Raw genomic sequence first — 71,455 nt, forward strand, 5'->3', positions numbered from 1 at the left:
AGATCACAGCCCTGGCCCATGTGCCCCTTCCCCTCTCCTTTTGCCAAACTGCAGCAAATAATGGATTTTTAGACTTCTGTGGAAAGTCTAAGCTAAATTCTTGATGATTCCTGTAAAATCTGGAAGCTGAACAAGCCTGGCTTCCCCACTCACACCCTGTGTAATTTGTGGTGCTGCTCTGCAGTGCAGGGGAGGGCTGTGGCCATCTGTTTTTCTGGATGGGAGAGGGAAGGAGCCACAAGGAAAGTTCTGGTGGGGCAGCTCAGCTCTGGGCTGTGATTTATAACTGCAAATACAAAAATCCTCTCCAACTGCCCTGGTGTTGCTCAGGAACCAGAGTCCAGCTCAAGAGCAGGCTCAGGTCACTCGAGTTTAAGGAGCACTGACTTGGGAAGGCAGATAAATTGCTGCCCTTGCTCCAAAATCCCTGCAGCTGACTGCAGCTCTACAGCTGACAGATGGGATGGTGTGGTGGGCACTGCCCTGTCCTGGTGACCTGAGTGACAAAACAAGGCTCAAACTGCAGATGGCAGGGCTCATCCTCTTCTTCCCATCCCAGAGGCATTGCTGGCACCAACAGCCACAGCAGCTCCATCCTGGCAGTTTCAGCACCTCCACTTGAAAAGAGGAGGCAAGATTGAAATTTTATTTTTGATTGACTGAAAACATAGCTCAAAAATTCTTTTTTTCCCACATTTTTGAGGTTTCAATTTTTAATATTTTTTTTAGCTTATTTCTCATTTGGAGGAAATGCTGGAACTATTTCCACCTCTGTTCTAAGGCATCACCTTAGTTTTGAGAATGTCAGAAGAGGTCATTGAAGTTATTCTTAGAGGAAAATCTGAAAATGTAAACAAAATCTTCAGCAAAATACAACATAGGCTCAGAAACATCCTAATATCTACAAATCTGTACTTTTCACTGGAAAAAGATGCATGAGAAACTATTGCCTGTGTTTACAGAGAGCTGATGGGAAGAGTCTGGTTGCTGCTACCCCACAAGGGCCTGTTCCTGTCCCATCCCATCCCATCCCAACCCATCCCATCTCAACCATCACTTCCAAACTGGGAACCCCCAGAGCCCCTCATGGTACAAAGGGCAGCACCAGAGTCAAAGGGATGAGTCAGAGGATCAGCAAGGAGCTCAGATTGCCCAGAGTCCCACCAGCTGCTCTCTCTGAGGGCCACACTGGCTCACAGCACATCCTTGAAACCACTGTTGGAAGCAGCCAGCAGGAGCAAAACCATCCTGTATTCTGTGAATGTCCAGAACAACTGGGTATGTTATTTAGCTTAAATGACACACTAAATATTCTGGGCTTTTTTCATATCCAGCAAGGCAGGGCAGGTGAGTCAGAGCTAGGGAATTCACAAGTCAGTTCCATTGGAATAAACAGCTTTTCCCAGAGCATTTTCCAAACTGCACCAGAACTCAGGGAGAGCCTGGGCTGGGGTTCCTCACTCTGCTGCAGTTGGGTGCTTCCCTCTGTGGCTGTGTTCCCACAGGAGAGGGATGGACACATTGGAACATCCTTGCACACAGACCTGGCACTGTGAGTGCCTGGAGCCTGTAGGGATGCCCAAGGAGAGGGATAATGGGAACACTGATAGAAACCAGCAAGAGGGGCAAAATCTCAGACTCTGCTCGCTCACCACTGCTGCAGATAAATCACTGCTTTTACAAGGCATTATTGAATTCTTTCCAGGCTGGCCATCCAGCCCCTCCACCACCATGGAGCAGACTGGCACAGAGCTGTCCAGACAGGATATCCTCCAGGGAACAGCCTCTGCAGAGCACAGAACAATAGAGCCCTGCCTCTGGAGCTGTGGATACACAACGTGCCCAGCCTCTTCTCCCCCAGCCCTCAGCTATCTGCTCCCAGCACAGCACCATGGGATCACATCTGCATCAGCATCTATTTCCTGTTTGTGAGAGTCCCACCAGTGCTGCAGGGAGCAGAGCAGGCTTTGTCCTGCGCCTCTGCCCACCCTGTGGATGCTGCAGCTTTTGGGAGCTCAGGTGTCTCCACGTTTGCTCTCTGAGCACAGGAACCCACCAGCCAGTCCTGCCCATGGCAATGGCAACAGGGCTTTCTGCAGCTCCTGTTCCACAGGTTCCCATCCCTGTTTTGGGATCAAGCACATGTACATAACATCATAGCAAGGTTTCTCATGAGGGCTTTGAAGAAACCACAGGACTGAAGCATCTTCCAGTCACCTTGTGGAGAACATTTCCAGTGGTTGTCAAACACCCAGCCAGTTGCTCAGAGTCTCCTTGGTTAAGATGCACTGAGTGAACTGCTGCCAGCTCAGCTGCCTGGCCCTATTCTGTTCTCAATTATATAAATTTGGCAAATTTGGAACAACTTCAGTTTCACAGCATAACCTGGTTTACTGGAGAGCAGCATCTGCTGTGCATTCGAGGTTCATGCTGTGTAACAGGGAACAGACTTGGACCTCTGACTCATCAGCAAGGGAGCATACATTGAAATTTAGCTCCCAATAGGTAAACATCTCTTGAGCACAATTTTTTCTTGCCCTGGTTGTGGAAACAGTGTGACTTAGCACTGAACTGCAGCCTGACACCCACTGCATGCAAAGGGCAACTTCTGTAGCACTGAAAAGTCTATCTTCTGCTTGACAGTGAAATGGAAAAGTCTCTTTAAAAGCCATTTCAGACTTAATGCAAAGCCCTGACATCCTGCCCCTGGGAGCAGGAGCACGCTGATGGGCCCAAAGGGATGGCACAGCACTTGCTCCAAGAGCCCCAGGGATATTTCTCGTGGTGCATCCCACCTGGCTCTCCCTAGTGACTCTGCTGAAGCTGGGTTTGAATTGTTAATGTATTCATCAGCATGGGAACTGTTTATACAGGATTGTGGGAAGAAAACCCTTCAGAGAGGGGTTTGCTGCCATGGGTTGGCCATGTGTGGGGCAGGTGGCTCCTTGCTGGCTGCCAGTGTCCCAGGCATGTCCTGCCCTGCAGCACCCACATCTTCTGCAAGCACCTGAAGACACAGAGCACAGAAAGAAGCTCCTTTTCTCACACAGGCAAAGCAATCCTGTGCTGCCAGCACAAGCAGGAGATGCTGTTGGGAATGCCCAAGCCGGGGGGCTCCGCCTGGATTTCTGCAGTGCAGCACTAACTGGCCCATGATCACTTTAATCCCAAGACTTGGCCGTTGCTGAGGATTTTGATCCTGTGGGATCTTTGTCATCTTGAACCATCCCTCAATTTCCCAGCCTCTGCAGCAGACAGTGTAGAGCATCATGGAAGCGTGTGAGAACAGAATGGAGTGAAAGCCCTGTGACTGAGGAACATCTCCCAAAAGACTTAAAAGAGGCTCAAGCAATTTTTTTAGCACTTGTTCTTGTCTGAGCCCCAGCAGTCACTGTGACTCAGGTGTTCCCAACTGTTTCCCCATTCCCTTGGCATCCCAAGGGGGAGCAGCCAGACCCACTCTCCCCACAGCCCCTGCTGTCTGAAACTCAGCTGCTGCTACTCTTTATGGGCAATTTTTTAGAAAATGTCTTTTTGAAAGTTATTCTTCTCTCACGAACTGATTTCTTTCCATGTGCTGAGTACCTAGGGTATCACAAATAAGAAGCAGGACACAAAAAGAACCTTAAAATCCCCTAAAATCCCCTTAAAATCCCCTAAATAATCTCTGGTGTCACTCCATGACAAACAAGACTCCCAGCCTGTGGTGCTGGATGCATTTCCCAGCAAGAAGAGCATTTTGAGCATTCTAAGCAGGAAACACCCATTCCAAGATTTGCTTTCTTTGCTGGGTGCTTGTCTTTCATTCTGCATCCCTGAGCTAGTGCAGGACTTGCAAACATTTTGTAATTCCAAGAACAAGCACATTAAAGCCTCAGAGCAAGGGGAAAGCCCTTTTCCTGCCAACGAGGCACTTTATTGTCAATACCCCATTGTTGTGCTCACTCTCACCACCCCTTAAAGCAATTAATGGATAAATCACGGATTTTTCTGTGGCATTTCTGTGGGTGGAGTTTATTCCCATCCTTATCTGAGCAGTGGATCTTTCCCACCAGTAACCTGGTGCCAGGGTGTCCCACAGCCCGTGACGCCGGTGCACGCTGCAGAACAAACAAACTCAATTAGGGGAGGATATTTACAATTGCTGACCAAACTCTCGATTTCCTTGGAAAGCTCCTCCAGACAATGTGCTCCAGCCCCCAATTGTACTGTCAAAAATTCATACAGGCCCAAGAATGAGAAAATATTGTGTTTAGATTCATGATAGGCAAAGCAAAACAAGGGAGTGATGTTTTTGGAGGGTTCTCCCCCAACCCCACGTGTTTGTTTATTTTCACAGCCACAGAATGGAGCAGGATGAGTGCAGAGCCTCCCCTTGCCCACTGTCCTGCTCCTGTCCAGAGCCAGCCCTCAGTGCTGGCAGTAGCAGGGCAAATTCCCTGGGAGAACAGAGCTGCACCTTGTGCATGAGGCTTGTTGTGGCCCCAAACTCCTACTGTGCCTTCACTGGGCTCATTAAAACAGCTTTTCCCAGATCTGCCAGGATTCAAACAGGAAACCGTGCTGCCAACATGCTGGCATTTGCAATGGAGGATAAAGGAAGCCTTCACCTCTCATCACAGCTGTAATTCCTGCTCTTTCAAGGGGAGCCCTGCAGGCTGCAGCTCCCAGCCCCATCCCACACAGCACTTACAAGCTGAGATAAAACACCCATGTTTGCAGGGCATTTTCCCCCCTCTGGGAAGGCAGACTTTGCTCCCTTTCACTCCCGGTTTGTGTCAGCATCCAACCCCCCCTGCAGGATACGCTCACCTCAGGCTGCTCTCAGGTGTAAACTGAAATCCCTGAACTGAGAAGTCCCTCCTGAACTGGAGCTGCCCTGGGACAAGCAAAGTGTCCCTCCTGGAGAAGGTCTGGCAGCCATGCCCAGGTGGGTGGTGCTGTTCCCAGAGCCCTGAGCTGCTGTGGAACACAGCCTTGCAGAGGGTGATGCATCCCTGGTTTATTCCTCTGCTGAACAACCTTGCTGGGGCCATGCTTCCCACAGGATGCTGAAAGGTGCCACATTAGGGGCAACATCTTTGGAGTTTTCAGAATGTTTTCCTGTGAGGAAAGTTTATCAGAAGATAAACACAGAGGAGATCACGTTCAGCCCTTATTTTTGCCCCAAGCAAAATTCAGGCTTACACCTTCATTAACACAGACTAACAACAGAGCTTAACTCTGTGTGGGCTGATGGCTCAATGTTGGAACCAATTCTGTTTCTTATTAAATCAAGAGCAAATCTTGAGTGATGGCACTGCAAAAAGTGTTTTCCATATTTTCACCAGTTTAATGAAAACCAGAATTTGGCTCTACATCTTAAGAGATAACACTCTCTGTACTTGTGGCCAATATATGAATGTCTTCCAGCATTGTGCATCTCTCTCCAAAACCCTTGCAAGCCTTCCTTTATAGGTTATCCAGGGATCAAGGTCTGAAAATCCATAAAATACATGGGCTGTGCAAGATTTGCATTTAATTTAACATGGCTTTTCTTCTCTTGTTTCACTGAAAACCTCCCTTTGTTATTTAGGGGATTAGGAGCGTTCAACGAGAGAGGAGGAGAAGGGGCTGATGGCTGTGGGACTTGAAGTCAGTAAAACACAGAATTATAGTTGTTCCTTCAGAGTCACAGCAGACTAACACCAACTTCTGCTTCAGAGAAGGAATATAAATTAGTTGGTTAATAAAAACTGGATTCCAACCAGCTGGATTAGGGTCCTGTAACACTCATGTATTCTACTTCTCTCTCCTTGTCCTGTTAATTGACTGCAGGCCACCCAGGGTAACAAAGACATATGCAGAAATATAGTGTATATTTATGTTGGCTCCTCTTGCTGTAATCTCCTTCAGGGTATGACCTGATTTTAGTAACTCAGACTTATCCTATCACTTTCTGGCTCATTTCTTTATGTGCTTATAGCTTGTATAATGCCTTTTGGTTTATTCTTTCAGCACATTTGGAAAAAGAATTTTTAAAAAGAAGCAAGAAAATAAAAGGAGAGAGGAAGAGGGAACATGGCTACAAAAAAATCATTAAAATCCATCTCCATCCTAAAAATATTTATTAGCACAGATCCCCTCCTGACAATGTTTTCCCACAGCCAGTAAGAGCATTTTCAGAACAACTGGAAGATGTGAGTGCTGCCATCTGTTCCAGCCTCAGTGAACTGAGAACTGTAAACATCTCCAAGGCTGGGTCATTTATCATTACAAGAAAGTATACAAAGAGGCAGGAGTTGAAGTAAAATCGGTCTCATTGTGGGAAGAAATCTGATTGTAAAGGCACACTAAAATATCTTCCAATGTATCAGCCTTCCTGAAAGCTTGCAGTGGCTTGTACATTCAGTTATCTGGAGTAGAGACTGCTTAAATTAATTTAAACCTGCCTGTTTATAATTCTTTGTGTACTTCTGATATTTTAGTTTAGATAGTTGTGTGGTGTTGATATAATTATGCTGCTGGAGTACATTCAGAGAAATATGAACTTTAATGGGAATTTCAAATATGTTACTGAGATAAAGAGGAAGAAAACCTACTGAGCCTCAGTTGTTTAGGATGGAGCAGAGAGGTATTTGGGGTGGAAGTCTCCAATCTTTGATTTTACCTCAAGACATTTTAGATTCCACATCCTCTGTTCCACACCATTTGTTCACCCTGTCTTAAAGCAGGTACTTCCTAAAGCTGAGATTAGAAGAATTAGAGTATGAAGAAAATTTCAGACAAAGGTAAGCTCATCCCAATGAGAGGAATGAGAACTGCCAGCCAAAGAAAGAGAAAAAGCAGCTGAGAGCAGATTGAAGGAGAGATCCCCAGGCACAGTGGTGCCTCCACGATGCAACAAAGGATTCAAAGGAGCCAAACATCTTGAGGAAAGCAAACAAAAGAACTGGCCTCACGTGAACTTTAATTTTGTCCAGAAATTCCACTCTGGATCAAAGAGCTACAGTGAAAGTTTAGTTGGAAACAGCATTTTCCTGCACACAAGTTCAGCTTCAGCTAGTGGAAAACTTTTCCCCTCCTCATGAAAGACTAGTTTTGTCAAAATCCTGGCCTGTTCTAGCCTAAGTCCAAAGGCATCTTTTGAGGAAAAAACAAGTGCAAGCCATGTCTGGGCTGTTATCTGGGCAGGCAGGGCAAGGCACAGAGGGAACATTGGGACACCCCTTCAGCAACTGCTCTGCCAAAAGCCTGGAAGCCAATTATGGGTTACAAAAGCCAAGAAAGAGAGAGGCTGGTCCAAAGGGAGATGTGGACGTGTCCCTGGGCCTGATCTAGGAGGATGTGGAGCACAAGGTGACCTAGAGACAGAGTCATGAACTCTGAGATGTGTCTGCTGAGCTTGGTGCTGTTCCTGTGAGGAAAGGAGCTCCTGGAGGATGCTGAGTGAAGAAGCTTCTGCAAACACTGAGGAGCAGAGAACAGCAAGCAGGGACAGCTGTCTCTTGTGTGCCTCCTGTTGAGTCATTCCAGTACCACTGGGGCACATGGACACATCTGTGAATTGTGTTCCATTGTGGGATGAAATTTCACATTTCAGAAAAGCAAGAGCCATAGCAGCTCTGAGTGTTAACCACCCATGCTGCCCTCTGATGAGGATTTCATAATTTGGTTTATAGAGATCAGACATGATAGATTTACTGCCTTCTCCCCCCCCCCCCCCCCCAGTTTATTGTCTATTGACATGGTTTTCTTTGCAAATTTTAGTTTCCAATGACTTGCTAGTATTAACACTGGAAAAGCAAAGTGCAGAATGATGCCAGTGAGCTCTGCTAGATGTGCTGTACATGACTCTCTGGCTGCTGCTCTCAGTTCTTCTGAATAGATTCAAAAAGTTATTGGAAATCTAAAGACTTTTGTTCAAAGCTGGCATTACTATCATTTGGGTTTTCAAGGAACTGCACAAGGAGTTGTTTATAAAAATTAACTGACAAAAATCTGCCTTTATCCTTTGAAATAGGGGCACAGCTCAGGAAGGGATCCTCAGCACTGTAGACACAAAATTGTTCATATCCACCTAGTAAACTTCATCTTTGGGGGGCAAAAACCCCAACCAACAGTTCCTTTCCCACACTTTTTGAATGAAAGAAATACTCTCTGATGGCTAGAGAGACCTTCTTCCAAGAATATTCCACCAAGAATATTTATGGCCAGCCTACACTTATTTGTTCTTGTGCCAATGTTGCCCTGTTGAAACAGTTCTTTCTCCCTGGTGCTTTACCCCTCCAAAGCATTTATTACCTTCCTGATATAATCCAGTGAGGATGGCTTGTACTCAGAAAGCTTTTACATCTTTCCCATTGGTTTCTCTCTTGCTGTCAGAGATTGTCAGTACCTGTCCCAGAGTTATTGAACACTTTTTAATGTGAGTTGCGAGTAACTGTGAGTTAAAAATTTTTAATTTAACTGTGAGTTAAAAGTTTTTAATCTGTGAGTTGTGAGTAACTGTGAGTTAAAAAGTGTTATTGAACATCTTCCTATAATGTCCTGTTTGTTCCCTGTTAACTTCTCTGAAAATGGATACAGGAAGAGGAATCTGACTTTTAGTCACAAGGCTACCATTGAGTGACACCTCAGCTATTGGAAGCCAGGACAGTGAGACACCAGCACATAAAGAATCTATGGAGGTATAAATGCACATCTGCATTAAAAGTTAATTTATAACTTTTAAAAGTTAATTTATACCTTCACAACAGTGGCCACAACTGGAGACAGGACCTGATGGGTCAGTATTCCAGCCCACAACCCCTCCCCAAGGTGCTGCAGGTACTCAGTGCTCACACAGCAGCTCAGGGCTCTGGCAGATGTGTCATGGCATTCGTGGCATTTCAGAAGCCAAGAAAGTGATTTGTCATCCTTGCAAAAAATAGGTTACAAACGTAAAGAAAGGCAAAAAAAAGTCACACCACGCAGATCTGAATATTGGTTCTGCCCACCTCAAGATCTGTGGGTGTTTGCTCCTGAATGTTTTTGCTCAAGCTGAGGTTGGAAAGGAATCAGCTTGGCACGTTCACACTTGATGTCTTTCTTTTGCAGTGATCCCATTGTTCTGAAACATAATGGGGCAGAGTTTTCTATAGTCCCACTGGGACTGTATCAAAATTGAAATCAGCACTGAAAAGTGTGCTGTGTAATGCTGCTCCCTGCTCTTAACACCATGACTTCAGCCAAGAAACAGTAAGTTATTCACATTTACGCCCAGTGAACTGGAAAGTCTTTTATCCAGGCTCCACATTAAATTTCAGCTGCCAAAAATGGTCTCATTCTTATTCAGGTCAATACTTTTGACTTCTTAGGCTTGTACAGTTCCCAGGGCAGCCCAGGCCTGCAGCAGCTCTGAGGAGCTCTGTTCTCATGGTGTTGTTACTTGACAGCATGCTGATTTTAGGGCACTGGCTTCCTTCAGACTCCTTCAATCAATACCCAGTAAAGGAGTATGGAAAACAAGCTAGTCAAAGGCATTGTATTCACCCCAATTTCTGAATTCTTGTCAACATCCTCACCTTTGACATTAAATCTTGAGGCTTCAGGCTAGACCCGACTGCAAAGTATTTTGTGCTTTTCACCTTGCCCCAAACACATGTACAGCTGAGGTGCAGCAGGTCAGACTGACCAACAGCCCTTCCTCAGTACCACATTCATAAACCCTCTATTAGTGTCCTCACAGTGCCTCATTTCACAGATTACATTTCTTTAGAAGAGCCACTGATGAACCTTTTCCCTGCCATTTACACTGGTGACATTCACTCAGGGACTGAATTCGTGCTATGTGCTGAGGGACAGAAGAGCACCAGGAGCCCAGGGAGGATGCTGGGGAAGAGATGCTATTCAGGGCTCCTACCCTGGTGAGAAAGGGCTCACAAACCTGAAGAAGCTGCAGGTGCTGTGGATCTATAGGAATTTAAAATTAAAATATTAAAAAACTACCAAAAAATAGGGTCCATAGAAATAATGATAAAAGATGAAAAATTATCAGACTGCTTATCCCTGAAGAAACGATGTTTCTTCTCAGTGATTTCAGATGAGGTTCAGGGATATCCAAGAAGCCAAACTGCCTCTTCCCTCAAGCAGGTAGGGTCTGAAAGCACTGGCACAGAGTTAGTGGGGAAAAACCCCAAGTTAAATTGCAGCCATTCAGTAAATGCTGTCTGGTCCTCAGTGACAGCCATGTGAGCAGCACTGTGGTCTGCACCAAGCCCTCTGAAAAGGAGCTCTCTTTGTTTTAAATTTCCCTTTCCACAGAAGTTGTTCCAGCACAAAGCTGGGGAAATCGAGTATTTTCTTTGGAAATGCCTCAGAGATAACCAGGCTCTCAGAAAGTGCTGCAGCTATGGCACCTTCCACACACACACCTCAGCAGAGGGCTGAGGGAGCAGCTGAATGTCCCCAAGCTTGCTCTGCTCGTGCTCCATGCTGGGGCAAGGCCTCACAGGCCTCACCTGGTGGGGCACCCAAGCTCTCAGTGCGTGCTGGCCTCCTCTCTCCTGGCAGCAAACACAGACCAACAGGCTCCTGTGAGTCTGTACCAGGAGATTTCCTGCTCCTGGACTTGTCTCATCATGGTAAAATCCATTTCACCACACCAAGCTTCCCCCCAGCTGGACACAGGCTGTATCAAGGGTCATCTCCTCTGTGCCCATAGGCTCTGCTGGGAGCTGTGCTGCTCTGGCCAGCACAAACCCACTTTGGCACCTTGACATAAAGCACCAGGCCAAAACTGAGCAAAATCCACAGCTCACAGCAAGAAAGGGCAGAAGGTGCTTTGCTTCCTTCTAAAGATCAGCCAAGGTGGCATTTGAAACCCCACCCAATGATGTGTGACACACCTGCACAGGATGGAACACCCACACTCCTGAGCTCACTGCTCTGCCCTCCACAGCTTTGGGTGCTGCAAACCCCAGAGATACACACCGAGGAATTTTGGGACCTGTGGATGTTTCTGCACCTGTTTGTAAATGCAGCTAATCCAAAATTGGCCAGGAGAAGCGGAAGAATCATTTGTCAGCTCCTGGTCTCCTCAGCCATCTTGAAAAAAATGTCACAGATACATTGACACTTCTGCTGCTGATTTAAATAGCAGCCACCGGCCAGGATCCACTGCTGGGTGAGGGCAACGTGGAGCTCCTGTCTCAGGCTCCTCCTGTATCAGATGACTCACCAACATGCCTGAGAAACTCCCTTGGACCACAGACTCCAGTAGCAACCCCACAACAAACACTGTGCAGGGCTGCAGCCACCCCTGGCGTTTGGGACATGGTCCTGGCACAGCTCTGCTCCCTTCTACTGCTGCCCTGGGCCCACACTGCTGGGCTGGCACTCAGGGACATGGAAACCACTTGGCCACCATTTCCTTTGCCCCCTAGTAAGGTGTTTAGTCTCTCAGATCTGTTTTTCCATGAATACATTTGTGACAGTAAAATGTCCTCCCCAACCCTTCCAGCCTTTCCTGTGAGCTCCTTGAACAAGAGGACGCTCATCCATGCCCACATTTAACAGAGCATTGCTCACTGTGCTGGCTGGGCCCTTGTGCTGCCCCATCTCTGGACTGTGACGGCTTTTGTGGGGCTCCACTGAAGTGTCCTGATGCACAAATGCATCCTCAGAACACTGGGTTTGTGAAGCAGAAAAAGCCATACCCTGAAGCAGCTCCTGCAGGCCCCCAGTACCTCAAAGCAGCTCCTGCAGGCCCCCAGTACCCCCTGTGTGCAGAACAGGCCAAGGAGGGGTTTGTGCTCCAGCCCACGCTCTGGCAGCAGGACCTGCCAAGCTGCCTGTCTCACATGGAAATGGGAGCTCCTCGGAGTGACTTGGAAAATCATTTCCCCTCCGCCTCTCCTATCACGCTGAGGGCAGGAGTGCTGATTGCGAGCTCCCAGCCCTACCCCAGGAGAGCTGCAGCTCTACCCCCAAAATGCAAGTTAAGCATTCTGCCTCTGTGGCTCCCCAGCTCGGAGAGGACACTCCTAAACAAACACTTCTCATGTGCACCAAGAGAAACTACAGAGCTTCCTATGAGCTCATTGTGATCTGCACCCTGACCCTCTGCAGCTGCACCAGACACACCTTCAGCCTCCTCCAAAAGCAACTCTTGTGCCCAACTCCAGCTTTACTCACAGGAGTAATTTCTGCTCATTCTGTTTCACCAGAATTAGTGGGGCTGCACACAGTGAAGGGCAGTACTTTAATATGGGTTTACAGGAACAGGCACTTCATGGTTTAAGCTATCCCAGCAAAACCTTAGCACACTAAATATTTTCTCTTCCTCTGTCAAGAGAACTTGACCAATATCCAGGGATTTCCCCAGAAAGACTTGGAAAAAAACCCTGGAATACAGATGATGTATAATTTTCAATACAAGAGTGAAACTATTACATAAAGGACTTCAGAGCCAATACAAGTCAACATCCTATAAGGTTCTCATATATTTTCCAGATGAGTTTCTGCTCTGGCCACATCAGTTCTAGTTTTTTTTTTTTAATATTGGGATTTTTTTCCTTTTAAGATGCTAGTTAAAGCAAGGAATTACCTACAATTTTGGTAGAAAAACAATTGCTGAAAGAAGCAGCTACTAATCCTAGAGTATAACCACTAAGCTAAGTCTGATGATCCTTCTTAACAAGAGAAAAAAGGGCAATCTTTTGTTGAAAACATTACATGTAATTTTAAAATTGAACTTTTCCTGCTGTAACTTCACTTGTGCCATCTTGCCTCCACTGGTTATTAATTCTCTAAACACACAGTAACTCAAGCTATTACAGTTAGAAAGTTACTTTGTGGGAGTTTTTAATGCTCTGACAATAATGCGTGTTTATATCCAAAATCATGTCTTTATTTGGAACCCCACTCTTCAAGCACATAATTATGTAAACAGTTCTTGGCCAGGCAAAAAAGAGAAAATCTTGTCTTCAGGATTTGTCAGCTGTGAGCAAAAATCCCAAATCTGCTGTGGCTGTGCTAGGAAGGAGCCTGCACAGGCAACAGGGCAAGAGACACACACCCACCTTGGGCTGGGGGGGCCAACATTTGGCTGTATTTATTATTCCCCATGCAATGCTCACCTTTTTTCACACAGTTCAGGAGTCTGGGGTGAGCCAGCCACAGCATCACTGAGTGTGTCCCTGCCCACCAGAGCTGCCATCCTTGCTGTGCCAGGTCAGACACAGGTGCTGCCAGCCCAGAACCCATCCCTGGTACCAGTGGTTGTGGGGTTTGATGTCAGCAGCCCAGGAGCCAGCCCTGTAGCTCATGATATATATAATTCATTGTTCTCACAGACCCAGGAGAGGCCCAGGGCTGTGTGTACATCCAGATGGAACCACAACCCTTCCCCACTGCTATCTACTGCACAATGTTTATCAGGGCTTACAGACCACTTCCTTTTCAAAACCCTTATTGAAATCTGCACAATAAACAATTTGCCCAATTGGGTTTAGGAAGCCCTCAGCCCTTTTCCTTTTGAGGCAAAAGAAAAGAGATTTATTTATTATATAGAAGCAGCCTGGACTCTGGAGGGGCTGGGGGAGTCAGGCAAGAAGGCTCAAGGCTCTGGATGTGAGCACAGACATTAAGAGGGGACAGACCTGCCCCAGGAGACTGTAGGACCTCTAGAGACAAGAACAGATAGTCTGGACAGTAAAAGTCACCCAGATCAGAGGTTAAAGCCACAGTGCTGGAGTGTGGCAACAGCACAGGTGTCACACAGCAGGGTCAGGAGTCACACAGAGCATGGCCTCAGCCCCTCTCTTCTACAGGAGCCTGCCCAGCAGGAAAGGCTGAGCTCCTGGGGACCCCGTGGCCCAAGTTTGCTTAGCCAGACACAGCTCTGCCCTTCTTTCTGCTTTTGGTCCCTGGATTTTGGTTTTGCTCCCGAGGAAGCTCTGGAAGGCAATCCCAGGAGCACAGGGGCTGCCAAGAAATCATCTCTTATCAGATATGGGTGGCACAGGAGGGAGCACAGGCACTTCCCCCTTACTGGGTTCAACTTTCAAGGGTCTTCCACATCTTCCAGGTATAAAACTCAGAGGGAATGCTGCATCCCATAGGAATGCCTATGTGCATGAAGGATTTGAAGAGCAGGCACTACATGCCAAGCATGCACTGCTGCATTCTGGGCATCAAAAGGGAGCCTGAGAGACAAAGGAAGAATCTTCCTGAACAGAAAAGGTACATTTTTAACACCATTCCTCCAAAAAAAAGGGGCAAAGAGAAGCAAGGTAATGCTTGATTTTTGGGAGAAGATGCCCATTCAAATGAGATTTTCTGAAAGCCACACAGATATGAGGAGGACTGAGGAAATCTCAGTGAGAGCTGCTGAGACCAAAGCCCTGCCCCAGGTGAGCTGTTATGGGGCAGAGATGCCAGTGCAGGAGCAGGGGAAACTTTGAGCCTGCAGCAACTCCCAGCTACAGAGGACTCTCAAAGGGGAACAACAACTTTTCTTTTTCTTTTGATAAACCAAGGATTAATACCAGCCCGAAGTCTGAAGAGTTCCCTCTCCTTTTTCTAACATGAAAACCCCTCTGAAAATCTTCTGTTGGATTTTTGGTGGGATTTTTAGCTTTTCTATCTCAAGCTGCTTGTAGTACAGAGTACAGTGGGGAGGAGACACAGCTATCACCCAGGAACAGTAACTTTGATGCAAGATAGAAATAATTTCTTTTCTTCTTTGAACTGCCATCATCTGCAAGGGGCAGCAGAGCCTGGGTAGGGCAGGCAGCTGCTTTGGGCAGGAGCTCCCACACTGCCTGCAGCAGTGGGGAAATGCTGACCTTTCTGCAGGGCAGGAATTCAAGGCAATGCTGAGAATATGAGAAGTGCAGCAGCACTTGGTATGAGCTGCCACATTAATGATCCACATAACACCAACAGAGGGGCTTTCATGTTAAAGAGCTCAAACACTTCTTTTAATGAACTTTACACCATGGGCAGATCTGGAGGGGAAGGAGTTAATCAGCCAGCATCAGGCATGCTGCAGATGAGAGAAGTCAGGGATGGGTGCAGCGGCACCAGGCATGCATCAAGTGCAAAATCATTAGTGCTTTGAAAAAAAAAAAGAAAAAAAAAGGGAGTAGAGCACAGATTTCTGCTGGAGTGCTGGGTAGGAAGTGTCACAGCTGGGGCTGGGATAGTCCAGTCTTGCAAAATTTTATTTGTATTTTCTCAAGGCAATGACTACTTGCTGGGCAAGCCAAATGCAATTAATTCATGGTAAGAGCTGGCAAAGTACAATTCCAGGACCACATTTCCACCCTTCCTGTCCATCCTGACACACACATTCTGCCTCCAAGAAATATACTCTCATCAGGAAAGAAAGTGAGCAGGAGTTCTCTGTTCTGGGTTCCAGCTCTGCCTCCCAGCACTGAGCTCCAATCTCCAGCCTTCCCAGGGCCAGTCATTTCTTCTGTCTGCTTTGGCTGTGGTTAGCTTTCTTTGGGGAGGGGATGGCGATTAAATTCACAATTAATCACAATTTTAAAGCACTTCTCTACTTTTCAGAAGAGAGATTCTGCAGATGGGGGAGTGTTAGAAGGGAGCAGTAAAAGCCTGTGATTAAGCACCTGAAGGTCAGGGATGGCCTCGGCGAGGAGGAGGGAAAGCTTCCTCCCCACTGCCCCATCCCTTCATGATAGCACAAATTAAAAACAAAGACAGCTGTTCAGTCAGGAGTGACTTTAGTTTAAATCTTTCCGTTTCTTGCTCAATAACTCTTTCATTATGAGCTTCCTGCTGGGGGAGTTTGTGAGCCAAGGCTTGCTACTGAACACGCAGCACTCGGGGGCTGCAGAGCACAGCACACCCCTGTCCACACCTCTCGGAATCATTTCAGTTTCTAGATATGATGGGGAAAATCTACAATTAAAAAATAAAAATATTTAGATACAGGCTGTTCTCTGAGAAGCTAATCCCATGCTGGAAAGTTCTCTAGCAGCTTGAGGAGGAGTCAAGAAAACAGAAGCAGCTCAGGGATTTGTGTGAAGCAAGTTGTTCCTAGCCCTGCACAGATTACATTAATAAAATAACTTTTCTAATTGAAACAGTTTGATAATTTATAAGCTAGTTCCAAAGTCCTTTGAGCTATGTAGGAAATTCCCAGGATCTTGGATGGGCTTTTGCTCAAGTTCTCCATTGTTTGCATGAAGGGAAAAATATGAATATTGATATAAGCCCAGCAGCTTGGAGGCCTTGCTAACAAACAGGATCTGAACAAGGGAGGATGGAGACAAGTTAAACGCAGTCAGAAAACTGACCTGGTCCACCAAAGGAATGTTTGAAATGGCTGTTAATGGCTCTGGAACGCTTAAACCAGTTATATTTGGTATGTAGATGCAAATCAAAGAGCATCCCACAGTGCTTCCTAAAAGCTTCCTCTGAGGCCCTGCCCTCAGCAGGGACTATATCAAAATCACTCAGGAGTGGCTGGGTGATGTGACTGTAAGTTTATCGGGCAGTGTTATTTTCTGTGTTACCTGCCTGCCCACATAACTCCAGGGGAAGTGCACAGAGCCCAGACAACCCAGTGTGGGCTGTGACCTGATGGACACTGCAGGCAGGGACAGCTGCTTTGTGCATCCAGAGAGTCCAAATATCCCCCCGGGCTGGGAGCATCCAGCTTCAACCTTTCCAGTACCCCTAGCTCAGATTTTTCTTCAGCTCAGATTTTTCTTCTGCTGAACCATAATTGAAGTCAATGACCTCTTCTAAGCTTCAGACCTGTCCACACAAACTTTGTTTATCCAGGCTTGTCAGCAGTTTAGCAAACCATATTAAATTGGGCTGGCTCCATCCCCACAAGAACACTGTGGCCATTCTTCCCCCTTCCAAGCCCTCTTGACCCGCACGTTGCTGACACCAGAGAGCCCAAACCCTGCTCCTCCCCAGCCCTGCAGTGTGTGTTCCATCCCAGCAGGTTCACCACCTTCACCCCAGAGCTGCCACTTCACCTCACTAGGTCACTCATTTTGGGTGTATTTATTTGCCCAAGGCTGAATATCCCGTGTCAGCTGCCGTAAGTGATTGCACAGCAGCAGAGCTCCTCTCCCACACACAGAGTGTGCTCAGGCTCTTGTGGGGTTTGCTTACACCTCACAGGCAGCTGGATCTGTGAGACATCAATCAATCTTTTGACAAATTTGTTTTAACCCAAGTCTCTAACCAAAAAATCCTACTGCTCTTCTACTGCAAAAGTTAAAGGGTGTTTTTTTCCCACCTACAATGAAACCTGAATACCAGGCCTGTTTCAAATTATAGAAAATATGAAAGTTGTGATTACAGAATTTAGCTCGCAAGTGGAAGAGGACACTGCCTTCTACCTCAGAGTGAGATTCCAGTGTGCAGCTACAAAAACACACAGGAGAAGGTAAAGGCAATGACAAGCCCTAATGACTTGCAGTAGCTCTGCAGCAGAGGCAGATTGTTCCTCCTACAGCAATGATCCCTCGGGAGGGGAACACACCCCTCTAAGATGAGCCTGAGCACAGCCCCATTCCCAGGGTTTCATCCAGTAATTTCTTCAGTTTTCCAAAGGCCTAAGATAGAATGTAACTTTACAGATAATCAAACCTACAAAAGCTTTAGAGCAGCGCCCCAGTGGGTTTAATCTCTCGGAGAGGCAGAACATTCATTAAATGAGCTCGTAATGTGCTAATTCGGGGAATATCTTTTTTCCGAAAGGCTAGCGTTACAAAATAGTGTCACCAGGCACTACCAGGAAAACAATCCAGTCCTCTCTAAAGTTCAGCAGCGCTCATGACGACATTCCTGTCCCGAGACTGCCACCAAGATGTTCTCAGACAGCCCAGGCATATGGAAATCATAGCTCCCACAGAACAGCTGTGTTTTTTGGAAGTGACTTCATATTTTTGGATGTTGTCTGCCACATGGAATCTAACATCTTCAACAGCAAATAAAGCTCTTCCTTTCATCCCCTGCCATGTTTCCTTCATGTAGTAAAGGTGGCAGATGATTTTTTAACTCCACAATCACTTTTTTCCCTGTGCTTTCCTTGGAGCACAGGGACTGTAGCTCTGTAAGTGCCTTTGCAAGTTTTGGGTATTTCTAACAGGAATTGCACTGAGATTTTACCCAAGAATGGAAGGATTCTCCTTTCCACTGGCCTCACATCTGGGCTGATCTACTGACTCACTCCCAAACAGTCACTCTGGAAAGTTCCTTTCCCAAAACCCTGTCTTTCATAATGGCAGTTCCACCACGTGTTTGCCTGGCAAGCCACACACATTGTTTGCTACCATCTTCAGGAGAGGTCCAGGCTCTGTGGGACATGCCAAAACCCATCCTGGGCCGTGCCATGCGAACCAGCAGCTCAGGAGGCTCAGGGGCTGCTGTTGGCCAGCACTTCTGCAGCCTCTGGTAGTTAAGGGGTGGTTGACAAGTCCTGTAAAGGGCAGTGAGAGAGGAGATGCAGCAAAAGAAGGGATGAAGGGCTGGGTTCACCTTCTTTATGGGTGGAAAATAGAAAAAGCTTTGTTTTTGCTTGGCATCTGCCCTTCCCCAGCTACTCCCAGCAGGTGCTGTCCTTGGAAGTGGAGGCAAAGCATCCTGGAGGCAGCATTTGTCCCCATGCCCTGGGGTAGACAAGCACAGGTACAACAGCACCTGTGGAGTCACTGAACGGCCCCACAACCATCAGCCAAGGCGAAACCAAATGCTCCAGCCATCCCTCCTGGCCTGCTTTGTGTGATAACCAAGTCCCTCCTCAGCCCTCCCTTCCTCAGTAAACAGGGCTCAAGACTCACTACAAACAACTGGAATTGTCCTTTCGTCTGCTCACGAACACACTTGGTAAATAAACCCCAAACATTTCCATTTGCAGTAACAGACAGCTGCACGGGCTCCTGCAGTGGAGCTGCCATTCCATCTCTCCAGGCAGCTGCTCACCCCTGGAAAGCAGCTGGATCTCCACAGGAGCCAAATGGACGAGCACCAAAGGCAGCTAATGAAGCACAGGGAGTGCTGCTCCCTGCCCCTGCACTCAGCATCTGCCCCAGCTCTTCTTTGAGAAGCTGTGCCAGGGACTCCCAGATCCACTGGCATGTGGCTCTTATCAATTCAGTTCCTGTAGGTGACCATATTTACTCCCTGGTGTGCCAGGAATTGACCAAAGAGCATCTGACTTAAGCATTTTGGAATAAACTCCAGACATCCATCAGGATGTTCAGCTGTTCCAGGCTCAGCTCATTTTACCTCTTCACTCAGATCCCTCAGGCAAACTGCAGATTTCATAGAAGGGTTTGAGGATCCAGATGCTCAAAACAGCACCAGGTTCCTAAAGGGCTTTAGAAAAAAATATTTTCTTTTTAAGTTTTAAATCCTTAAAGGCCTTATATGTACATTAAAGTACCTTTGAAAGTGGGAGGTATGTTGGTGTAAGCAATTAAGGCACTATAGGCCTTTACTTCAAAAGGACAGACCTAAAACTTCAATATTTTCCCTCAAGATCTCCACTAGCTGCCTTTGCTTTCCAGTTTCCTTGCACTGAGAGCACTGCTCAAGGTCACAACTTGGTTAATAAATCAGGTTTACATTGAAGTTCTGCATATAATGCTGGAAAAGTCCAGAAGTGATTATATATATGTACATTTAAAAAAAAAACAAACACATAAAACATATTTCTATCTAGCTTAAAATCAAAGGCAGCAAGAGAGTGTCTTATCAAAAGATAACAACTCAAATAGATAAATGAAAGTACCCAACAGAGCCCAGGTGAGGAGTCAGACAGGGATTTGGAAGAGCTACAGACTGTTTTGTTCTCTTGGGTAATCCCTGGGTGGCATTGAAAATATGCATGCATATATCAATATATATACAGGCTGCTGCTAGCCAGGAGGGAAACAAGCAAGGAAGTAGTCAGGAATGGGGAATAGCAGGGTGTCTTTTAGTTATTTAAGGTATGAGCCAATGGGCATGCTTTTCCTGTTTTAAACAGACACAATAAGATAAAGGTCAGCAGGGGAATTGGTTACATTTCTCTTTCCCACATATAGGTATGGCTGAGGAGGATGTAATCCTCCCAGAACACTTCAAAGATACAGAAAAAGTTGGAGATTTTATAAGCAATACATTGGCTTCCTCAGCCCAGAGCAAAGTGCATTACAGGTACCAATTCCCTGGGAAAACCAGAATTTATTGGGCTTTCTGATACTAAACAGTAAAACTAAATCCTGTTATACAAATAAGGGATCCTGTAGGAAAAATTACTTAGCATAAAAGCTAAGTGCCCTGTAAGCTTATCTTTATAAAAGAAAACATCACACTGTAGGTAAAGAATATTTTCTAATCCTCTTTTCTTCAGTAGATAATTGAATTAGAAATCAAGCTCCAAGTGCACCAAGAGTTTTAATAAACACAAAAAACCCCCAATAATTGCTTTGGCCAGGCAACAAGATACTCAGTGACATTCTTCCAGATCTATTAACATGCAAACCTGATACAGACACCAGCCCAGCCACAGAACCCACCTTCATTTTCCTGACTTTCTTTCTCAGTCCTTCTCAACCCATATTTTTTTTTCAGTTCACTAAACAATTATAAAAACAGCTCTTTCAGTCAACAAGAAATAAAAGGTACCACAGTCTCACATACCTGCATATCCCACTGGGATTAGTAGGAGCCTTCAGCTTACTGGGAGTTCAGGCTGACTTGAAATTACATTAATAAAGCACTTGGGCTCATTAGAAACCAATTAAGGACTGAACTGGCTTCTGAAACTGAACCCACCACAGACAGTTAATCAATTCCTAGTTCTAAAGTGCAAAGAAAGTTATGCTTCTTATTACAAATTACTTTTAAAGACTATTTTATTTCTTAAAGGAAAGAACATTAAAGGTTGAGATTTGTGTGTATCTATACACAAACACAGGTACACATTAACACACAGACACGTGAATAAAAGCCCAGGAGAATTTGTCTCATGGGGACTTGTAGAAGGACCTTTCCAATGGGCACAGTGGGATTCTGAGTGCTGCTTCTGTAGCCTTCAAACATGAAATCCAGGACTGGCAAATACCCAGCAGTCTGGCTGAGGTCTCAAGCGTGCTGTGTCTTGTGTCCAGGTCCCCTTTTAAGTTTCCTTGTAGCCTCCAGGATCAATACTCTGGAGAGCTTCTTGTTAACTCAGCAAAAGGCAGAACCCTGCTGTAAGGAGCTCAGGGAAAAGCTATTACAGAAGCCAAAGCATAAGGTGGGATGTTATTGGAATGTTCCTGAATAAGCAACTTTGGGCAATCAATTAGTTCCACTTTTGTTTTGGAAAGAGAGTAATGAAACATTACTCTTAGGGCCCAAAATGAACAAGAGATCCATTCCCTCCCTTTCTTGTAAAAAGCCCTGCATCTTGTAATATCTGCTGTAATGGCTCAATTCTGGGCCAGGGATTTCAAAATGTATATGGCTGTCCTCCAAACCTTCCTTGAAATAAGAGTGTATTTTGGTTTAACTTAGAAAAAATATTCTCATTGCGTGCAAATCCCTTCCCTGGCCTGCAGCAGAAATTAATCAGAGAGACCAAGAGCTGTGAAGCCTTCACTGGACAAAGCACAATAGTTGGAAAGACACCTCATTGCATCCTTCTGCCCTGTCACTGAAGGGCAGGGGTACAAGGATATACTCAGGGACTGGTTCAGGAATGATGTGTATTAGCTCAGGTTTGGTCCAGCAGAGCATCAGAACCCAGCTCAGCCTTACCCATCTCTGGATTCTTTGCTTAATCCACAACAACAGCAGAAAGTCCCAAAGTCCAGCCCCTTCTGTGGCTTTTATCCCAAGAAATGTATTCAGTGATTTCCAAATCAAATACGTAGGGCAGGGAATAAGGGGATTGGATACTGAGCAAACTGCTGCTCTTTGGATGCACTCAAATACCAGTTTTTGGAAAGGCTGTGTCTGCAGCTCATTGTGATACTACCAAGAACCTCTGGCATGGGAACAAACAAAAGAAGTGTTGAAGATGCCAGGGCTGGCTCTGTGAGAGGGCAATTTAAAGAATAATGGACCTCCAGTGGTAAAGTCTCCATGCTGTGCTATTCTGCTGGCAATTATTGAGGAAGTTTGTTTAGGATTTAGGCCCAAGAGCTCCTAAGAGAGGCTTGTAAACAGCATGGAAGTTGAATTTCCTGTTGGTGATAGGGAGATTGACAGCTCACAGCAACCTTTTGTGTTGTGCAATGACAAGTGTGATTGCTGTGCAGTTCCCCTGCAATGTGATTAGATTGTAATCAAACTGTGGCTCTGCTGGATTTCTTGATGTCTTAATTGATGGCCCCAAACCAAATGTCTTTCACCAGAAAGAAAAAAACCTGAAACTTGAATTCCTTGACACTGAGTAGGTTTAACAGCCTCTAGAGCCAGGTCATGCTTGTGGCAAATGAACCTTATGTACAGTGGGTACAACCCATAGAAAGCATGGAAAGATCCAGTGACAGATTCTGTTTTATATTTTAATTTAGAGAATAGGTATAAATTTCTTTTCTCAGTTCCACAAAGTTGTTATGAAGATGAAACTCCTTTTAGAATTAAAAAGCATTTGTCAACACTTAAGCAACTGTGGGTACAATCTGGGGCTTATGGAAATCTGAAGGCTGGGTTACTATCACCAGTGAGATAAAGACATCATCTGGTGCATTAAGGAAAAAGTAAGTGCTTTCCCCAAAAGGTAGTTTATATATATTATATAATTTTATAGCTGTGTTGCTCAGAGCACATTTCTAAATTTTGAGAAATAATATTCACAGATCACCTACTTTAGTGAAGAGTAAGGCATAACAGAATGACTGCTTATATGTAGAAGGATAATAAGTTTAATTGAACAGATGTGAAAAACAAACAATAAAAACAAATATTGTCTGTAAAAATAACTGACAAAATGAAATCAAGCTAAATTAACTAAACAAAGAAAAAGTGTCTCATGGAAAGTATAGCTAATAAGATCATCTTGGAAATTTTTAAATTATCCAGAAACCTGAGACACAAACTTGTATTTGACAAACACTGCCAAAATGTTCCAACATCATATGGTATAATACATATGGTTCATATAAATATCATATATAAACACAGACCATGCATGAGAAAGTTGCCTATTCGTGCTTCATAAATCAATAAAGATGATGGAAATAAACCAGTATTTAAGAGCTGCTATTAAAACAGAGACTCCTTTAACCATTTTCCACAAGAAAGAGCAAACTCAGAGATGGGAGCTGAGTTCTCTTCTTGGGCGCACAATCACCATTTCCCTTCAAACAGCCAACACAGCTTTTTCCTTTTTGTTTTTCCCCTTTCTGGCATCAAGGTTGTTCAGTATCACAGGGGAGGAGGCCACTCTGTGGCTGTACATGTTCATTTACAAACTTATAAACCCATAAATGAGCTGATGTTCTAGCACGTGTCCTTCCTCTGAGGGGAGCCTGGGGTGTTTCTCTACACTTCAAGGCTTTCCATTAGAGCTGCCAGCTCTGCCACAGGCCCCTCTCTAATCTCTCATTCCATCATCACTTGAGGACACTTGTAATGCTTGATGGGGCTTTAATATAAAACTTCCCAAGGCAGTTGTCAGATGGCCCTGGGTCCTGATCACGACACAGTTCACATGTTCAGGAATGTGATTTCATGCTATGTGTGCTGCTGAACTGCAAGCTTTTGGTTCCAGGCTTCATGGTACTTAATCTCTTCTCTGCCAAAAATTGCTTAACAACATCTCTTATGTTCAGCTGAAGTGCTCCAATAGCCCAAAAGGAAAACTTTGTTTCAAGGTGGATTTAAACTTTGCTGGAAAAAAAGGAAAATCTAATTAGACTACTTAATGTAATTTACACTGTTGTTCATTCTGTCTGTGATGTGCAGGGGATGCAGAAGGGCTCTGCTGACCTCAGTGAGCCACTCACAGGCAAGGCAGATCAAAAATCACCACCTGGGTTGTGTCCACACACGCCACAAAGACTGGGAGATCTAGAAACTACATCCAAATCCCCAAGCACTGTCATACCCACAGAACAACCCTCCCACTGCCACCTTTGAGCTGGGGAGAAAGTGAAGAGTCACTTTGCAGGATGTCCTTCACACAGCTCCTGCTCAGTCTTGTCCTGTGATGAAATGATCCCTCTGCAAAAAGCCCATCCAAAAGCAGCTAAAAAGAGTGGCTGAGTGAGATGGAAATAGCAAACATCCCTCACAGGTGGTGTGCCACCATCAGGGGCTAGCAGGGCTGGGGTCTGAAGAGCAGCCCTCTAACTCCTGGGCAGAACTGGCCACTTTTGCAAGTTATTTGAAGAGCAAGCTGTGACTGCAGCTCCTCCCCCAAGCACGTCTGTGCTTCAGTCTCTCCAAATTATTCCCCAGCCCAGCCGAAGGTCTGCTGCCCTGTGACCACACTGCAGCCTCCTGCAACAGAGGCTGGCTCCCCAAAACCTGATATTCATTGAGGACACGAAGCTGGGGAGACCGGCAGGGCATTTATTTCTTTCGAATACAGATCTGCACAGATGAGAGCTCTCCAAGTGCTCTGCAAAGCTGATGCCAGTCACATTTTCAGAGTTCCAGTGTTTAACAAAGGCTTCACTCTGGGGATAAGAGCATTGTCCAGCAGAGGAGGTGACAGAGACGTCAAATCGATCTGCCAGATGTCGGTGGCGTAACTTGTACCGAGCCTCCTTTCTCTTTGTGCACTTGGCCCTGCCGCCTGCAACGTGCATTTCCCAGCTGGAAAGGCCTCACACACTCCTATTACTGGGAAAAAAGAAAACTGCCCAAAGGGAGAAAGTACAAAAGGTTTGCCTGTGCTACAGGAAGCTGGAACTGCCAACAGTCTTGCTGAACTGAGTGCGTCGGCAGAATTAGGGTTTAGCAAGGTATCAGCAGTGGGACAGAAATGGAGGGAAAAAATTTCCCAAGTCAGGCTATTTTCTCTCAAAACCAAGTAGAATAGAGAAATAAAATTCAGTGATCAGAGCTTTACATAGTCTGGAATTTCATTGCATGAAAAACTCCAAGGTTATTCTTATTTTCTTACTTTCCTAAATAAGGATGCAAATCTCAGCCTCAGGAGTTTATCTGTGCATGGATTTAGGTACAGAGCTTTCATACTTGTGCATATTTCATTTCAGCAAAGTGAAAATCTTTCGTGTTATCCTGCTCTTTCTGATTTTTTAAATACAATGCAGTTGAAAATTAAATGTGGTAATGCAACGATTACAACTTCCTGTAAAAATGAATAAGCAATAAAGTTTACATTTCTGTGAAATGTTTTGACTTAACAAGATCATAGTTTTCCAGTGGAAGACTATTCCCTTGGGAGTTTCTGACCAGCTGTAACTGCAGCATTTGGAATACATCTGTCATCCTAGGAAATGAAGGATTATCAGAACCACAGGAGCACAACTAAGTGTTTGTTGTGGTGAGGCTGAGGGATGCTCTCAGTGGTGGGTGCACCAGGTTCCTTTTTCGTTCTTTGCAATTTTAAAGCTCTCCTAAATCTGAACGCAGAGTGTTAAATTATTGAATCGGTGTGTGAATATAAACACTCAAACTGTGCAATTAGAAAACAGAAAAAACTCCAGTAGATGGCGCTCAAAAATATCCCAAATTTGTGTCCCTGCTCGGCTGGTGCCGAGCAAAGGCCTGGAGGAGGCAGCTCTGCCCGCAGCCCTGGGCAGCCCCCTCACCATCACTCAGAGCCAGGGGATGCTCAGAGCTGTAACAAAGGTGGGCTCGGCAGGGGCTGGAACACAGAAAATGCACCAAAAGCAAGTGCATTAAGAGATCTGGGTCCTGTAAAAACACAGCAAAGTTTTGGAGAAATGTTGGGAACCAGGGCAGTTGTAGAACATGACTTTCCAGGCAGGGGATTGCCTGGCTGCCAGTTCCTGTGCAGTCCTGTTGTTCAGTAATGGCCAGTTCTGGGGTCACTTTTAAATTCTGTAGCTCTGGAAGGAGCCTGTTGTATTTCAAAGGCTGTTGAGTAGTAATTCTTCCATAGAAGCACAATTGGTTTGACCACCACCAGGGGAATGGTTTTTATTGACCATTCTGATCAAAGACCAGAGTGAAAGTTGATCCCATCTGATTGAGTCCCTGGTTGGTGGCCCATGGGAAATGAGCTCATGGCCAGTTAATTCCTCTGCAGTGCCACAAAGCCACTGCCAGAAGGGCCTCAGCCACTCCAGGGACACAGCTCTGGGGTGGCAATGCTCAGTGTGGGGCACCTGGCTGTCCGCTCTTTGTGCAGAGGAAAACAAAGCCCTTCACACAGCCAGGGAAGAGAAGCCTCCCCAGGCTGGTTGCCAACATGCTTCAGTCCTCCTCTGCAGTACTTATCTCTGCTTCAGCATTAGTGTGAGCAAAACACACATGGGCCTGTGGATCCTCCCTGGTTTTTCTGTCTCATCCTGAGCTCCAGGCTTCATGCTTTCACTTCTGGTCACTTTACAGACCAACTGCACTTTTCTGTGTCTGTGTCTGTGTCCCTCTAGTCCTGCTTGGCATGGGGCAGCCCAGGCTGCAGTGAGGAAGAGGTGGCAGCTCAGAAAAGCCGCCTCAGCCCCACTGATGTCAGAAAAGCCACCTCAGCCCCACTGATGGCAGCTCCCAGAGGGGCAGGAGATGAGCAAAGCAGTGACTGTGATGTGAATGCTGAGCTCAACACCGATGGTTTGTGTCTTTCACAACACTTGGAGCTGGTGGCAGTTGAGGCTACCACACCTATCATGGCCCAGCTGCTGCAATGGTGGAACTTGAGGGTTTTGCCAGGGGAAGAACAGTTTGTTCTCTAAGTTTTTGGGGGTTTTTCTTATAAAAGACTAATGAGGTGTTGGTCCTATATGCATTTAGTTGCTCATTTTGCAAGAGCCTAAACATCAGCAATAACTTGACCACCTTTATGATCTTTCACATGAGTTACTCACTTCAGCAGTTCTGCCTTTGGGGATAAAAAGGGAAAGGGGCAACAAGATGCTTTGCTTCAAGCCTGCATTTCATTAAACTTCTGCTGTACTGCTTTTTGCTCCAGATTAGGAAACAATTTACTTCCAGACTTCATTAGACTTTCTTGAGAAAACTGTTTATAGAGAAACAGTTTAAGAGATCAGGATATTACTTTACAAGTTCATTTTGCAATCCAGAGTGAAAAGTCCTTTGCTGGTATGCTAGCAGAGGTCATTCTTTGAAGCACCATCATTTGGTAGGCAAAGAATGAAATTACCTAGATAGAAACAAAGCAGAAGTGGCAACAGAGATGGTCATCCATAACACACCCAATGGATTCCAGGGAAATAAGTCTGTTCAGGGGAATCTCAGCTAATTCACATGGATGTCTACTTTGTCCTTTTTTTACTGCGTGAAGCAGCAGATTTCTCCCTGCAGTGCAGCGAGGGCGCAGGGGAGAGAACAAAGAGCAGCAGGCAGTGAGAATGTGACACCATCCCTTCCCACAGCGCTCTGGGCTGCAGCTCTGCTGGCTGGATGTTATTTTAGTGGCTGTGCCTCCCTCCCATGCTGTCCCAGGGCCCGGGAGCAGCAGCTCTGACGCCCGGTGAGCCCGAGGCTTATTCATGTTCAGGAATGGGAGGGTCAGGGCCATCGACACACACCAGCATCCTGCTGCCTATTATTTCCTGCCAGCCCTGGCGTTGCACCAAGCCCTAACATGACAGGTGGATGGAGTTCACAAGGAAATCATGTCATGGGCCAGTTTTCCAGGAAAGCTGTTAACTCTATTCACAAGCCCAGGCCTTCAGATGGAAAGGGAACGTGGCTGAGTAGAGGCGGTGAAGGGCTGCTCTGCTGTTATTGATGGTTTTGTCACAGATTATTCACTGACATCTCTTGCTGCAGCACAGAAATCTTTACCTCTGCACAGTGCCTACACCTTCAAGAGGAGACTGTGGCTGAATGCCTTTTAACTTAAAAAAACATGGGGACACTGCCTCTGCAAATCCCATATGGGCATTCGACATCAGTCAGGCTGCAAAAGATGGTAAAAGAATCTGCTTTTTGCTGAGCTAAATGCTTCCTGGGAAACAGAAAATAAATATGAGGTGAGGATCTAAGACTGATGTTAACCTGGGGACTTAAAATATTTTATAAGGATGAAACTGAGGATAAAGTCCAGGATGTATCAGAAACAAGACTTACATATTTTTAAAGGTCTCAATCAACAAGGCACACTTACTATCTTTCCATTACTCCATGCAGTGTCCAACGTCTGAAGTTGTATGTTCTTCTTTTTCTTTCCTCTTTTTCTGTTTTTAAAATGTAGTAATTTTGATATTAGTATAGAAAGCACAGAAGAATAGTTAAGAGGAAAGGCAGTCAATGCAAAAGAAGTGTTTTTCAAAATTGCCATGTTTGCTACAAATGCAAGTTTTAGGATGCACAGAGTCAGGACAATAGGGGTCCAACTGGCTACTCACAAGAGGAAGGATTAGGTCCTGTGTCATGTTAATAGTGACATCAACAACCTGAATAAAAGCCAAAAATTCAAGTTGATTTTGCAGTTTAAGATCATTGTTCTCCCACATGGTTTAGCCTGTAAGATTTAGTCTACACACAGATTTCTGCCAGAATTTATAGTTTTCACACCATACAGTGCAGTTCTTGATATGTAATGTACTTCAATATATAAAAGCTCTTCATGACTGGATAATATTTACATTGATATAGCTAAAATGTCATACAAGCTAGAGGCAACAAAGGTATTGGAAATATAAAAGCAAAATTATATCTGTCAATGCTTAAAGGTACCGGTAATATCTATGCAAAATGATGGCTATCAATATTGTTCTGCTCTTCTTATTTTGCAGCCCATTGTAAAAACAAATTAGGTGAAACCTGCTGATAATATGCACCAACTTCCACCTCAGATACCAAAGGAGCAGTAACCCTGAATTTGACTCTGGATAAGCAAAGCTGGGGCAGGAGCACGGGATATTCCAGAGGGTTTGTTCCTGGCCTGACTCTTCCGGATGCTGATGAGCCTCTCAGGCCTCTCTCCATTCCTCACTCCGAGCTGGTTCCTGTTCTCTGCAGTAACACTGCACATTTGGTGTTTGGTAACAGGAGCTCTCCCAAGTGTCCATGGCAGAGAAACTTAATTCTTGACACAAGTCCATGAAACTAACCTTTCTTTCTCTCTTTCTCTCTCTCCTTTTTTTTTTTTTTTAACCTGGAAAATTATGGTATTAGAGCCAGAGTCATGTACAAAACACAACACGTGAAATGACTGGGGAATCGCAAATTGGGCGTTTTGACTTGAACAAAATCTAAGCATTGTCATACCAATCTGATTATTATTTTAAAATACTGTCCCAGGCTATAACTGTCTTTGTGTACAATAGCAATACAGGGTGTAGTTACAGACACAATTTCCTGTGCTTAGGGTTTGCAATTATTATTTAAGATCACTGTAACATTTGCCCAGAGCACAGCGCAATTCCTCTATTAGATAATTTTCTATCCTTGTGAGGCCAGTTTTGCTTGTGCAGTGCTGCCAGGGCTTTCAGGAAGGGATAGACAAGCAATTGTGACAATAAAATTTGCACCAGCTCCCACCCAGCCTCTCCCAGAACTGAAACACCATTTGTGGCATTCAAAGCCTTTTCACACCAGAAGGGAAGGTGTTTCTGAGCTGGAAAGTCACTTTGATCTCCATAGGGTTGCATCCTTCTGCTTCTCAGATTCCCATGAGAAACACCAAGCAGCAATCGTGGAGTTCCAGTTGGCTCTGCATCAAAGACTTGGTGCACTGCAGCACCCAGCACCCAGGCAGGAAACTCCAAATCAATCCAGATTAGGTCATGGGGCTCAAAATTTGAAGCAGAAATTTTGGTTGGGCTTTAAGGGCTGAAAAGGATGTGTTGTTCCTGGGTGTGTAGAGAGAGAGAGAGAGAGGATAATAATGAAAATATCTAAAATAAATAGATTTGCAAGAAGTAAAAAGCATAGACTGTGAGACATGGGTAGGATGTCATTGCTGGTCAGTCAGAAGAGATGATGCTACTGCTTCGGACTGGCCCAAAATCAATGCAAATAAATCATGGGGGAAAAGTCAGTTCCTAAGGCCATGTGAACACCTAGTGATGAAACCTTTGAAAACACCTTCAACAGCCTAAAACTCTCTGCCTGAACTGCTCACAACCTCTGCTTTGCTCCTGCAGGACACCAGGATCGGGTGCTGGGATTCTCCCGCATAAAATTACTGTTTTGCTCCTCTGAATGAAGGACAAACAAGCCTGACTGTGCACAGCCTTTCATTTGCTTCTTGGGATGAAGATGCTTGTGCATGTCCCTGATCTCTAAAGGACACAGACGATGCTGCTGAGCTCAGCAGCCCCTCTCACCCAGAGGCCTCCCAGCCTGTCCAGTTAGGTGGTGCTCAGGGGAGCACGGTGTGCCTGAAGCTTTGCTGTGCCAGGGTCACATCCAGTGTCACTGCAGTGTGTCTGTCCCTGCACACAGGCTGGGTAATGCCCAGGTGCCCACAATTAGCAAGGCAGAGGGTGATCCAGGAATTCTGCTGTGTCCTTGCCTATGCACTGCAAAAGTCAAAGAGAGAAGAGATAAGGAAAGGGAAATCATCTCTAGCAGCAGCAGAACAATTCTTACTCACTCCTATTTACCCTTCCTGAAAAAAAAACTGCTCCAAATCCCCCATCATCTCCATTCCACTGAGTTTGGCTTTTCTTTTTTGACTTGGAGCTGAGCCTCAGCTTGTACCTGTACCTTCCTTTCACAGCAAGCTCAGCTGTATCACAGTGATGGCCAAAGGAGGACCCATGGGTGGGAAAGGCTTCTGGAGAGGGCAGTGGGCAGCTCCTGCTCTGGGCTCAGCCTAGGGAGCCAAGCTGCCACACATTAGTGGAAATCACTGCATCTCTGCAGCCCCTGCAGTTCTCTCCTCAGCAGCCCCCGAAATTCCACTGACGAAAAAAGAAATGGGGAGGGGAGAGAAGGAGTCAGAAAAACTATTGTGTTCCCAGGGAGGGAAAAAGATGAACAGCTCTATTTAGCTTCTCCAGCTTTGCTGATGTCAATCACTTCTCTCATTTTAAACAGGAAAGGCACCACTTTAGTCCACCTGTTCCATTATTTATCATGCTATGCGTTTCCCATGAATTGTCACTCATGCAAAACCTGTACATCGTAAGGGGACACCCTAATATTTTTAATGACCTTAAGCAAAGTGATTGACACTAGACACCGGTGTCAGATGTTCTGGTGACGCAACATGTTCTCCTAGCAGCAGGAAAGCTTCCTGCCGTGATTAACTGAGGGCTATGGAAGTGCTAAAATGTGTTGTCAGCTTTCCTCTGATGCAAGTGATTTTATTATAGCGTCTGGTAACCATGGAGTGTGGCAACGCAAATACTGACCCCAAACATCCCCTCCTGCACATATAGCTCACTCTATTTAAAACACAAGGTGCAGCTTGCAAATCCAGGGATAAGTTATGGATGTAACAAGCTTAAAGCATGGAGGGCAGAGGAAATGGTGCCACCTAAGCCATGATTCCTGGTGGTTTCAGCAGGAGAAGTTTAGGGATCCAGGATGAGGTGCAGAAGGAACCCCCTGCAGCACCCCTTTGGCAGGTGGGCTCTGCAGCAGCATCACCAAAACTGTCCTGGCTGCCAGAGGCTCTGAGGGCACAGAGAAGGCACAGGCCTGTCTCACCTTGGTAGTGGAAAGCAAAAATCACACCCAGCCCTTCTGAGTCTGGAGAAAGTAAGGAGGAAATTAAAAGAGAGGAAAAATAGAAATATGGCTCCATGCAGCCCCTTTGCCTTCTCATACACAGCAGGGTGGAAACCTGTGACTCAGCTCAGCACCACTTGTCCTTCAAGAAGGAGAAATCATGTTCTGTTTTGCTTCCATTTGGGACAAGCCTGTCAACAATCCATTAGCTGAGAAAAGTTGGAAGACCTCTACAACACAAGAGTTACAGAATCAACACCTCAGCCACAAGTGGAGGACACCTGGACCTGGCACCTGCTTTTCATGAAGATTTGTAATCCTAAAGCTCAGTCACCAAACACTACACATAGCTTTGCTTCCACAAGTTATTATTAATAGTTATGTCTCAAACTGACTGTGACAGTGAGTGTCTGCAGAACTGTCTGCTATGATTTTTCAATAATAGAGCTGTTAATCAAGCTGCAGAGGGTTGGACTATCAAACCAAAGTCCAGAGGCTGCAGAGGTTTCTGTAAGAGATCAGCAGTACATGTGTTCACAGTTATCGTCACAGGGGTTGTTCTACAAAAATAGAAATATAAAGCAGTCAGAATTGAAGATACAAGCTATCTTGATAGCAATAAAGAAATATTTTCTAAAGGTCCAGCAGCACTGGATATTATTTTAATGAAATTTATTTTTTAATTTTTATAGCAAAATAATCAAAAGTGCTAAACCTGACCACTTAATTTACAAAAATTCTCATGTTTTAAGCTATGATCATACCTTGTTATTTAGGTTAAACAACATAATTACACATTTCTACTGATTTCTATTCAATACTGAAACAAAATCAATATTAGTTGGTTTAAAAAAGGGGGAAAGTACCACAGGTATTGGGAGGGGGAAGTTACATAAAATATAAGAATCAGCTTATTGAGAAAATTGCAATGTGTTCTTATTGCTTTTTTTTTTTTTTTTTTTTCAGCTACAGTTTAAGTCCCAGATACTCTGGCCATAAGCTTGTAGTCACTTCAAATGCTATGACTTCTCCCTTGGTCAAATGTCAGTGTTTTAAGGAGACCTCTGGCATTTCAAGTCAATTCAAATTATTTTCTCAGTTCCCACACGTTCCCTTTCCAACACGATCAGCATGTTGGAGAATGCAGTTAGGATGGCTGCAGTTATGTGACACAGTTTTCTGTGAAGGAAAAATGGGTTTTCCTCTGTCTTGAAAAGAATCACTACCAAGTCTGCAGTAAGAAATATATTGAGAGCATTTGCAGAGTTGTTACAAGTATTTCTTAATCCGTTCCATTTTCATTTCAGTTCGTTTCCACAGTTAAATTAAAACCTGCAATCTCTCCTACTGATAAATAGCCAAGTTGACTTACAAAGGTTCTGCCTTCTGTCCAGCCTTCTCCTGGCTGCCTTTAGCCAAACAAGGTTCGCTGGTTCGCCACAAGCGCCGTCTGGCTCTCCCGCCTCTTTGCCTTCTTCTTGTGCTGCCTGATCTTCCAGCACACGGCGCTGGAAGCCAGCAGAACGAGTCCTGAGGACAAGAGGACCAGGCCAAAGACGGAGATGATGGAGCCATGGGAGTTGAAGATGTAGGCGACGGCGGTGACCACGGTGCCGGCGATGAGGATGACCACGCCGAAGGGAATGGTGCAGCGGTAGCAGGAGAGCTCGGCTCCCCCCGTGGCTGCCGTCAGCTGGCACTCGCTGACCAGAGGAATGGTGGTTATCACACAGTCATTGTTGTTGCTCTTCTCTGGGGGTACAGAATCAGGGAGCTTTGGGGTGCCCAGGATCTCTTTGATAGGCTCGTTTGTCATCTTGACTGTCTTGACTCGGCCGGTTCTTAGGCTAGAGCAGGCTCTGCTGAGCTCGTGCTGCACTGTGGAGAGAACAGCATGAGTTCAACCAATAATTACCAATTATGTGTAAGACAAATGAGGACACAGAAGTATCCCCTTGGGATCACAAGCAACCACACATTCAGACCCCACAAGGATTTATGCACAAGATCAACAGTGACACGACTGATTGTGAAGGATCTGAATCACTTCTTGTAGTAGTCAACAATATGTATGTAAGTTCTGGAAATAACAGTCACAGACCAAGACAGGCACCAGCATTAAAGTGTTGTGGGCTAAATCCTACATTAAGTTACATCCTGAAGTCAGCATTTCTGGACATAATTTAGATTTCAATGGCATTAAATTTTCTCACAAACAGGTGAAGTTCACACACTGTTTTGATTTTGGCTCACACACTTTTCACAGTTTCTTTATACACCTACACACAATATATTACACAGATTTGCTCCACTGCACATCACAATAACACGGTCAAGTATTAGCCCAGCAAAAACCAGGATGAACAGTGAGCTCTTTCTCAGTGCAAGTGCAGCTTAGGGAAAAAATTTGAATGATCACGACAAGGTGTAGATGTGGGGGGAGTGGGGATGCAAACAGATTCCTGCACTCAGCTCAGCTCAAGGCTAGTGAACCTCCAATATCAATGCCAGACTGACAGCTTGCCATTTACACTGGCTTCATGCAAAAGCAACAGGTCTCTTGTAAATCCCTGAAACCACATCCCTGTTACTGTGGGAGGTAGATTTACCATCATATTCACTCATCTCAGATAGAGCAGGTTGTTTTCCTCCTGTTTCCAGACTGTAAACACACTCTCAGTCCTGAAGGCATGCTCACTTTGACTGCATCTGCACAGGACACAAATACCTTCTGGCTCTGGGCCCAGGGAATAATCAGAGCCCACCTGCTCAGAGCAAGAGGAGCTCATAGCCCTCCACCATGCCAGAGCTCGGCCTTGTCTCCGGGGCTCTGGGGATGTGGGGTGACTCTGGGGCCTGCAGTGAGCTCTGCCAACACCGAGGCTGCACAGATGTGCTGTCCTGGCCCCAGCTCAGTGCACCCCAACACACACTGCAGAGACTGGGACACTGGGGAGCCACTGGGTACCCCCTGGCTGTCCTGCTGTAGCAGCTCCCAGCACTCCTCCACCACCCTGGCGTGGGCTGTGCCTCTGTTGCTCTCATGAGCAGCACGATATTCAGCTCAGAGAACAAGGAAGAGCGTTGGCAGTGCAGTAATGCTTTTATCACTTTTATCACCTTCACATCTGTGACTAGGAAGTTAATTGCCAGATACTAGTATTCTCCTTTTCCTTTCCCACCACTCCACCCTTGTTGCTAAGATATATTTGCTCACTGTGGAGAGCCCTTGGTTTTATGTCTCAGTACCTCCTATAACTGACTGTGGGTTTTACAAGAAAGAGGATTTCACTCTTTTTAAAAAAAAACACAAGCACAAACAGGCTAAATGCTGGATATAGTGTTTGCATACAAAGTCCCCTTGAACCCTCAAGAGAGAAGAAAAGCCCAGATCTGGTTTGCTAAAGCTTTTGTTGTACTGCTCTGGGAAGAGTGCTCAGCTCCCTGTTGGATCTGCTGTGCAAAGCTGCCTGTGGGCTCAGCCCTGCCAGAGGAGCCTGTCCTTGCTGGGCACACACAACACACCCAAGCACACACAGTGACAGCCCAAGAGGCATCAGCACACACTGAAACACTCTGATCACCAGGAAAGACTTTTATACTGTGAGGGTAACTGAGCACTGGAACCTAGTGAAGTTTTGGAGCCTACCCTCGAGGTAATCCAAAGCCATCTGCACAGTCAGCATTGCCTAGGAGCAATAGGGGGTCAGACCATATGACCCCCAGAAGTCCCTTCTAACCACGACCATTCAATGATTCTGCCTGTTTCTGTGAGAGTACTCGGTATCTCCAAGGTTATATCTGTATCTCCAGTGTTATATCTGTGCTGACACCTCAGATATCCTAAATTCTCCTAGGTTCAGTAGCTGTGTTCTTTGAGTCACAATTCATGGTTAAATGCCTTTTAAATCAGACAGAAAGAGCCCAGGAAAGCCATGGGTTTGCTCTTGAGTGTCATTAATCTGTTCCCATGTGGATCTGAGCCCAAGTTCTGCATTTTCAATAATGATTGACCCAGCAGAGAGATGTACACTGGTGCCATTATGTTGCTGCATTGCTTATCCATAAAACATTACAGAAGTTCAGCATAACATAAGAATGTGGTCCCTAAATGTCACCTTTTTTTAAATATTACCATTCAATTAATATAACATTTTATTATCAAATTTGACAGAGAAAAAATTTAAATATTTTCCATATAAAAGGTCTATTGGCTCAAATACACTGTAATAACTATTCAAAAGTCCAAGAACTCTAACAGTCACTGAATTAGGGAACTGCCAAATAACTTGAAAAAGCCCACAATATGCATTATTATTCTGAAAAATTTTAACCTCTAATCAAAATGTATTTACTCCTGTCTCTAAAGTCCTTGTCCCTCTGCTTCAGCTGCATCTTCAATGAGCATTAAATTCTCCTAGACCTCCTGTACAGAGATTTGTGAAGAAAGGAGATATATTTATACAGTCAAATTTATCAGGAATAAAAAAAATATTCTAACCTATAATAATTAAGTCAATGGCAAAATATCTGTTGATTTCTGAGGAGCACAGTTTTTTTTCTGGAGTAGGATGCAAGAAGGCAGGCATTCATATAAAACAAATAAACAACCCCCTTCTCATACTATTAAATTAAATAAACAACAGAACCTATTTGAAGTGTGAGCAAAGGTATCTAGCCCTAGAAAAAAGGGCGCTGGATCCTCATTGCCAGCAAAGTCACTTCTGACTTAAGCCAACAGGTGATTTGGTTCAAGTTTCAGGGTAAGAAATTTAGGCAAAGACACCCAGCAACACCAGCATCCTCTCACTAATCACACCACAAGTACTATCTTAAGGAGCTGCTTTGAGTTGGAGGAAGAATGTGCTTCTGTGGCAATCTCTGGCTAACCCTGGGTAAAGGGGAGAGAAAAATTTTAGCTGCTAAAAAGGGTAAATTTAGATGTATCAAAATGACATTAAATCCATCAGCATGCACACCTACCAGATCCAGGAGAAATCCATGGTCAAAGAGTGCTGAAGATGTCTTGTGTGACAATTCAAGGCAGACAGAGCTGCTCGAGTCTTTGAAGCGTCAGATATTGCTGAGTGATGAGCTGGAGGTGCTAATATTTAGCATGGAAGTTTCCTGCAAGAAAAGTTGTTGGATATTTATCAGCTTCTTAAGAATAAAAGCCTTGAGTGTAAAGCTTCTGCTGTGGGCTGACTCCTGCTCCTGACCTAACCAAAGCAGGAGATGTTCTCCCTCTGGCTCTCCTGGTGGCCTCTGCCTCTTTTCTTGGAAGCAGCCACCCATTTCTGGCCCAATGGAACGTTTCCCTTTGATGCTGTGACGTCCCAGTGGTGAGTATCATAACCCAGTCATGGATTATGGCTCCACAGAAAGAGCCAGGCAGGAAAAGGCAATGCACAAGAAATATTGTAGATAAAAATCTTATTTAACTTAATTTCTATTGCTCACTTCACCTGTGTGAATAATGACTCAGAATACATGGGAGTTTGTCTCTTCTATGAGTCCAATTTCTTTGAGCAAATCACTCCATCTCCCTGCTCCTCAGACTTCCTAGCTGTGAACTGACTGCAACAACACACCACTAAAAAAACCTGTTAGATCTCTTCCACTATAAGAAAACCTAAGTAACATAATCCCAAAAACTCAGAATAAAAAAAGGCAGAGATTTACACAGTCCAAGAACTCTCTGTAATAAACACAAGTCCACTGTATTTACCATTGTTCATTTCTGTTCCTGGATTTTTAAAAACAAGATTCATAACTTCACGAGGGACAAGGGGGACTCTGCAGCAGGGCAGTGACAACTCTGCAGAGAGCAGAGCGATGGAAATTGTTATCAACTGCAGAAACAGCTGTGAAGTCACCAGGCAGCTGGGTAAAACACACAAAGCAGCAGATCTATGTTGCTAATCTTATTTGACACTCTTTCTAGAAGTGTATGATCACGGGAGATGATTTCAACATGGAAGCAGGAGTCCTAAGTGGGGATGAGAGTAAATTCACGAGAATAAGTTTGTATAACATTAAACTTTGAGGGTTTTTCTGTTTTTCAGTTATTTAGACCCTGCTAACATTTCACAAACACAAACTTTTACAGGCACAAACTGCTGCTGTTCTCCAGATGATCCTTGGAATAAGCCTGTGACATTGCCAAAGTATATTTAGCTGATTATTGAAGTTAGCTAATAATAAGGAAGTCTACTTGCTTATCTCATTGATTATATTCTTTTCCACAGGACCTAGAAATTAGTTTAGCTTTCTGAAAAGTTTGGAGGGAATGCAGGAAAAAAAATCCTGACTTCAGATATATAATCTAGATTTCATTAAAAGAAATGCAGACCTCTGAAATGTGCTTGCAGTCAACTTCTACTTGGATTACAGCAAGGTTACATTTGTTTGAAAGCTCTTCCCAGCACGATTGTGCCCCCTAAGCCACTCTGACAGCATCTTGCTTGAAAAAATTATTTCCTTGTCAGTTATTTATTTGTATTTATCCCAGACTGCACCCAGTTTAAATATTTTTATTTCAAATTAATGTCTTCATAAAAAATTCTCACAGAGCAACTTCTTAGAGTTGAAATTTCTTCCTTTCTCCTTCACCCTCTCACCACAAAACTGAGAAGCAGAAACACATGAAATCTCTACATGAAGCTTCCAGCGTTTTAACTCTGAATCATTTCAATGTGGTGCTCTCTCAGGAGGCTCCTACATATGGAGTATCTCTGTGCAAGGGCAAAGAGCCACTACAACCCTTTCCTCCTTTTCATATTTTACTTATAACCAGTGGGACACGTTTTGAGTTTTCCGCCTTCAAGCTCTGGACCAGGTTGTCTCTATCTTACAACACTTCAGGCACCCTTTTTTGCTTATGTAAAATCCCAAAAAATCATAATGCTCACACTTCACACCATGGCTATGCATTAAAGTGACTACGGAAAATAGCGTAAGGAGTCCCTCTGTCCCGAGAGGAGAGCCTGAGTTCATTCAGAATTCAACAGACTACAGTAGTCCTCAACACAACCCCGCAGCTCTGCCCAGGTGAACGCTCCTGGAAATACACAACCGGAATTTGTACTTACAGGACTTCGGGACCATGCCCTGAGCTACAGAGGCAGCAGAAGAACGCATTGCCTCCATATCAGCTGCCTCAGGATGCAGCAAATTTCTCCCACCAAGTTTTTAAGTAAAATCATGAACAGATTTAAACTCTCGCACCTTTTTCGTTTTCCCGGCACAGCCGGGGTGTAGGATGGGAGCCAACCCAACCCCTACACAAACCAACTCTGTTATGCCCCAGTTGCAAAACTTTCGAACGCGCCTGCTGCACGCCACACACACACCTGGGCTAAAATCCTCATGTCCCCGAGCACCTCTGCAAGAGGGCAGAGGGGCGAGCAGGCGGGGAAAGCCCTGTGCCCGTACAGCCCTGCGGAACCGGGGGACACCGACCCGCACCGGGAGCGGCTCCGGCTGCCGAGCCCCCCGATGCTGGAAGCGGGGACAGCCCTGCGCCGGAGCGGAGCCCGAGCAGCCCCGGGGAGCCGGGCACGGCAGCCGGAGCTCCACGGGCACCGGAGCTCCACGGGCACCGGAGCCGGAGCTCCACGGGCACCGGAGCTCCACGGGCACTGGGAGCCGGAGCTCCACGGGCACAGGAGCCGGAACTCCACAGGCACAGGAGCCGGAGCTCCGCGGGCACGGGAGCCGGAGCCCCGCAGACAGCGGGACCCGGAGCTCCACGGGCACAGGAGCCGGAGCTCCGCGGGCACCGGAGCCGGCGGGGGCGCGGCCGCGGGGCGTGCGTCTCCGGGGCTGCCAGCGAGGTGAGCCGTGCCAGTCCATGCCACAGACTGGGTCACTGTGCCATAGCATGGGCCACTGTGCCCTAGCACGGGCCAGTGTGCCATAGCATAAGCCAGTGTGCCATAGCATAAGCCAGCGTACCACAGTACGGGCCAGTGTGCCATAGCATAAGCCAGTGTGCCATAGCATGGGCCAGTGTGCCATAGCATGAGCCAGTGTGCCATAGCACGGGCCAGTGTGCCATAGCGAGCCGTGCCTAGCGAAGCCGAGCCGTGCCTTACCTCCCGGCCGCCGGGCGGGACTGCGGCGGCCACCAGCCCGCAGGCAGCATAAGAGGGGATGCAGGTCGCCGCACAAGGGACTGTAAACAAAGTTCTCGGTGAGAGCGAAACAATTAAGGGACCGGAGCAAATTCAGCGGCGGGAGCTGCGGCGGGCGGGGCGGCAGCGGGACGGTCCCGGGGGCGGGGGGGCCGTGAGGGTGTCCGGGCTGGGCCGGGCAGGGGCCGGGCCTCTCCCTCCGCCCCGCGCTGCTCGCTGCCCGCCTCAGGGATGCGCACGGCGGGGACAGCACCGCGGCCGGCTCCGCACCGCGCCCTGCCCGCCGCAGTCACACACACGGGCCGGGGGCGCGTCCTGCAGCCCCTCCGCCCTCCCGCAGCCCGCTCTGCCCTCCCACAGCCCGCTCTGCCACCCTTCAGCCCCCTATGCCATCCTCCAGACCCTCCGCCCTCCCACAGCCCCCTCTGCCCTCCCGCAGCCCCTCCGCCCTCCCACAGCCCCTCCGCCCTCCCGCAGCCCGCTCTGCCCTCCCACAGCCCCCTATGCCATACTCCAGCCCCTCTGCCCTCCCACAGCCCGCTCTGCCACCCTCCGGCCCCTCCGCCCTCCCGCAGCCCCTTCTTCCCTCCCGCAGCCCCCCGTGCCATCCCACAGCCCGTTGTTCTCTCCAGGCCCCGTGCCCTCCCGCACTCCCAGCCCCATGCCGGGTGTCAGGGCCATCCCGGCTGCAGCAGCGCGGGTCAGGGTCCGTACCTGTCCTGTCCTGAGCTCGCTGGGTGCCCGTGCTGGGTCACTTGGAAGCACAGTCCCTGCCAAAATCCAGATGAACCCCTAGCTCAGGAAGTAAAGGAGGAGGAATATAGCTCCGGATGGCATTCTTAAAGGATAAAGTTTTATGTATCATTTAGAAATATTTTAACTGGCTTTTCTAAGCTTTAATTACTCATTTTTGCAGCACATGAAATACTACAGGGGTTTGGAGAGGGTGGGTGTGGGTGTATGTTATTTTTTTACCATGATTTCTGTTACTTCAGACAAAAAGCAGACGAATTATGCTTTTAAGTCTTGTAAACGGACATATTTGAATTTTGTGGTTAAGCTCAACCAAAGTTTATATTTAAAAGGCACTATTTTATCAATGATTGATAAAAGAACAGTGCACCAGATGTATTTAATCAGCCACTCTGTCTCTGAAAGCATGCATGTACTTTTGACTCCCAGGGTGAAATCCTGGCCTCACAGAAATTAATGGCAAAACTTCCACCAACTTCACAAGGGCCAGGATTCCGTCCTGTGTGTTGTTAAGAACCGCCCAGTGATGGAGACCCTGCCAAGGGTTCATGTCCTCCAGACAAATCAACCAGGTTCTGGAAAAGCTCCACAACTTTCTGCAAGAAACTGTCATTTCCCCCCCCACTTGCTGCTGCTCCTGTCAAACACATCAGCATTTGAGCAGCAATGACAAAGAAACTGGATCTGAGGGGAACTCCATTAGGCAGGATCTCCTGACCATTGTCTGCTCCTTCCCAGTGCAGGCAGCCATGTCTGTAATATCTTTATTAGATTTCACAAGTTCCACCTCAAAAATAACCAGGTTTCCCACTCCTCCTGTTGGAGACTACCAGCCTTATTATTTTGGTATCTAGGAACCTTGTTTTTAGCTGAGTGGGTTCATAGACAATTATACATGGGCAAGTAAATGTTTGGCTGAAGCAGCTACTCCCTCTTTTGGCAATTAATCCTCTAATGCCCTAAGAGGGAGAAATTAAACTCTCTCAGGCTTGTTTTCAATCATTTTTTTACATGTCTTACCAGCTTCTTCCACAGAAGTACAAGTATTTTTTTTTTCCTGGTCTACTAGAAATACTAACATTTCATAATTTTCTTCTGATTGTTCAGGATGTCTGGTTTGTTTTCTCCAGTATCAGTTTCATTTTTCATTTTATATCAGAAATTCTTGCTGTTTGCACATGTGTGCATGACCTAAATTTCACCCCATTCTTGTTACATCAGTTCCTCTCTAGTCCTTCCAGTCTCGTATTTGGTTGTCCTCTGTTGACAGAGAGCCTCCCTCTCAGGCTTACACCATCCACAGCTCCACTAGTACATTCTTATTTTTTCATGCCAACTCCATTACTGAAAGTCTTACATAAAATACTGAAAGTTTTACATAAGATATCTCATGAAACTGATTTTTTAAGGAGCTATTCTAGTACACATAAACAAGCACCAAAGCTGGGCTTAGAATTGATGTTTCTGTTCAAATAAATGCCCTAACAACAGGCAAAAAAAGTCACACACTCTGCTAGACCTCATGCAATTCTTATTTCTTGCTGTGAAGCATAAAAGCTGCAATAGAAAGCGATGGGAATGAGGGAATGGCTGAGAGAGCAGTGTGCTCTCCCCTAGAAGGATGGCTTTGTAGCACTCAGGCACTGAAGGGTTTGAAACAACTTGAGCACCAGCCCTCTGGCCTTTTCAAAAAAGGGATCACTGAAAACCTCTGTCTTTTAAGGTCCCGCTGTGTTCTGAGCACGGCTCTCCAAGGATGTAAGGAAAGAAGGACCAGACACACCCGGGGCAGCACGTTCGGCACCTGGAGAAATTCAGTGCAAACAGCTGAGGAGACTTCAGGGCTGAGCAGCAGCTGCACGGAGGGGTTACAGGTTCACAGTTTTGGACTGCCACGCTTCAGTGATACATAGCTCCCCTTTAGGACCTGCCCTAAATGACAAAATCTCCTCCCTGGGGCCCAAACACAGCTGCTTAGAGGGAAGTGCAGCCCCAAAGCTGGGCTGATAAGCAAGAGGCGTGTGTGATTCTGGAGCTCTGAGAGAGCAGTTTGGCTCCTAAACTGAGCAACGCTGTTGCTCTGCTGACTGAAACACACTTGCAATACTTCATGGCTTGCTTTGAGTTTCTAACAGTCTCCTGGGCCTTAACAGCACAGCAAACAGTGACTCACTAATCTGCCAAAGTACAACTATTGTGGGCTCCCTATTCACTTAGTTTTTCTTACCTTTTCCCTAACCCGCCACTGAATTTTCCTTTTATTTTATCCCTAAGCCCACACAGGGACACAACACATCAGTTTACTGCATTTTGTGAAACTTTCAGAAAGTGCCCTTTCAATGTGTTCAATATATATTATAAATTGTCCTTACCATGCCATGCAGTGTATGAGTTTTGTGATGAGGAATGGAGTCCAAAAACAGCCCAAAGCCAGAGAAGCAAATAATTTCTCATAAAATGCTGTAGCTCCCCTCTCCTGAACACAGTTTACCCCCCAGTTGGTTGATAGCTGTGCAAACCAGCCACTCTGTGGGTAATCAGGCTCATGAAATGGATGTGCTTATAACGACTGTGAGAAACCTCTCTGGTGGCTGGGAATATGGAAAGGAATTTTCTTTGAACTCCATTAGATCCTACTTGTGCTTTGGTCAACATCAGCTATCCTGCTGTGCATGTGAATTTTGTTATTGCCTTGCTTGACTTTCACTTAATCTTCCTGCAGTGCAGAAGAAGACAGGATATCTGGAACTGAAAACAATTATTCTTATCTCCTACTGCTTTCATAATTACACCAAGTTCCCATTTGAAGAGCTGCATTCCTTGTGTGGACATGTGCTTTTAATTAGCAGAGGGATGCATCACACCACCAGAAGCCAATTCCTCAACCTTGCATAAGTTGGTTACAGAACCTCTGGATCCTTGGCCAGACCTCTGGATCCGTGGCAGCTTTCTGGCCAAGCTGGGGGAAGCGTGGGAGCAAACTCCAGGCACTGTAATTCCACCATAACCAGGATTTTTATTAGAGACTATTGCAGTAGCATGCAGCAGATTCAGCTGAGAGTCAAGTTCAAAATAGGAATTATTTCTTTTCTTGGTTTTCCACCTGCACTGAGTCACCCAAAGAATTTACAGGGCTCTAAGACATGAAGGGAAATGCAGACAAAAAGCTGAAAAAGTGACTAGTCCAAGTTAGTGGATAGGGTCAAGAGACACTTTATTTCATTTGCTTCCCTTCTCAGTAGGTAGGGTATAAGGAGCATACACTGTTCCCTCTGCAAATGGTCTATCTAATGAACATGGAGCATTTCAGCCAGCTTTTATTGACTCTCCAACAAAAGAAAGAAAGCTATGAGTTCTAAAGTAAGCTATACAGGCCGTTGGCTGCATTACTTCCTGGCTGATGAGTCTTTCTGTGTCCTACTTCACTACAATCCTTAGGACTACATTTATACACAAGATCTATCTAACATACTGCACAAAGTTAAAATACACAGCTTTTCTCTTACATAATAGATGACTGCTGTGAAATTTACAGTAAGTCAAGTGTCTGACCTAAAGGGCAGTTAAAAAAAGAAAAAGAAAAGAAAAGAAAAAAAAGAATAATTGCAGTAAGACCAAATTAAGTTCTTACTGTTCCCACAAAAGAGAGCTTTTCATATATGTCATCTGCTTCAGCATCACCTGCTAAGGGAAGTTTAGAAGTATTTCTACATCCATGTAAACAAGTTAAGAAAGTAGAGGGTGTGGTAGTGATAACTATTTACCAAACCAAGTGAAGATCTAAACAGGCTGTCTTATCTTTTGAATGAGTCATTTTAGGTCATGCAGGTAATGGTGAAATCCCTTCCTTCCTACAGTGAAGTTTAAAATTACCCCTCTTTCCTCAGGACCAGGTAAATACATTGAACCTCTTTATCTCCAGTTTATTTGCACTGGGAGTGCATTACTTTCCAGAGAAACTGTGGCTACAAGATGGAAATCAAAGGCAATAATGGCCAAATGAAGGAGATGGGTTCTGACACCAGGGGTCCAGCACAATAAACCATCTACCAAAGGTAAAAAACACATCATATCAGAAGGCAGAACAACTGCAGAATGCCAGTTACCCTCTAAATCCTCTTCTATTTGGGTGGAACTGTTGAAACTAGATACTCCATACAGAAACAGTCATAGTTTGGGGTTAAATTCAACTCTATGAAGAAGGCCATTATAAACCAGTATTTAATAGCCCCTTATGACAGCTCAAGCAGTGCATGTTTTGTGCTATTTCTCTGAAAAAAATCACCCTAGGTGACCCTCCCTGCCTAAGTGCTTAGGAATAAAATATATACATATATAAACATATACAGAACACATAAAATATATAAAGGTTTTGATGTAGCAGACAGACTATATTTTCTGTGTACTCTAAAAATGTTGAAAAACCAGATTTCCCTTTGACTCATACAAGAGAGGAGAATATAGACTGCCTTACACATGCGTGGCTGAGATGGGAGATGCTGTTGTTACTTCTCAGCTTTTTGGATGAAGAATCATCTTCTTGAAACTGTAAAAGTCATGAAACAATTTGTGAGAAAGACTTTTACATGATGCAGTCAATAAAGAACAGCAGCAGAAGCTTATAATTGCCTTGGCTGTGTATACTAGAAATGCAAATGTACAAATTGTATAAATGGTAGGACAGGACTACTCAGCAGCTTTGCAAAGTTTTTGGAATTACAGTAGTATATAAATGTCTGCACAGCAATTTAATTCATCAAAATCCCACATCTTTAGTTCATCTCCAAGAATTTTTCAAAGTGCACCAGTGCCACACAGAGACAGATAGAGGAAAACACAATATAGCTGGGAACATTCTCCCACATATGGATGTCCATATCCAAAACAAACACTGAAAATCACCTGGGGCCTGAAAACATCAATCTGTGTTGATTGCTGGTTTCAATTCTGGCCAATATGATTTTCTGATGTAGGAGTTGTCCAGTTTCCTGGTTTTGTGTTCCATGCCACAGAATTCATTGGATTACCCAGCACTGATTTCAGTAACAGAAAGGTTAGGTGTTAGTAGGGAATTCATACAGATTTATTTCCATTCTAAAAAACAGGTGGAAGATTTAGGTATATTAATGCCACTGATAGCCCAAATCAGCAAGTTGCCTTGAGGTACATTTCCCACTCAGAGCAGCAGCAGCTAAATAGAATAATAAAATCACAGAATGGTTTGGGTTGGAAGGATCCTTAATGATCATCTCATCTCATTCCAACCCTTTGCCATGGGCAGGGATGCCTTCTACTAGACCAGGTGCTAAAAGCCCAGTCCAACCTGTCCTTAAACACCACCAGGGACAAAAGCTAAACCTTCCCATACCAGAAAGCCTGGCTGAAACCACGTCTGCTAACTACAACACCACAGGGTAACTAACCTGAAGCCTGAGATCCATCAAGTATGTAGAACAAGTTATGGGCACTTCTGAAACTCCCCCTCATTGCCCCAGAACAGTAACCCTCTATTTTCCCTTCAGTGGTATTTGGGTCCCTGGTCCATGTGTGGGACTGGACTTTGCTGTGTCCAGGCTGCCTTTGGGTTCATGTTCCCAGCACAGCTGCTGCCCACAGTGCTGGGGCAGAGCAGCAGAAAATCAGTCCTGAACTCATCCAGCCCACAGCCACTACCCAGCAGGGAAGATTCTAAAGGACTTGGGCTCAAACTTCAGCTTCGATCCCTAAGCTAAGGGCAATACATGGAAATACAAGGGATAAATAATAACACTTACGTAAACATACGTGAAAACAGAAAATAAACTCTCAGAACAGCTTGTGCTTTCTTAGTAACCACCACTCCTTATTTACCAAGAAAAAAAGGTCACATAGTAATGCCTTTTTTGAAAGCTTTTGTCCCTAGAGTGGCCTTGTGAGATAAATCTATTTTTCCATGAAAGTGCTGGGGAAACAGGGAGTGGTCAGGCAGATGAAGCCAACTTCCTGATGCCATGTAGACAACCATATAATGCAAAACATTGACCCTAAAATAATAGGCAACATGGAGCTGTGATCACTTCAGTCCTTTTGCACAAACAAGGAGATCGGGTAATCTCATAGGCATGTGCCCTTGCTGCATGTTAATGATCAGTTCTTGACTCACAACTCCTTTTTCATAGTGGGCCAAAGTCACCTCTGTGCAAACAAGAGCCACAAGCTCTTTCAGTTTCACTGAGCCCTATTTCAGAGAAAGAATGGGACTTAGAAGTGAGACAGCAATCTGATAAAAGCTTTGCAAAAGTAAAGAAATATTTCTGCAAGAAAAAAGAAAAACTAAATTATTCTCACCTCCAGGCCATTGCCTCAAATTCCATTTTAAAGACCAGCTCCTCAGCTGGGTGGGCAGCACAGCTTCACTCAAGTCAACTTAGCCAAGAAATTACTCATAAGGGATGAGCCATAAGAAATGTATTCCCTTGATATCTGGAGAACCAACTGGGCTCACTGAGAGCATGCCATTTTAAGTAATGTTTAAAAAAAACAAAAAAAAACAAAAATAAGCCAAAATATTTATACCTATTATGTAAATATGAGTAATAATAATACACATAAGTTTACTACAAAAAATAAAAGAACTGAAATGTTTGCCAAGCAGTCTCAGTGGGGAGGTGAGAGCAGGTAAAATATGAGCAGATTTTTATTATCATTACTGACATTATTTTATGAAGATGGTACAGGTCAAGTTCTGGCATCAAATTTACATACTGGGAGGAAGTTTGTGAGATGCAATCTTGCCTTCACAAAATGCTCTCTGCAAAATTTTCTGGACTGTGCAAGGATGAGGGTCAGCCTGTATGTCCAAACCAGTCAGCCAGAAATCTTCATGCTCTGCTTGCAAACCAATTGACTGGAACTGGAAAGACAGCTGACATAAGTGAACTCTTTGTCAAAGACCTCAGCCACTTGGCAGGGAAGCTAGAAACACTGCATTATTCCAGCCTTGCACAGAGGTTACCACCAAATACATTGGCTGGTGCTGCCAGTCAGTAGGTTTGATGATGTCCCACTGCTCAGAGCTGCTTGTTTTATTCTGAAGACACGGTGTTCAGCAGGAAAATCTCACAGGAATTAGAAGAATAGAGCTGTAATGAAAACAGATTTACAACTCCTAGGAGAAAACCTGCCATAGTCACATTTTGAAGGCTTTAATGCTTGGCTGAGTGTGATAGGTGGTGTCACTGCAGAGCCTGAGCAAGATGCAAAATGTGTCCCTGGCAGTGGATTCCTCCTGCCCGGGAGCTCATCCCAGTGCAAGTTTTTTGCCTCTTTCCATCCTGCCTACCCCAGTGCAGCCCAGTGCAGCCCAGTTTGCCATGGGCAGAGCCTGCTGCCTTTCCTCCCTGCCAGGCTGGCGGGGCCTCGCTGGGTGGGCCAGGGCCACGCTCACCTGCCAAGCAGCTGTACAGCAGTTTTGGGTTCTTTATATCATACTCTCATATGTACAGTCCATAAGGAAAACTGCCTGTCCAAACGTGAAGACATACAAAAATACATGTGCCCATAGTGTTCAGTCTGTGTCCTTGGGGGACACCCCAAAGGGAAGGCCCTGACCAGCGCACCCACGGACCTGTCCCGGTTCTGGCACCAGGCTGATGTCTCACACATTCAGAGGCACCACCACGGAGACCGCGCCTAACCCGGGTGCGCACGGAGCGCACCTGCAGGGCAGAGACGTCCCGAGAACCGGCCGGGAGCCCCGAGCCCGCTCCCTCGGCCCCGCAGGCTCGGCGGGCCCGGCCCCGGGGCGGAGCGGGGCGGGCCGGACGGGGGCAGTGCCCGGCCGGGGCTTGAGCCCGCCCGGCCGCCCGCCCGGCCGGGGATGGCGGCGCCGCCGGAGCTGGAGGCAGCGGTGGGGACGGCGGCGCCGCCGGAGCTGGAGGCAGCGGTAGGGACGGCGGCGCCGCCGGAGGCGCAGGAGGCGCTGTCTCGGGGCTTCTCGGAGGAGCAGTTTGGGGCCGCCTGCCGGGAGCTGGACCAGCCGGCGCCGGCCGCGGCGGGGCCCTGGCAGCTCCTGGTGGAGACCATGGGCGTGCGGATCTACCGGCTGTACCACCAGGTGGGCGGGCTCCGGCTGCCGGCCCGGGGCGGCCGGGGGGCGGTGGGTGGCAGGGATGCCGGGGCGGTGGCGGCGAAGATGAGGGCGGTGGATGGCAGGGGTGCGGTGCTGACGGGGATGCGGTTCCCGCGCGGCCCGGCCCGCAGCCGCGGGTTCCCCGCACAGGCCTGGGCTCGGTTTCTCCAGGCTCGCAGAAAGCCGCTTTCCGGGTAATGCCATTAAGTGCTGATGAGAAAGCTGCTGGGCCGCAGTGACCCCGCGGAAGCGAGCTGGGGAATCCCGGGGGTTCCGTGTGCCACCCTCTCGAACCCTTCGGACGGGGGTTTGTGCTCAGGGGAGCGTGTCCCCGAACATCCCGAGCCCCGCCCGTGTCACAGCATCCTCTCTCCAGGAGCCCGCCTCCCTTCCTGCCTCTCTCCAGACCACACTGATTTCCCACCCTTTGCCCTCTAAAATCAGGTAGTTCAGAAAGGGTTGGAATGAAATTCTTCCCTTTTGGGGTGACTGACTTCTTTAATGAACTTCCGTGGTTTAGGAACTGACTTGTGATTGACAGTGTCTTCATTCTGACAGGGATTTACTATTCAATACTGACTTCTAAATCCATATTTAAATGTATATTTATAAATATCCTGGTTTTTAACTGAGTGATCATAGTTTCCTCTCAGCTCCTTCTGGACTTCATGCTGTTCTTTGCACGACAATTTTGTATTTGTATTCTGAGAAATTATTTCTGACATGGTAATGTTAGAAAAAACCAGAAAGCATACAGGGCTGTGCTAAAATCACAGTGGGGTGGGGAAAGCCTCTTTAAAAAAACATCACTTCATAGAACTTGGAATTTTCTTCAGTGATAAATAGTCTATGTTGACAGTGTGGATGTGGTGACTGGCAATGGCCAGAGGAGTTTATCAGTCAGTGCACACAGCTGGGTGAGACTGGGGTGCCTGCCAGGTATCCATGCAAGGATCAGTGAGTTGCTGGGGGTGTTCCTGCTGGAGTGGATGAAGTAGAGGATCTAGGATTAGAGCTCAACCCAGAGCTGTGAATGCATTGTGCAGTGGATGAAGGCAAAGGAATTTTGGGAAGCTGAATTTGGCCAGGCTCATGGGAGCAGGGAAGCCCTGGCTCACTGCAGTGGCTGTGCTGCTATTGTATGAATGCAGCTGGTGAGATGGAAAGCAGCTCAGGCTTCTCCTCCTCATCCTTTTGTGCTTTTATGCACAGGGACTGTAGAGCTAAAAGGACTATTTGAAACTAAAAAAACCTATTTACAGGTGTCTGTCATTTTTAATGTAGTGTACGATGCCCCCAGTTTGGGCTGGATGGACAGACTACATAGGATGTGAGGGACCTTTTCAAGTCCAATCTTGGGACTCTTCTAGGAAATAAATCTACTGTTTTGTCTTTCAGTTGCTTCAGATTGCTGCAAGAGAAGATGAAGTCTAGAAGTAGGATCTTTGTTTAAAGTTGTTACTGGAAAAATTAGCTTTTAGCACTTACTGAACTGCAATTCCCCTGCAGCAACAGTACTCCAGGAAGCTGAAAGCAGCAATTATTCTTCCTGTTGCCTTTTTGCCTTGTCTTTCCACCTTCTCTGCAGGCTGCAGAAATAGATCTGGGCCTTCCTGTTCAGTGCTGCATTCCAGCCAAGCTGATTGACTCTCCTGATGACATGCCTCAGAAAAATGGAAACATTTCACTCTTGTTTTAACCTTCTTACTGTAAATTGCTGGTTTTCTTGTGAGAATAAAAATGTTGATGCCTCTTAGAAAGATGATGAGTGCGTGGGGTTACACAGATGCTGAATAGTTCAGGTTTGAAGCTGGTGATTGGTGCTCCAGAGAAGGCACAGTGAAGATGAGTAACTTAAGTTTCTTGCTCACATTACTGTTTTCTGGTACTTCAAATCCTCATCTTCTGGAGTTGATTTGTGAAGGCAAGGTAAAGAAGAAAAGAATGTTGTATAAGTCTTCTTTTCCTTTCCTTAGGAATGCTTTGATTTGATTTCTACACTATATATTTGAAATACTCTCATTGTTTTAATTTAGTCCTGAACTGTCATTGCTTTAAAATAGTCCTGAACTCGTACTAACAGTGGTACAAACATTGCTCCATAGGCACAGATGGAATTACCATATGTTGAAAGTGACATTAAACAGGAGATATCCTGCACCTCACCCCTTCAGTGCCTACAGCTTTCTGAAAGAAAATAGCTGATAAATATTCAAGGCAGATATGAGTGCATTGTATGTAAGCATGGACATTGTAAAGCATTCTTGTATCCCAGCCTGATGTGTAAGCAGAACTAACTTGCCACAAGAATTTAATGCTTCTGGTAAACCTCAGTGTGGGCAGGATTCAGTCCACACTGACCACTGGAGCTGAAGAGGGGACTGTGTGAAGAAACATGCTCCCTCTGGAACTCCTGATGAAGTAAAAGGGTACTGGTGTAAGGGAAGGAACAGCCATTGTGCAGGGCAGGTCAGCCTGGCTGCATTTACACTTTCATGTGTAGATCAAAAAGTCGAGAGGTTAAAGACTGAATCTTATATTGTTTTCTGAGCACTTGCTTTCACAGCTCTTGAGCATATTTGTAATTTGTGCTCCACCTAACTTCCTTCAGCTGTTCTCCCTGATGCAGAGTACTTCCCTTTCCTGTGTGACTTTTCCTCTCTTCATTCTGTTTCCACAGCAATCAGGACTTTATGAATATAAAGTCTTTGGTGGTCTTGCTGACATTCCCCCAAAATTGTGTGCAGATGTCTACATGGACTTGGATTTCAGAAAAAAGTGGGATCAGTATGTTAAAGGTAAGCTCATCTAGGCAGTGTAAAAGCAAACTGGAATCCACATTAATTGTTCCCACTAAAACTTTCTTCAAAGGTATTTCGAAGTTACTGCCTCCAAAGACTTTGGGTCAGACTTAAATATCTTTTGGGATAAGGTTGCACTCTGCAAATACACCAGTAAACACTGATATGCAATCTCTAATGTCTCAACAGTATTTCCCTTTCCTCTGGAATGAATTCTTTCCATGTTGGTTAAAGCATATGATTGGCATCACTGGTTATGCTGGAGCACTTGTAACTTCTAGTTGTAATACTGAGGTTAAATTTTAGTAGATGTCTTGGGGAGAAATGGGGTGGTACCTTCTGTGCATCTTTGCACAGGGCGGTGGAGCAGTGCATCATGGAATTGCAGGTTGGAAGGGACTTCTTGGATCATCTGGTCCAAACTTCCTTGGTGAGAGCACAGTCAAGACAAGGTGGCCCCGCACCCTGTTCAGCTGAGTCTTAAAATTTGTCCTTGGGGAGATTATTTCAAAGGCTAATGTCTTTATGAAAATTTTTCCTCAGGCTTCCACCAGTTTGATGAATGGTGGAATATCTTTTCCTGAAAGCATGGGTTGTTCTTGGCACCTTTTACAGTCAGGAATGGGTGTATCGAGAGCGTATGGCTTTTACAGAGAAAGGAATAACTAATTAGTTACGTTTATTTAATGTTGTCTTTGAAAAGGGGCATTAAAACTGGATATCCATATGGTGCTAAAACATCCTAAGTCAGCAGTAACAAGGTAAGGGTGCAGCTGATGTAGGTATCTAGTAATCCATTTATTTTAAAGATGGGGAGCATTTTCTTTTTAAGCCTGTGCTTGAAGTCAGAGCAGGCCAGTAAAACTGAAAAGTGGTCTGAGTGTTTTGCTGAGCAAAGAGCAGTGTTAAAAACCAAAGACTTGTTAAATGTTGTGCTTGTAAGGTTTAGGACAGCTCCAGGGTGAATGATTGCTGATAATGCCAATGGCTGCATTGATACAGAGACCCATAAATTAAACTCATGTCAGTCTTGGGCAGATTTAAGGAGTAGTGTCTTCATGAAGAAGTGTTAATTGTCAAAATGCTCAATAGCTTTCTTGTAGCAAAAGCCATTTTGCCATTAATGAAACAAAGAGTCAGAGTGGGACTCAGCATTATTGTATTGGATGTAAAAATACTCTCTTGAGTTACTTCAGTAGTCTTTAAGTGCATTTAGGAGAAATGAATGCTTCTTAAATAAACACTTTTTTTAAAATTCCTTCATAGAGAAAAGAAAGGAAGCTGCTGGGGGAAGCTACACCCTTAAACTAAAAACTAGATAATGTTGCAGAGCTGACATTTGTATCCTTGCTGACCATGGTTTGTTCATCTCTTAATTTCTACTTGTGCTGGTGCTTTAAGTCCAGCATTTCATAGAAATTAACTCTTAGAGGGCTTAAATATAACATAATGCTTTCCTTCCTACTTAAAAATTGACACAAGCCCACCTGTTTTTTGGGATGATACATATGATGAAAGTGCTAGCCAATGTTTTAAATGTAACCCCAGTTCAGCCTGGGTTTTTTCTTTCACATTCGGGAAGAAACCCCAAAAACTTCCACTGAGAGCCTTCTTGCTCTTGGTGTTACTGTTTTTATTCCTTGGTGCTCTTACAGCCATGCAAGTGGCAGTCCAAAGGAGAAATCTCTGCTGAACATTGAAATAAAAACCTGATCAGAGCAGAAGTAGCTGGCTTTTTAGCTGAAAAGGCAACTGCTTCTGCATGCTTCTGAATATCCACAACATGTGGACGCCCTGAGGCCTGGTTTGTGCTGCAGCTGCCAGCTCAGCAGGGAAGTTGTGACTGAGGTCCCACGTGCTTCTGTGGCGTGATGCAGAATGGTTGGGCCTGAGCAATACTGAAACTGGCTCTACTCCTGATTGCAGCACCTTCCTGACTGAGATCAGACTTCCCAACAATTTCACAGTGATAACTGACTGCTGAAGCAGTAAGTGCTGCTGTCCCTATTATGGATGGAACAGACTTGTGATCTCTTCTAGTGGTGCTAAATGAAATCAAATTATTATTAAAATGCACTATATTCTGGCTTGAAGTGAATGCAGGTGGGATGCGGTTTATGTATTGTGGTTTTTGTCCTGTGTTTGCAAAAATACACAGGTAAATGAGGTAGCTAATAAGAGTTGTTTTGGGGTCTTTAAAACACTGTCATGGTGCCTTTGTAAAAGGAAATCTCTGTGGTTAGGAGCGAAAGCTAAGTGAATAGTCCAATGCTCCAGTGACCTCTGGTGGAAAACATAAATGTTGTGGGTTATTACAACACCAGGTGCATCCAGTGCTGCTCCAGCTGGAGAAGAGGAGAAGCTGTTTCTGTGGGTGACAGCTGGTCTGCAGGGCATGCCAACAGAATCCTGGTTTGGAATATATTATATAGGGAAAGAATCTCCCATCTGGGGCACTGTTCTTGCCTTGTCAGTGAGATTATTGCTTTATTCTGGCCTCACTTCCAAAAACCTGGCTCTGGAGGACATAGAGCACCTCAGGCACAAGTCTGCTGTAAAGGAAGAAGAGGCCACTGTGGCTGTGAAGGTGAAGCACCTTTCTGGATCCCACTGTCCTTTACTGCAGACCCTGGGCCAGCCCTGGCTCAGCCCCAGGGCTCATCAGGTTCCATTGCTGCCTCGGGGAAGGAAGCTGTGCTGTAGACAGGTTTTCAAACTCGATTGTGTGGTTTGATTAGAACTAAATTTTCTCCTTCAGACTACTCTCCAACTGAGTCACTGCCATGTTATAGGCACTATTCTTAGGTTACTTTTTTTTCATATTCTGCTGCCTTCTGATTTGAGTTTCCAGGCAGACTGAAGGTGGTGTAATGAAGGCTCATAAACTGCTCAAGATTCTAGTTTGCTGTTGCATGTATGTACTGCTGCGAAATTCCTGACAGCTTTTCCAAAATTCATTAATCCCCATGTAAGATGTCTTCAGGTGTTAGAAAGCTGCACTCATCCTAGTTCCGTGTTAATTCAGTATAATTTACAAGGGTGATGACATGCCTGTGAAAAAGCACATTGTACTCTTAGATTGTGACTTAAACTTGTGCAGAACATGCACAGGTGAGGAAAAAGCTTTGAGATGGAAAAGCTTTGAATGAGCAAACTGTTGGAAAAGGAATTTGACTCTGTTGCCCTCAGAATTGTTCTCATTTTATGGTCTGGGGTTTCTGGATTTTTTGGGGGGTTTCTTTTTTTCCACCAATTAATCCAATAGCCAAAGAAAAACAGGCCACCTATTTTTGTGTATTTGATTCCTGAACAATCCTGGTACAGAACTTCTTAATGTCTCTTATTGCTAAAATTCTACATACATATCAATTTTGACATCAGGGTTGCATGTAAAATGTGTACATGTCAGAAATCTGAGCAGTTCTTGATGCCATCTATATTTCTGTTGCAGTAGACATTAAAAATATCTAACAGTCTTCTTCTTTCAACCGTAGAACTGTATGAGGAAACATATGATGGTGAAAAAGTAATCTACTGGGAAGTGAAGTACCCTTTTCCTCTCTCAAACAGAGATGTATCCTTTCAAGTTTTTGTTCCTCTTGCAGTTTCTGCCACTTGGTCATCCAGGAATCCCAGCAATGAACTGATTCCATCACTCTGCTGCACTGATCTAAGATCTTGCAGTCCTTGTGTTAGATGAATGTATGTGGCATGAAGAGGAGCGTGGGTGCCTCTTCCCACACAGAGCTGGAGCTCCCATAGCTGAATTACTGCTCTGCAGGATTGAATCCTGTAGGGACACAAGAAAGAACTTGAAGGAGGGGCTGTTTGTGATGGAACTCTCTTGTCAGCTCCTCATCCCTCCAAGTGACATTGTTTTGACGTGGCTCCTCAACTTGCAGTGCAGTATGTCTATATCCGGGAGAGCCGGGAGATGGATGTGCAGGGGAGGAAGATCTGGGTTGTGTTGGCAAAAAGTGTGGCTGTTCCTCAGTGCCCTGAGAAGCCTGGTATTATCAGAGTTAAGAGCTATAAACAAAGCCTGGTAATTGAAAGTGATGGCAAGGCTGGAAGTAAAGGTAAGAGGTCAAGAAAATGTGTGGCAAGTCGTGTAGGCAGGGAGTGTATATATTAGCAAAACACACAAAGAGGGGGACTGGAAATTTTAAGCCAAGGTTTACTTTAAAATGGATGAAACCTTTGGAAATGTCCAGTGCAGTGCACTGGTGTGAAGAATCTTTTTATGTAGCAGTTGGGCTGGGTGGTTAAGAATAGTCCACTGACCACTTCCTTCTGCCCTCCCATGCCAGCCCCAGTCTGTGCTGCTTTTCCTGCCAGACAGTTCAGCTGGGGAGACTGCTGCAATTTCCTTAACTCAGCAATGATTCAAGTATTGTGTTTGACAGATGTATAGATTAAAGGGTTTGCCTAGAGCTTGACTTCTGTCTGAGATTAGTCTTTTAAAGACAGTCTTCTTTTATAAGACATGGTTTACAGTAATTCAAATGCCTTTTGTGGCTCTGTCAGCTTCCCAGAGGTTAACAGGGAATGCCTGTATTTACTTCACATTTCACTTCAGGACAAGTTGAATTTTTTGTGCAGAATTTAGACTAGAACTGTTGTAGTTGGTGCTTCAGGATGCACTGACAGCTTCTGCCACAGTGTGTTAGAGCTGAGGCTCAGGTCACTGGTATCTGGTAACTTCTCTCTCTTCTCTAGTCTATATGTACTATTTTGATAATCCTGGTGGCATGATTCCAACCTGGCTGGTCAACTGGGCTGCCAAGGTAAGGAAAGGATTCAGATAATGATCTTTGGCTTATCTGTTTCAAGCAATGAATTCACTGCAGTCATACCCATCCTCTAGGTTTTGGGCAGAATTATTTTTTTCTGGAACAGATGCATCAGTGTTCCTAGCTTTTACACAGTCCCATGTTTTCTGTCTCACTATTGTACGCTTTCATGACAATGGTCTTAATTAATTTACTTATTTTAATTCCTGTCAAATTCCTTTGGTTTTTCAACCAGGCAGGTAAATTTCTGCAGCAAACCCCAAATAATCTGTGTTTCAGAGAATATATGAATAGCCTCAAGACAAGCAAACTTCAGTAATGCAGTTTATTCCCAAAATATTCAAAGAATGGCTTGATGCTATGTATCAGATCTTAGACTTTATCTTAGACAATTGGATATTGGATCTTAGAACTGTATCTGTTTGATGTCCTTGATCTATATAAAGGGAATGCTCATTTTGCTTATAGTTTTTATTGGTTTCATTATGCAAGAATAACTTTTCTGCCTTTCTCTTTACAGAGTGGTGTGCCTGCTTTCTTGAAGGATATACGAAAAGCTTGCCTTAATTATTCTAAGACACATGGGTGTTGAAATTGATTTGAATAATTTAATTCCTAGATCTCTGCTCTTACAGGAGCAGATGTTATATATTACACTGGATAAAATCTACCTCTAATATTGGAAAGAATTCTATTTTAGTTTGAGTTATGCCTTGAGTTTTATTAGATTTTTTTTCGACTGAAGAGCTGGCCACTGGCAAAGTAGCACCAATATCAGCTGCAGCTTTTGAAAATACTCAAGTTTTACCTTGTTCCCCATGCTTTGCTTATGCTGGTTGTCAGGTATCAACTAGAGGAGTTCTGTGCTGGATATGTTGCATCCTTGCACAAGAAACAACAGTCTTACCAGAAAAATGTCTGAACTTGGACTTCAAATTATCTGCATGTGTTATGCCTGGATCTGCTTTTACTACTCAAGTTTGTCATTCTTAAACTCTCTGCCTGATATAAACCTAAAAAATGCTGAGGAATGAGGTAAATTACTAGAAATGTGCAATAGGAAGTCTGTGATGCTAAGCTCCCTTAAATCCAGCTGTATAAAGATCAAGCCTAAAGCCTTGCATTCACAGCTCCATACTTCTGCATGAAATGTAAAAACTTTTATTTGTGTCCAGCTAGAAGAAAAAGGAGGTGACTTCTTGCATGTCTGATTTAAGGGGAACAAGTTTTATCTCCAGAGTCAGTAGCCTTATCTATAAAGCAGCTTGGACACCAACTTGAAACTGGAGGTAATTTTAAACTGGGTGCTTGCCACTGAATGTGGATGAGCTTGATGTGGAACTTGGGCTTGCTTGCATTTTTAAATTTAATGCTGATATAAAGAATGGATGGTGACACACTAAAAGCTTAACTGAGCAGGAGATTAAATTTCCAGCACCTTTTTTGGGGGTGGGGTGGGTGGAGGAGGGACAGGGAGTGCATATAGGAATGAGAGGACGCCATTCTCAGGGATTTAAAATATTCAACATTTTTCCTAAATCGAATCCTGTTTCTGAATCAGTCTGGTAATGGAGTAGCTTTGTGTTGTAAAAAATAAACAATTGAAACGATGCATTTACACCTTGTGTGACTATTTCCAATAAATCATTATTTTGTCCATGTAGTGTTCTTGTTCTGTCTCCATGGTTTAAGAGTTCCATGCTGGGCAGGTCACACATGACAGGCTGATACCATGAGTTGCTTTACTGTTAAAGGATTGTGAAAGAATAAGTTGGATTAGAACTAAGCAGGATTCTTGTGTTCTGCCAGCAATTCAGGCATTTTTCAATGTGTTTGACTTGGAGGCTGTCACTGGATTGGATATTACAGTGTTACACAACATGATGTAACAAAAATATAAAAGGAGGATGAATCTTCCTGGAACAATGATGCAGACTAATTAATTTGCAGTTTTTTCTGAACAAAACTGACCTCTGTGCCACAACAGTCCAAAACTTCCCTGTAATTGTAAACCTACCTTAAAATTTGAGTTGAGTTGAAATTTTGAGTTGAAATGTTTATAAGCAACATGTACCTAGTGAGCTGAGTATGTGCACAGAGATGAATCATGTATAAAATAGATAATTTTTTCATTCTTTTTCTCCAGACAATCTAATTTTGTTTAGTCTTTTAAGGAAGTGAAAGCAGGAGGAAGACTGAAAGCATTTTATAATCATGAATTCACTTTGTCTTAGACTGGGTATCCCTGTGTGTGCAGTGTGCTGAGACACTGAGGCTGAGAGCTCAGGGGGCTGAATGGCTCCATTGTCAATCCTGCCGAAAATTGGATTTCCTGCAGGCCCTGCACTGAGCATGCAGAATACACAGCCTTTGCTCACATATCCACGCTGAAACCATTGCACAGGCAGCTTCTTGTGCCAGACACAACTTTCTAAATTAAAACACGTTTGATTAAACAGCAGATACTCAACCCAGCTTTTCCACTGTTTACAAGCAACTAAGCTATGATGTGAAGTGAAAGCAACATCAGATCTTGTCTTCAGTTCCCTGTGGGCTTTTAAAGTAACATAAATATGCAGTGACACTTCAGTTTAAGTCTGGGTTACTACACCCATCTTGTATTACTAGGGAAGAAAAGTTCCAGCCTTTGATGAGGCTTCGTATCTGCATGGGAGATTGTGACTAAAAAGAGTTGGTATTTTCAGTCTTTGGATGTAAAGACATTCTTAAATCATTTTAGAGCATTATTAATGACTGATTAAATATTGATCTTCCAAAATTATACATGTGTCATGTGAGCCTTGTATCAAGCCATGATAGCTTGAGCAGGAATTTACCTGCAGGGAAAGTCACCATGCATTATGAATTCTGGTGCACAGGGTTATGAAACGTGAAACCCCCTTCCCATGCTATTTGTTCATGTAGCACCTTGAAGTTGGTTTTGTTTCATCAGCTTGCCTAAAACTGGAGTGCAAAGTTAGTTCTTTTAGTGATCTGTTGTAAGGAAATGATTGTTTGAATAAAAAAGGAATGAACATTTCTGTTAGGTGATGACTGAGCCTCTCATCTTCTCTATCCCACCCCAGTTAACAGATTGGGAGGTATCACACTACAGATTACCAGGGACTAATGAAGTTTCTCAGCAGTCAAATAGAACTAGAAAAATGCTGTAGTTTCAGTCAACAAAGGCATCTGCTCCAAAGTGCAATATCAGAATTTGCATAAATCATAATAAGCTTTGGATCTATTCTCATATAGAACTTCTGTTGTAAATTTAGCAGCTCTTACTGAAACATGTTTTGGCATGTTCTCCACAGAAAGAAGTGGTGGTTTTTTTGGAATGACTGGTTCCCCACCCCCTGTTTCCATAAGGAATGATGCTGTAACAAAATGAATATAAATCATTCTTCCACAATGTGTTCCAGCCATTCAACTCCATTCTTTCCATGCAATCTCTCTATAAAATGAATGTATTTGAGTTGGAAGGTAAAGTAAAGCAAAGATTCTCAGTAACCCAAAGTCAACACAGAGAATGATGTTAGATTCACAGTCACTGGAGCTGCCTCTTAGAAGATGACGTGCAAAGGGAAACACAAATTATTTTTGCTCAGGAAACAAACAACTGGTTGATGCTTCACTTCTCAAGCAGGTCATCATCTGTTTTATGATTTAGTGGAACAAAAAATGTGGGAAGACAGGGGAATAGAGTGCTGATGCTAGTCCATGCTAGTAGATGATCTATCTTCCCAGCAGCAATTTTGCTTCCCATTATGTCAGTTTTCTATGTACAAAGAACATTTTCAAAAGGGATCTAATGATACTTAAATGTCACTCAGCTGAGAGTGATTTCTCCCTGAGCACAGATTTGCCTTCTTCTTATCTAGATGATAATTCATAACCAAATTTACTGTCTCACTGTAGTTCTCTGATCAAACTACTACACTTTCAAACAAAAACCTTTGTTCTCACTCCTCTCAGTTTAAATACGCTGAAAACTTCCACAGAAGTTAGTTTCCAAAATAGAAAAGAAGGCTTGTGGCAGGAGCAGAGTTGTTATAAATCCAGATGGACTGCATGAAAGATAAATGCATTTTGAGGAGCAATAAAAAGAACAAATCTCTACAGCAAAATTGGTTTTGCTGGGTTTTTTCATACCACTCTTGTTTGCAATTGCACACTTTGGAGTCCTGATCAATAAGGTAAATAAAATTGGTGTTAAAGCATCCTACTCATTCTTCTCTGTAACTCCAAGGAACATATTAATTAGGATTACATTTGCACACATAAAGAGAATGTTATCTTTCTGTTAGCTCAGTATTCTCTGTTCTTTGAGAACTTGACCATAAACAATTATTCTCATTTGGAATGTGAATGATAAATGTATCCTTAAATCCTGCTGTGAGACAGGAACATTTTAAATGGGAACTCTCCACTGGAAACCTTCATTTCCAAAGTAAGGACTGCATCCTGTGAATAAGTGTTCCAATAATCATGTCAGAAGGCCTTAAACACACATATTCATTTTAGCTGTGAAAATTTTCCTGCATCCCAGCTGTGAAGCGGCTTAAGCTGAAAGCTGTTCCTGCATTGTAAGCACAAGTACCTGTAATATTAAGGTTTAAGTGAGTTTGCCTTTATCTGTACTCTCTGTATTTCCTGCAAATTCCAATATTTTTATAAGGCCTGTTTCAGCTCTGGAGGCAAAAGAGATTATGTGATGGACTGTAAGAATCAGGTTTTGCTCCAAGCTTAATTGTCCTATCATTCTTCATGTATGGAAGAAACCCATGAGAATTAATCATGTTCTTCCTAGGATGACAAGTTTGGGATTGAAGCAGTTCTTCTAGCACACATAAGGCCAAGGGTTCCTCTGTTCTGTGACCAGAGGCCTGCTGTGAAGTTACAAGGCTCACTGCATTGCTGCATATTTTGGAAATTTTAAGTCTTTCCCTGTTTAGATCACTCGGAGCCATGGGGAGTTTGACTTTTATTATTCCTGGTGCATATACATGTCTTCCAAAGCATGATAGAAATTGTGTGTAATTGCCTGGAAATGGATATTTCACATTCAGCTGCAACTTGGAGTTATGTTTTAAGAGTGGATTTTAAATATTATTTTTATTGAGACCAGGCTACTGCTGTGCATTTTGAAGTAAATGTGTTTTCTCAGCACGGAAGCCATAGAATCCATTTGTGCATTTGAGTGGATCTCACAAGAGGCCAAAATTGCCTGGCCAACCATTAACCCTGTGAAAGGCTCATGATGCTGTTCAACGATTCAAATGAAAACAAACAGTAGGAACATGCCTTCAGCAGGAAATTACTGTGGCACTAGAAGGGCCCATTGTCCCAGAGTGTCAGTGAGTCTGTATAAGAGTACATGGCCTTCCACTGATTTTTTTTCTTGATAACTGACCCTTGATAACATTTAAGGTGTGGTTTTAAGAACCATGAAGTTGAGAGCATTACCACTGAATAATGAGCTTGATAAATTCACTACGATGGCAATCAGGCATTTAGAAAAACAACTTTTAAATCCATTTGGAACAAGTTAGAGAATAAGGATAAAGAAGTAATCTGAGGATCTTTTAAGGTCTTTCAGCAAAGACAGGCCTAGAAGTACCTGCCAGGTCACCAAATGCAATTTTAGGCATCACATAATGTAAACCTTTCCCTTGCATAAAGTATGTTTCACAATTTTGTGCTTAACCCATCCTCTCTTTCAGACTTGTAATTCTGTATGCTCAATATCTTTGTTAGTAAGTTTGTTGTGAAAATATGACTTGTGTAGAGAACTTGCATTTTGCTCTTTTTTTAGTAATGTTTTTTTAGTGGCCAGTAGATATCAGAATGTTTTATGCCAAAATAAAAAAGGTTTTTTATCAGTGATGATAATCAGCAATGAAACAAATTGCTTTGAGAGACTGAAATCTCTGGTTTTGGAGATACTCAGGGCTGAAGTGGACAAGGCCCCTGGAAATTTATCTGACCTTGAAATAAGAGCCAGCCTCAAATTTGTTGCTGCTCTGGTCATTATTTGACTGGATGATGAGATGATCCCGTATGTCCCTTCCAAGCTGAATTATTACAAGATTTTCAATATTGAAAAGCTAGGAGATTACAGTGTGAATCCTTCTGAGAAGGCAGCATTATTTTCTTTCCAAATGCTGTTATTTAACAGACTGACTTCCACTGAGATACAATGAGACACACAAGTGTAGGAAAAACCTACAATCAAAATCTGTATTAAAAACAGGTACTTAGATATTTTTGGCAAGATACTTTTTGGAAGCTGCTTTGTTGCTTTAGTTTCTTATTGTAACTAAAATTACTGGTATGAAGTCGGTGAGAAATCTGAGAAATTTAAGCTAAATTAAATTAAGGCAGACTTTCTGAATTTTTGTTAGTGAAACAATATCATAATAAGCATTACATTACATTCCATAAGCAATAACATTATTGAGTGAGAGCATGGTGACTAAGTTTGGAAAAGGACAGCAAGAGCAGACAAACTGAGGCTGAGCTGCCCACTCCCAGAAATGTTACTGGTGCCATTTGTTATTGCTCGTTTCCTGTTGCATCCAGCAGCTGCAGATCATATCTGAAATGTTAAAAGCTGGGAAAGGGCCAACTGGGCAAGGCTGAGGTGTAATCAAAGAGAAGATAAAATGCAGATTTAGAATATCTAAGAATTCCATGATGATCCTGTAGTTGTACCTAACTATCAAGGCAGTATTTTTAAAGACAGCATGCTAAGCCAAATAGCATTCTCAACATTTTAGCCTTATACATTGTGGACTCTCTTTTTGTCAGGTGGGAATCTATATTCAATCACAGTTAATTAAAATTAAATTCATATTAAAAGATATTTACTGTTAGTAAGTAGACTCTTCTTCTCCAGATCTGGTGCTTATTACCAGCCCAATTCAAAATATAGCAACAGAAGAAGAACAAATCTTTGTGTGATGATCCCATCGTGGACTTTCTTCTCCCCAGCCCAATGATGGATATTTCCAATTGACATTTACTGCTGAATGCAATGTCCTTTACTGTCACATGTCTTCCCCTTTCCTTTCCCCTTTCAATACTGTGTCAACATTTGGGATGAGCCCAAATCCCAGTGTGTGATCCGACCTTGTGACATCGCAGCCCCCTGAGCTGCCAACCTGGCCCTGCTTCCTGCTCCAGAGAGGGAGCACAAACAGCCCTCTCAAGGATCATCTGCTGCCCAGATATTATCTTTATCTCTGTTGCTGCTTGTCCATTTTAATGTGTTATAAAAATCTTACACGGATTCACAAACAGCCCTCTCAAGGATCATCTGCTGCCCAGATATTATCTTTATCTCTGTTGCTGCTTGTCCATTTTAATGTACCATAAAAATCTTGCATGGGATTCACGGTTGCCTTCCCAAAATATGTGTTTGGATCTGTGGATCTGTACTTATTGGGGAATAGGAATTATATCTTTTGGGATTTGTAACTGTTGAAATTAAGAAAAATGAGGGGGAAGAATAAAAATCACACTGAAGACACAGTAGTAAATATGAAATGATGTTGGTCAGTGTTAAGCAGGGCAAGAGCATTCTGAAAACAAACTATGTTTTTGTTTAAAATTATGTAATTAAATATATCCAGTATATTTGATAATAAAATATTCAATTTAAAAAACAGGGCAGTTTTTCGGGGGCATTAATCTCTTTTTTCATTTAGCAGAGACATGTTTTGAAATATGCAAATTGCATGTTTTCATTTTCTGGGCCAAATAATGAAGGAACACAAATGTTGGCCAGAGTCCCCAGAAACGGGACTATTTTCTAATTTGTAAAGCTGCAAAACTGTGTTAGTTTAGCACAGTGGCTCTACTGGAAACATCAAATTCTTAGGGTATTTTAGATAAGATAGCTTCGACTTCTGCTGTTTCCTGTTTTCTGCTCATATTTTGAAAGGTAAAAAAAAAAAAAAAAAAAATTTGCATTGCTCCACCCTTGCCTTGCAGAGAGGCTCCGACTCAAATATTATTTTGTTTGGGAGTAAGTTTGTTTACAGCTGCAAATAAGGAGAAAAACAAAAAAGGTTCCTTTTAAACTGCTCAGAATGGCAGTTTCAGTAAAACACCTTCAGTGCTTTCCCAGCAGAGATCAAAGGAATGAAATCCCAGAGGGCTTGGACACTGGGGTCTATTTTTGGTAGTGAAACATCCACACAGTTCCTCTGCTGTACTGGGGACATCAGAGGAAAGTGCAAATGCTGTAGAAGCTTATATTCTGATGTGACAGGCTTTTGGGTGGGTTAAAAGGACAAATACTGAGCCTTTCACTTTGGATTCCTCTTTGTTAGCTGCTGCTTATCAAGCAAAATGGTGTTTTTGTCTACCTCACCTTCATTGTCCCACAAACAGCAATTACTTTTTTCAAGTATTGGGGAAATCTGTAATACAGTGTAATACATGTAAACTACATGAATAAATAAGTTTTAATTTTTCACTTGGTTTTACAACATACATTAAAAATAGTCATTTGATTTGTTTCAAATACAAATACAAAATATTTAAGCTTTTCCCACCTCATTTTCTTCCCACTTTTCAATTATTAATTACTAAAAATAAAGTGGAGCTAGAGAAAGATGCTAAGAAAGGTATAGCAGTGAGGAAAATAAATCTTCTGATTTGGGCAGAAAATGGGCACAATGCTCCAACTGTCATTGAAAAATGAGGGAAAAACTATTTTTACTTTTGTGAAATAATTTAACGTTTATCAGCTCATTTTCCACTGCTGCAGAACAGTTAATCCTCTGGATAAAACAGAGGCAAAGTATTAAGCTAGCAGAAGGAAATAAGCCTTTCCTCCTCTCCCAGCTGTGTGGCATGGGCAGAACATGAGACTCATCCCTCTCACACTGCTTAAGAGTTCCAGCACTGGCTTTGCTCCACATCTCTGCTTCCCTCTCAGCAGATCCTTTAGCAGAATCCTGCCCCTTTTCCCCTGTGTTGAGGAGTGGCTGCACAGGGCAGCGCAGTCAGGAATATCCATCTCTTCAAAGTGTTGATGGTGCTGCCTCGTGAGGGAGCAAACTCAGAATGAGTTGGAACACCCCAGTTTGCCAACCGAAGGGGCACTGCAGGATAGAAATAAATATATTTAGTATTATCCTAAATTTGGTCTCAGAGAGCAAACCACTGTCTGCACAGGGAATACGATCGTTCCTTAATGGACTTCAGGCAGCAGACGCTGATAATTCGAGGATGCTGGCAAACAAACCTGCTGTGTTCTGATGCAGTGGGTGATGCTCTAAATTGGCAGCCTCGTTGTCTTACAGCATGACCTTGCATCTGCAGCCCGGTGAGTCAGCTGGCAGCAGGATCTCTGGCTCTGCAATGTGGCAGAGGGGAAGGAAAGCAAAAATACCTTGGCACAGAAAGGCATGCATGGGAATTAACTGAGGGCGAAGCAGCACCTGGAAAAGGGCAGCAAATAGAGCTTAGTAGTGAGGAAACACTGCAGGAAACTGGGCACCCAAACACAGGAGAGCCAGGAAGGAATATCAAAGCATTTGCAAAGGGCCACAGGTACCATGTGATAAACAAGGGCACCAGCAGGCACACAGCCCTCGCTGGTCTGTGCAGGGACAACAGGAGCAACGTAGACACAGTATCTTTTCTCTTTTTTGATCTGAAAAGTCACATCAGCATTTGGTTTCCTTTTTCCTGATACTTTCCTGATGTTTCATGTAGCTTTGGGAAAACACCAGAAAAAATTTGAAAAAACAAATTTCATTTACATATAAAAAGTAAGCATTTTCCTAATTTATGCTATTCAGAGACTAAAGTACATCTCTAATACTTTTGTATATTAAAAAAATGTAGGATCTGGCCATCACTGAAGAAACAACTGAAGCAGACTCTGAGTTGGGACTATCAGTCATTAGGAAGGACCTCACTCAAGTTTATGTGAGACTCATACACAGAAGTAAATTCTGGTGCAAATATTATACAGAATTTTTACCCTGCAGTTTTACTGTCTCAGTGAATTGAATAAGAAACCCCAATTCAATATTTAAAATCTCATTAAATCCCTCCTTACTCCAACACGTGTGCACAAACAAAACACATCCCCTCTGGTCATAGGCATCTTTGAGTATTTGCTTAATGGCTCCCTAGCTGTGAGGATTGCAAAAATGCTTGAAAACCAGATACACCCTAAGATCTGGCAGCTGGAAGTTTTAAGTCTTCCCCAAATAATGAAATGTGGCTGCGTTTGGCGCTCGTTTCCAGGTCCCAGAGAGGTCAGCAGCGTTTCCCTGCAGTGCAATAAGGCGCTGCCCTCTAGTGCCGGACCCGGCTCTGAACAGAACTGTGTGACAGCGCAGGGCAGCGTTGGCTTAAAAGATTTCATTTCCTATCCGCTGCTCTCTGTGCCAGCATTCTGCAGAGGGACGTGGTGACTTTCGGCCAGGCCCTGGGATCTGTTTGGTGCTTATATGGAGTAAAGTGAGGATGCGGCAATGAAAAACTCCAAAATCAGGCAAGAGGCGTGAAAGAAACTGTGCTAAAAAGTAATATAACATCAGAGAAGAGGAGTTGTTCAGTGAGCCAATAATCCCCAGGCAGGGTGGGGTTGTCTTTTCCTCCACTAAATAAACCCCCCAGAACTCCCAGGTGGCTTACAGATGGTTTCCCATCGAGTTTTTCCTGAGATCATATAAGAAAAATTTGTCAACATTCAAGACTAAGGCAATTTATTGGTCAATATTGAGTCCCTCAACTCGTAATGAAAAGAATTATAATTAAAGTTTTGCTTTATGAGGCCAGCTTCTGGATGCTGATAAAACACTTGGTGGGAAATTATTCTGAACCACAAATAAAAGGCTTCCAAAGGAAAAACACATTGGAACTGCATGGGCTCTGAGTACAGTTAGGTATGATGTGACTAAAATAACTTTGGCTGTCAGCACTACCTCATGTTTATTGATGGCTGTAATTGTTACTGCTGCAGTAGGAGGAAAGTTGAAACAAAAAATATTCACGCTGAAATAGTTCAAAACTTGATCGAGAACTTCCCAGAGTCCATGAGATCTTTGATTTGCATGTTGGGCCAGTAATTCAAAATGTGTTAAGAGAACTCAAGCATGGCTCATAACTGGCATGAACAATGTAGAGTTAAAATATCTGCAGGGGAAGATTCGTGAAAAAGTTTTTTCTGCATTTCTGTCATTTAAAACCTATTTTTCTCCAGATAGAGATGCTGCTCAGGAACTAGAAAGGTTAGGATAATTATTCATTCAATTTGGACAGTACTGGGAAAAGCCCCTCATCTATATTGTTCTTTTTTAAAGTATATTCCGTAGCAAGGTGATAAACTGAATGTAAGCAGTGTGAGCATCATTCAACATCCACTGAAATCTTTAAGTGTTCTCTTTTTACTTCAGTAGTCATCTGACTAAGCTCCGAAGGCAAAATTTAAAGTTAAAATTAAAATTTGAAGTTTTTTAAGGATTCACAGTTTTTTTGTTTGTTTGTTTTTGTTTTCAAACATGACTCAAAATAAAAATGAAACAAATGACATTTTCTCTGATATCTTTATTTTGGATCAAACCTATGAGCTCTTATTTATGCTTTCCTTTTTACTGAAGCAACTGAATAGTTACTTCATGGTTCGACCCGCTGAGATGAAGTAGTTTGATAAATTCTGTATTACATCAAAACGTGATGTTGTAAAACTGCTTTCTTTTACTGACAAAGGATGAAATGTCACACCAGCTGCTGCCAAATACAGTCACTCATAAGACATTTGTGACAATCTCTTAGTATAATCAGTTTTATATAATTTAGGTAGCTGTCTTCTTGTCTCTGTTTGGTGAAAGTACTCCATAAGAAGTAATACTTTTTGTCTTTTTTTTCCAGTTGATTGAATTTTATAGCTTGGAACAAGAGTAGAAATAATATTCAGAGTTATTTCTAGGAGAGCACAGAGGAAAGCAACACATTGTCATAGTTCAAAGCAAATATTTTTCTATTTTTAGACACTCCTACCTTGCAACATGCAAGAACCCTACAATAACATCTAGCCAAGTACACTTCAGCCCAACTTCACCCTATAGCAAATGGAATGCTAAAAATGGTAAAATCCAAGACAAATTTGTAACATTTTTTTCTTGAATTTAATAAAAATACCAAACAGGAGTGCTGGTGAGATCTGCAACAGCCCTCTGGTGTTACAAGAAGCAGATTACAGATCAATTCTTCATTTCCTTTTGCCCTGCACTGGGCTAACATTTTATGACCTTTATAAAAGATCAGAACCAGGGCAATGCTGTCATTTTGCACTGTTTTGTGCAAGAAGAGCCCAGAATCAATCCTGTTTTGAATTTACCTTTCAGCCTGCAAGACATCCTCAGTGCTTTGCAGGATTGCAGGAGCTAATCATTTACCTCCGTGTTATCTCCACAGGATGTGGCAGTGATGTACCTATAAATGATTTCTTGAGCAAAGGCCTGCGAGCTTGGCTGCTCCCTCCCCTTCCTGGTCCCTCTCCCAGCTCTGTGTATATTCAAATCATCATTCAGGCTCTTCTGATACAGCATTTTCCAGCATCAGTGTCAGTTCCTGTCTCCCAGCCCCAGATGGATGACCAATAACATCAGCTGGGAATGAGCTTTTTATTGCTGGAATTCCTTGTGCAGTGCAGAACCATTCACTCAATAACTCAAACCAGGCATACAAATCTCCTGGCTTGGCAAAGAATTCATCTTCTTTCAAGCTACCAAAGACTGAAAAGAGCACCTAAAAACCTGGCCATTAGCTGGTTCTTTTATTTGCAATGTACATAAGGCCAAAGCAATAGCAAATGGAGTTATTTCCCACTGAAGAAAAATTATGTTTTCTCTAATCTGCAATCAAAAGAGGCTTGACACACATTAGTACAAGAATATTGCTTTCAAGTCAAACATTTTCCTATTGTTGCAACCATAACAATGGAATAAGGAACTGAGTGACAGAAGTTGCAATCCTGGGAGCTGTTAATGATGGATCTGAAGCTGGTTTTGTTCTGTGACCTTAATGGGAGGTGTGATCCAAGAAGGGAGGCTGCTAAGGCATGTAGGAAACAGCCCCTTTCACAAATCAGACTTAGCTAAAATCAGCTTCTAGAAAAGATTGGGTCAGACTTATTTAAAAAGTTAAGGCCATTCCATCATGGAAATAGAAAACAAATATTCAATTCCTGCGAAAGCAGCATTACTCTACTGATCCAACCTATGTCTCTTTTGGAAAGACCAACATCTTTCCTCTGCAGTAATTGATGTCATGTAAACTTGGCAACACAATGGCAACTGCAGAAGCTGATCCAGAAGAACACAACCAGAAATTGATTCAGTTTGAGAAATCAATTAAGCGAGGACTTAACTACAAAAATGGAATTGCTGGTCTGAAATGTCAAAAGCAGCCAGAAAGATCATTATTGTTGATTGTAAGCTCAATAAGTGTTACTGACCAAATATGCAAATACTTCCCTATCTGAACCTGAAAAAAGGGGTGTGTTGTGACAGCAGGATGAGTTTCCTTCAGATTATATAAAAATGATGGACGGGAATGATTTGTGGCATGGGAAAGTTTGCTCTTGTCACAAGGGAAAGAGCTACTAAAAAAGCAGCCTTGGGTTGTCTCAGGGGTAAAGGTTTTCCTGATTGAGATTATTTATAGAGAATTAGTTTTTATGGGGGGCGTTTCATTATTTTCTTTTTCTCTTGAAAATTCCTTCCGTTCCTTGTGATTCATTTCAGATGTTCCAGATGAATGAAGCATATCAAGGTGTCCTTTGTAGAAAAATTCCAGCAGCAACTCAGTAAACTCACCATCACTGTAAGTAAATCCAACAATCAGAAAATTACTAACATTTGTCAAAAAGGTTCTGTCTTTTCCCTGCAATAATACTGGAAATAATACTAAAATACTGGAATAAATGGTGTACTTTGAAGCAAATCCTCCACATCCCAGAGTGCCTGTATATGTATGTATGCTGTAATGAATTTCTCTCCAGCTAGATAAGAACTCTCATGAGCAGTCTGCATATTTAAAATATTTTCTGCCAGGGTGGACACTTTGCATGGGAAGCTGATTGCTGCTTCTGCTTTGTTGTGCTTGCAGAACAGGCTCATTGCCATGGCTGTGCTGTGCCAGGGTTAGTGCACCACACTTTCAGCAGTTCTATTATATTACCATGATTATAATCTGAGTGCCCATTCTCTGGAACATTTATTCTTCTAAATTTCTCATCAGTGGTTCTACGGAAAATAACACTTTTTATTCCATTAAAATATCCCATGTTCATGCTTTCATTGATGGAAAAGGCTCTTAAAAATCAAGCCTTAAAACCCTATCTAATAGTGTCTGTTTCCTAAATCTTAAACCACTTTAGGATAATGATGATATGATTTAAAATTCAGATTAAAAAGAAAGATACAATCAAATTCCATTAAAATTTCAGGAAAATGCTTAGAGGGCTATATTGATAGATTATGTTCTTGTCTGTCTTCCAATCTGTTCTTCAGATTGTTCTGACTCTGTTCTGGACCTTTGATATTTGCTGGAGATGAACTGGTGCACCATATCCCACAAAATGCTTTATATCTCCAGCCTCACCTTGTCCCATGACCATTTTCTGAATACAGAGGCTTCTAAGGGTTGTCAGGAGGCATAAGAGCTGTGGGCAAATTGTTTTCTGTGCACAGATTATATGGATACAATCTCTGTGACAGTGGGAATGAGGCAATATTGAGTTTCAAGTTATTTCTCAGCCAAGTCTACAAAGTGAGGATGAAATGATGACATGCTCGTGTCACAGAAAAGCTGTTCAGTTGTTCTTAGAATCTGTGCTGTGTATAGAGCTTTGTTGGGCCTGTTTATACCCATAAATGTTGCTTCTACACAACCCCCCACTCCACATTTGTGAGCGACTTGGACTTTATGTTATTTCATTTCTCTGCGGCACTCAGCACCAGACCAAAAGGGAAATCTGCCTCTCTCCATCCCTGGTCATTTTTAATAATTTCTGTGGACCCTTGGCCACTGTGCAGTAACAGATGCTATGAATCATGAAACTGGACTGCACAGCACTGAGATGCTAAAATATAA

General features: G+C 43.9%; 2 protein-coding genes across 7 annotated transcripts; one reads left to right on the top strand and one right to left on the bottom strand.

Annotated features, from left to right (window-relative positions):
- Positions 1-22,894: 22,894 nt before the first annotated feature.
- TMEM100 (transmembrane protein 100) lies at positions 22,895-39,976 on the bottom strand. Of its 6 annotated transcripts, XR_009275529.1 has the most exons (5): positions 39,831-39,976; positions 36,718-36,861; positions 33,107-33,612; positions 28,217-29,906; positions 22,895-23,820 (listed from the first exon to the last, which is right to left on the bottom strand). XR_009275529.1 is itself a non-coding variant. In XM_058817413.1 (4 exons), exon 3 carries the CDS (start codon positions 33,548-33,550, stop codon positions 33,146-33,148), a length of 405 nt encoding a protein of 134 aa, XP_058673396.1. In that variant the 5' UTR covers positions 33,551-33,612; positions 36,718-36,861; positions 39,831-39,976; the 3' UTR covers positions 27,490-29,906; positions 33,107-33,145. The 6 variants fall into 6 exon arrangements, 5 of the variants coding, with proteins under 5 accessions (XP_058673396.1, XP_058673395.1, XP_058673397.1 ...); XM_058817413.1 differs by lacking the exon at positions 22,895-23,820 and having other exon boundaries at positions 27,490-29,906; XM_058817412.1 differs by lacking the exons at positions 22,895-23,820; positions 28,217-29,906 and adding an exon at positions 29,916-32,294.
- An 8,504-nt stretch (positions 39,977-48,480) lies between these two features.
- Positions 48,481-57,831, top strand: PCTP (phosphatidylcholine transfer protein). Its single transcript, XM_058817360.1, has 6 exons — positions 48,481-48,717; positions 51,413-51,530; positions 55,028-55,107; positions 55,441-55,612; positions 56,253-56,320; positions 56,847-57,831. The coding sequence occupies exons 1-6, from the start codon at positions 48,481-48,483 to the stop codon at positions 56,916-56,918; spliced, it is 747 nt and encodes a 248-aa protein (XP_058673343.1). The 3' UTR covers positions 56,919-57,831.
- The last annotated feature ends 13,624 nt before the right edge of the window (positions 57,832-71,455 follow it).

The sequence above is a fragment of the Ammospiza caudacuta genome, chromosome 19 (assembly GCF_027887145.1).
Source record: "Ammospiza caudacuta isolate bAmmCau1 chromosome 19, bAmmCau1.pri, whole genome shotgun sequence".
Taxonomy (NCBI): domain Eukaryota; kingdom Metazoa; phylum Chordata; class Aves; order Passeriformes; family Passerellidae; genus Ammospiza; species Ammospiza caudacuta.

What these genes read in the sequence shown, in the direction of transcription:
- TMEM100 (XM_058817413.1), bottom strand. Translation starts at nt 33,550, where the DNA reads ATGACAAACGAGCCTATCAAAGAGATCCTGGGCACCCCAAAGCTCCCT.
- PCTP (XM_058817360.1), top strand. Translation starts at nt 48,481, where the DNA reads ATGGCGGCGCCGCCGGAGCTGGAGGCAGCGGTGGGGACGGCGGCGCCG. An exon ending in GTGGGATCAGTATGTTAAAG is followed by an intron (nt 51,531 to 55,027) that starts GTAAGCTCATCT and finishes TTTCAACCGTAG; the next exon opens with AACTGTATGAGGAAACATAT. An exon ending in TTCCTCTCTCAAACAGAGAT is followed by an intron (nt 55,108 to 55,440) that starts GTATCCTTTCAA and finishes CTTGCAGTGCAG; the next exon opens with TATGTCTATATCCGGGAGAG.